The 72,089-nt window shown below is 37.3% G+C and overlaps 4 protein-coding genes across 7 annotated transcripts; 2 read left to right on the top strand and 2 right to left on the bottom strand.

The window, feature by feature from the left end:
* Positions 1-3,966: 3,966 nt before the first annotated feature.
* On the top strand, positions 3,967-8,282 carry LOC131144220 (SNF1-related protein kinase regulatory subunit gamma-1-like). Of its 4 annotated transcripts, XM_058092722.1 has the most exons (7): positions 3,968-4,262; positions 4,528-4,594; positions 5,275-5,453; positions 5,568-6,010; positions 6,325-6,591; positions 6,683-6,855; positions 7,911-8,282. In XM_058092722.1, exons 3-7 carry the CDS (start codon positions 5,285-5,287, stop codon positions 8,185-8,187), a joined length of 1,329 nt encoding a protein of 442 aa, XP_057948705.1. In that variant the 5' UTR covers positions 3,968-4,262; positions 4,528-4,594; positions 5,275-5,284; the 3' UTR covers positions 8,188-8,282. The 4 variants fall into 4 exon arrangements, with proteins under 4 accessions (XP_057948706.1, XP_057948705.1, XP_057948708.1 ...); XM_058092723.1 differs by lacking the exon at positions 4,528-4,594 and having other exon boundaries at positions 3,967-4,262; positions 5,583-6,010; XM_058092725.1 differs by lacking the exon at positions 4,528-4,594 and having other exon boundaries at positions 5,607-6,010.
* On the bottom strand, positions 5,361-10,538 carry LOC131144219 (pentatricopeptide repeat-containing protein At2g02750). The gene is made up of 2 exons (XM_058092720.1): positions 7,888-10,538; positions 5,361-6,982 (listed from the first exon to the last, which is right to left on the bottom strand). Exon 1 carries the CDS (start codon positions 10,179-10,181, stop codon positions 8,310-8,312), a length of 1,872 nt encoding a protein of 623 aa, XP_057948703.1. The 5' UTR covers positions 10,182-10,538; the 3' UTR covers positions 5,361-6,982; positions 7,888-8,309.
* Positions 10,539-44,753: 34,215 nt separating this feature from the next.
* On the top strand, positions 44,754-56,003 carry LOC131144905 (ubiquitin-conjugating enzyme E2 2). Its single transcript, XM_058093853.1, has 6 exons — positions 44,754-45,060; positions 46,009-46,142; positions 46,260-46,285; positions 47,138-47,227; positions 52,737-52,825; positions 55,599-56,003. Exons 2-6 carry the CDS (start codon positions 46,018-46,020, stop codon positions 55,725-55,727), a joined length of 459 nt encoding a protein of 152 aa, XP_057949836.1. The 5' UTR covers positions 44,754-45,060; positions 46,009-46,017; the 3' UTR covers positions 55,728-56,003.
* Positions 56,004-57,268: 1,265 nt separating this feature from the next.
* LOC131144904 (probable LRR receptor-like serine/threonine-protein kinase At1g14390) lies at positions 57,269-61,247 on the bottom strand. The gene is made up of 7 exons (XM_058093852.1): positions 59,003-61,247; positions 58,703-58,836; positions 58,387-58,624; positions 58,108-58,301; positions 57,952-58,004; positions 57,748-57,859; positions 57,269-57,620 (listed from the first exon to the last, which is right to left on the bottom strand). The coding sequence occupies exons 1-7, from the start codon at positions 60,252-60,254 to the stop codon at positions 57,387-57,389; spliced, it is 2,217 nt and encodes a 738-aa protein (XP_057949835.1). The 5' UTR covers positions 60,255-61,247; the 3' UTR covers positions 57,269-57,386.
* Positions 61,248-72,089: the final 10,842 nt, after the last annotated feature.

Raw genomic sequence — 72,089 nt, 5'->3', positions numbered from 1 at the left:
GAAAAATCTTTAGAGGAACTGGATCCATATCAGTCAAACTGTCACCCTGCTGAGACATAGATTTCTCTGCCTTCTTAATATCCTAAATCGTCTAATCTTCTACAAACACTACATCTCTACTTCTCACAATTTTCTTCTCAACTGGATCATAAAGCTTGTATCCAAACTCATCTTAACCGTAGCTAAGGAATATACACTATCGCATTTTCTCATCAAGTTTGGACCTTTCATTTTTTGGAATATGCACAAATGCTTTGCACCCAAAAACACGCAAGTGATTATAGGAAACATCCTTACCTGTCCAAACTTAATCTGGCACATCAAACTAAAGAGGAACACAGGATGTAAGATTCAACACATGAACAGCAGTGCTCAATGCCTCCCTCCAAAAGGATTTTGGCAACCGAGCTTATGAAAGCAAATATCTCACTCTCTCAACCAGTGTTCTCTTCGTCCTTTCTGCTATGCCATTCAATTGAGGAGTTTTCGAAGGAGTCTATTGTCTACAATACTCATCAAATGGACCAGAATACTCTCCACTGTTATCAGTACGGATGCACCTCAGTTTCTTCCCAATTTGTCTCTCAACTAGGGCTTGAAATTGCTTGAAATCAGCCAACACTTGGTCTTTTGACTTCAAGGTATATACCCACAACTTCCTTGACTGATCATCTATGAAGGTCACAGAGTATCTGGAGCCACCAAGTGTTCTCGTCTTCATAGGGTCACACACATTCGAATGTACCAAATCCAGTATCTCTGACTTTCTTGAATGAGGGGAATTCTTAAAGGAAACTCTACTTTGCTTCCCTGACAAAAAATGGGTACACCTTTTCAGAAGTATACTTTTTAGTCCACATAGTAGACTTTTCTTCCCCAATATAACTAATCCTTTCTCACTCATGTGGGCCGGTCTCTTGTGCCACAACGCTATTGCACCATTATCCTCCATCGCATTAACTATGTCGTTGGAGATCTTTGCTTGCAGAACGTACAATGCAGAGTGCTTCATGCCTCAAGCCACAACTATAGCACCCCTAGTAAGCTTCCACTGGCTATTACTGAAAGTGCTGTAGTACCCTTCGTCATCAAGTTTACCTACAGAAATCAAATTCAAACGAATGTCAGGAATATGCTTCATATCTCTAAGAACTAAATTGGTGTCATTATTTGTCTTCAGATACACATCCCCAATTCCAATGACTTTAACCAAGCCATCATTGCCCATATTTACTGTTCCAAAGTCACCAGATCTATAAGATGTAAAGTGATCCTTCCAAGATGTAGCATGAATGGAGGCACCACTGTCAATCACCCAGTTGGTCTTATGGTATGCAACATTCATCATCTCATCATCATAAACAATGAGGAATTCTGCAGGAGTCGTGGTAGCAACTCTATCATCACCATCTTTGTCATCTCCATTCTTCATACCCTTCCCTTTCTCATTCTTGTTTTCTTTCTTCAATTGCTTGCAATATTTCTTAATGTGCCCCTTTTTCCTGCAATGATGACACTTAACATTTGCAAACTTGTTGGACTTGCTTCTACTATTATCTCTATTCTTTAGACCTTTGCTCTTACTTATCCGCCTCTTTTTTGTAACCAAGATCTCTGACTGTGAAGAGGATCCCTGTGTTTTTCTTCTCATCTCTTTATTTAGCAAACAGCTCTTGGTCATATCTACTGAGATTACACCTTCTGGAGCGGAGTTGGATAATGAAGTTCTAAGCGTCTCCCACGAGTCCGGTAATGAACCAAGCAACCATAACCCTTATATCTCATCATCAAACTTAATACTCATTCCAACAAACTGATTAATAATTTCTTGGAATGTATTCAGGTGATGAGATGAAGGAGTCCCATCTTGGTACCTCAAAGCCATCATTTGCTTAATCAGAAACAACTTATTATTTCCAATCTTTCTAACATATAGTTGTTCAAGCTTACTCCATAAAGAACGTGCATTTGTCTCTCCACTAATATGGTTCAAAACATTATCATCTACCCACTGCCTGATATACCCACACACCTGTCGATGTAACAAAGTTCATTCCTCATCAAACTTTTTTTCTGATTTTTCAGCACTAAACACCGGTAGGTAATAATCTTTCACATAAAAAAGATCCTTCATTTTTCCTTTCCATATGTGATAATTTGAACCATTGAGATTATTCATTCTACTAGTATTTACTTCCATAACTCAAACTGCTAACCTGACAGTCTATTAACTTGGCTCTGATACTACTTTTTTGGGAAAGATAACAACAAACAACCACAACGAAATAATTTTTCTCCCTATATGCAAACAAATATAGTATATCTTTACTTTTATATGTGCTGAAAATAATAATAAAATTAATCAATCATACCAAGTCACAAGAACACAAGCAATTTTTACGTGGAAAACTTCCCCAGTGTGAGGAAGAAAAATCATGGGACCTAGTACAGTTGAAACTTTCACTATCAACCAAATAATTGGTACACCAAGTTTTCTCTAATCGCAATTAGAGGTTACAAATATATCTCATCAAGATATCAACAATTTTGACAAATACAAAGAGAATTGAAGAAAATATACTAAAATCGCGATTACTATTCACAGGAAAAAATTCCAACTCTCGAGCTCAAAATCCGATCTTCACCGTTCAGATTGTAGCTCCTTGAGTCGTGAACCTCTCCTCCAAATATCAGTATGATCGGACCACAGACAAAGCGGGATCAGAATTTGATTAAATATGGATAGTATAAGAAAAATCACGTTTTTCTCTCTTTCTTTTGAGAAATGACGGCTCATGCATTCTCCCCTATCTTTTTATAACTTTCTTTAGGTTATCACACTAAAGGGTTGGGTTTTGAACTTTTAATAAAGCTCACTTGGGCTTTCCTCCACGTGAAAGGAAATAACCCAACAAAAATTAATAGTTTCATTCCTATGTGTGTGTATGTGTGTATATATAATTTTCATTTTTAGGGATTATATCTATAAATTATTTTATGGTGTATGTGAACCAACAAGATCACTTAAAAGTAAAGCTTCTTTATTATCTCTAGCACGTTTCCATATAAAAAGGCTTACTAAATTTGAAGACTTGAAGAGTAGGCAAAATGTAGAATTATCACTCGGCAAATTTCAATGAAGAAAATGAGGATGGTGGAACTATCCAAGTCTCTTCTCTTGTGAGAGAAGAGTTCTTAATTATCTCTGACCCAATCTTTTCTTTTTATTGGCTAGTGCTATTATCTTATAACAAATCATGTTCAGGAAGAAAAAAAAAAAAAAAAAGCCTTGAATGCCTTAATCCTTTCAAATAAAAACTTATTAGAAATTACTATTTTTGTATAACAAAAAATCAAACAATCATTTAGTATCAATGTTAAAAATTAAGAAAACAATAATAAAAAATGAAAACTAATAATTAGAAACCAAATTTAACAAAAATAATAATAAAAATAAAAATCCTCTTCGTTAAAAAGAAATGCTCATTTTGACACTTGTTAAAAAATTCAACTCCTTTTTCAGTCTTTCCTTGTCTGTATAAAAAATAGAAAAGAATAAAATATTTTGACACTTCTCTTTTGGAAAAAAGTCCTATTTTCCATTTTCAACTATAGGAAACTTGAAAAATATTTTTAAATTGTTTTCTAAATATTTCTTATACAAAATTTTAAAAATTAGAAAACAAAGTGCAACTTTGTAATCATTCATAAATTTAAAAATAAAAAAAATGGAAATTATTTTTTTCAAATAAACAATTTTTTTTGTTTTCTAAATTTCTAATAAAAATTTAAAAAAAAAAACTGGAAAATGAGCTGTGTTTTAATTAAAAATAAAAAAAATAACATATATTTTTCACTATTAAACCGACTCTAAAATATATTCGAATCGCGGACTTGGTCTTGACGCCTTGAAAAGGAGGCTTGAAAGGGAAATGGATAACTGTGGAACGGCGAATGTTTTCCTGGGGCCCGGAATATTTTCAGCAGGCGGCACAAATATCATGTGGGCCGCCGAATAACTGCGGAACGGCGCCGTTTAGTTACTTCAAAGACCACTTCAAACACGAAAGCAGTACGGTGCGCTTACACGTGCTCCGTCAGAGAGGTGACACCTGGCCGACCTTACGGATGGCGCCTCCAAATCTCGTTGCTCTGTTTAACCACGACAACTGATTGCCGCAAGAAGATGAGCATATAGTTTCTGCAAATCAGAACCTCCCTTTCGTCCGCCGAATCTAATCCACGGCCATCGGAACCAAGAGGTACGTTTTGAAAGTGAATGATCTGTGCTTGCATTTCTTTAAATGCCATCTTTAGTTGCTATCAAACTATGAACATGGTTTCTTTTGCTCTGTGTTTATCCATTTTGTGTGCAAATTAGTGGACAAAAAATTGAAGTATTTTGTGAAGGAAATTTATTGGTGAGTTGCATGATTGTCATGATTCTCAGCAGTTCCCTGGTTCGGCAATCAGTGTTTCACATGGGTACCCCTTTGATTTGACTGCTTTTTGGGTGAGTTTGTGCAGATTTGGAGAGGGGGAGAAAGAGGGAGAGAGAGGATTTCCTAGGAACCCTAGATGCTTAAACCCACTGGTAGGAAATCGTTGCTAGAAGCCATGATTATTTGGATATCATGTTTGTTCAATGATTTGTTGAGAGAGAGAGAGAAAGAGGAGCCTAAATACCCAAACTGGGAAAAACAATTATTAAACCATGACTGTTTGTGCAATGGAGATTGTGTGTGTGTGTGTGTGTGTGTGTGTGTGTGTGTGTGTGAGTGAGAGAGAGAGAGAGAGAGAGGTGCCTAAATACCCAATCTGGGAAAAACAATTATTAAACCATGACTGTTTGTGCAATGGAGATTGTGCATTATTGTGTGTGTGTGTGTGTGTGTGAGAGAGAGAGAGAGAGAAATATCCATCTCTTGAAAAACTATTATTAAAAAGGAAAAAGCATGACAACCAGATTCACGAGCTCATGTGGCAAAGAAAAGAAAAGAAAAGGAGATGGGTTGTAGACCCAACTGCCCTGATTTCTCCCTCGGCCACAATGCCTATACCATTTGTGATGAATGGCGAGTTTCATAGAAACAATGAGTTTGGTTTTCACGTTCGGGTCCCTTCTAAGGGATAAGCCATTATTTGTATGCAAACTCAAAAATCCACTAGGATGAGACGGAGGGAATAGGGACTCCTTTCCTCTTAGTTTTATATGAGTTTATTGTTGGAAGGAGTTACAGTACCAATCTAGTAATTCTGCAAAAAATGTGGTAGAATTGTGGAGATGGCACAAGCACAGAAGGCCAATGAAAGTCCAAGAACTCCCAGCTGTGATGCTTATTTCGAGACCGTTCAATCCAGAAAGAAAGTGCCATTTTCAATACAAGAGAGTTTAACAGGTGCATTTGCAAGGATTCCAGTTTCATCCTTCCCAGAAGTTCCTGGTGGCAAAGGTGAGCAGTAATTTTATTACAGGTGTTTTTTTTTATTGATTATGTGCATTTAGTACAAGTCAATGAATATACTTGAATCACTAAAAAACAATGCCTTGAAACATTTATTTGAAGTGATCGAAATTTCAGCAGACTCATCTGTCGCTGATGCAGTCAAAGTCCTATCCGAATGCAACATCATGTCTGCTCCAGTGAAAAACCCAGATAAAGAAAATAGTTATGATTGGAGGGAAAGGTACCTGGGAATCATAGATTATGCTGGCATCATTCTTTGGGTGCTGGAGAGTGCAGAAGTTGCAGCTGTTGCTCTATCAGCTGGTTCTGCAACGGCTGCCGGAGTTGGTGCGGGTGCAGTTGGCGCTCTTGGAGCATTAGCATTGGGTGCAACGGGTCCTGCCGCAATAGCTGGACTCACTGTTGCTGCAGTTGGTGCTGCTGTGGCTGGTGGTGCGGCTGCAGAAAAGGGGGTGGGAAAAGATGCTACCACAGCTGCCAGTCATTTGGGTGATGATTTTTACAAAGTTATCCTTCAAGAAGAACCTTTTAAGTCCACCAAGGTAAGCTCAGCTCCACAAATAGGGATTCTTTTAAAGGTTGGATCACCTTCAGCACCCCATTTTTGTGTTTTGCTTTGCCCTGCTGATGCAGTGACTATGCCTGTTAAAGTACTGTACACATGGCCATTTTAGTGGTTAACGTAATTAACTTCTTTTAGTGATATGATGACTTACCCCCGCATGCTACCCTGGAGTACCGTGATCATGAACTGAGCAGGATACAAAAATGGGGAGCAGAAGTGCCATCGCCCGCTTTGTTTTGGTTGGTGCACATATACATATTGTGATGTATTTGTTGTTGAACTATGTTTCAGGTGAAGTCAATACTTAAATCCTTCCGTTGGGCTCCTTTTCTTCCGGCTTCAACTGATAGTTCTATGTTGAGTGTGTTGTTGCTGCTCTCAAAATACAGGCTGAGGAATGTTCCAGTGATTGAATCAGGAAAGCCTTTTATAACAAATTTCATTACTCAATCTGCTGTTATTCAGGGGCTTGAAGGATGCAAGGGTAGGGATTGGTTCGATTGCATTGCTGCATATCCAATCTCTGATATGGGACTCCCTTTCATGTCTTCTAATCAGGTGGGATTTCCACAACTACTGAAAATACATATTCTTCTAGCTATCTGTTCATTTTTGCAGTTCAAATGATATGTGTCTCTCCACTGTTCAGGTTATCAGCATCCAGAGTGATGAAATGATTCTGGAAGCTTTCAAGCGAATGAGAGATAACCAAATTGGAGGCCTTCCGGTTATAGAGGGGCCTAAGAAGAAGATTGTTGGGAACGTAAGCATAAGAGACATCAGACACCTGTTGCTGAAGCCTGATCTTTTCTCCAATTTCAGGTACAGTAAAACCCGAAAAGGCAATATTTTCAACCAGCACATGCTGTGGTTGCTGTACTTGTTGCCAGATTAAATTGTTAAATGCTCCAATTTCAATTTTCAATCTCAATTGTTTCAAAAGAAATCACTGCAAAATTTATTGCACTGCTTTCAGTAAAAAAAAATGATCAACCAATTCAAAGAGGGTTGTAATCATAGTTAATCCCTTTTCAGGATACACACCAGCAACTAGGGTAAAAACAAAGTATGAAATGCAGCAGTTATAGCCATAATCTTGTTCTCCATGTTACATTTGGTTTGCAGAGTACCTACTCCTAGAAATATGATGGAATATATTGAGAACGCATTGAAAATTATATAGGAATGTAATAATTAAGAAAGAAGACACCAGTGCAAAAATTTTCTGAAACAGGAAAGAATAAACACTCTGAAATTTGAGAAAAGATATTCTTTATTAGAAATTCATAAAAAAATTTGCATTGTCTGGAATAGAAAAGGAATAAATATTTTCATGGTAAAATTTGAGAACAACTATGCATTATGAATTCATAAAAGAATTTTGCAGTGTTATTTATTTTATGATAACAATACATTTTTAGGCAAAAGATACTAACCTCTTCTAAGATTTGGCAAAAAGGCAATAATCTCTCCTGCGGTTTCAAATATTCAAGGGACATTCCTTGAAGTTTCAAGAATTTTAGAGATCTCCCCTAAAGTTTGTTAAAAAGACACAAAACTCTTGTATTTTACAAAAAGACGAGTTTTTTTAAAGGATGTTTGTGTCTTTTTAGCAAATCTCAAGACAGATTTGTGAAATTTTTGAAACCTTAGGGAGGTCTATGGTATTTTTGAAACCTCAAGGAATGTCTGTCTTTTTACCAAATCTTAGGGAAGGTCAGTGTCTTTTGTCATACATTTATTTTGTGTAAACTATCAAATCCTTTTACTATTTTATTTATAAGAACAACACTCTGTCAACTAAACATAACCTTAGTTGCAGTTGCGTGCTCAATGCATGTCTTTCTGACTCACCTTTGTCCCTACTCTCCTTTCAGGCAGCTAACTGTTACAGATTTCATGAACACTGTGGCCTCCACCCAAGAAACTGGAAAAGTTGTTCCACCCATAACATGCAAGCTTGATTCAACTCTTGGCAGTGTGATCCACAGCCTTGCTTCCAATTCAGTCCATAGAATTTATGTCACAGGCGATGACAATGAAGTTGCTGGAGTGATTACTCTCAGAGATGTGATTTCTTGCTTCATTTTTGAACCACCTAACCATTTTGATAACTATTTTGGCTTTGCAGTGAAAGAAATGTTGAACCAGTGATGCTTGTCATTAAAATAGATATGTACCTCATGAGAGGCAGAGGTGTAATTAAATCTGGCTCCAGACCAGAGAACAATCAAGTAGTTATTCTATTAGTGCGTGTCTATATGTACTACTTTTTTTTATGTCACTCCAATACTCCAACCAAGGATTTTTTTCAATCCAATGTCATTCATCATCCGTCTAACCTTCTCAGCATCTCCCCACCTTCCTTGCCTAGCATATATGTTGGCCAAAATAACAAAAGGGGTTGGGTTCTCGGGCTCCAACACCAGTAGCTTCGTAGTCATTTCTTCTGCCAGCTCAGAATCTAAATGACATTGACAACCACTAAGCAAAGCAGCAAAGGCAGAAGATGAAGGCTCTGGAATTTCTTCTATAAGTTCTCGAGCTTCATGCAGCTGGCCAGATCGACTCAAAAGGTCAACCATGCAACCAAAATGCGCAAGAGTGGGACAGAAACGATAATCTCTGATCATCATCCTAAACATTTCACCTCCTTTCTCAGCATTACCTGACTGACTGCATACAGATAGAATACAACTAAAAGTTGCAGAATTGGGTACTATCCCCTCTTGCTGCATCTGGTAGAAAATTTCAAATGCAGATTCATACTCTCCGTTCCTTCCATATCCAGATATCATTGAATTCCAGACTGCTGGGTCATTTGATCTTACCTCGAATTGATTGAAAATCCTATGTGCCCACACTGAGTGTCCACGTTTCATGTACATGTCAATGAGAGATGTAGTCATAAATTCATCATTGCTGATATTGGTTCTAATAGCATGCCCATGAATCATTTTCCCAAACCTCATATTAGACATATCTGAGCAAGCTGGTAAAAGACTTGTGATGCACTTCAAACTTGGGACAATGCCAGTTGATTGCATCATCTTGAAGAATGCAAAAGCTTCAGCTCCCTTCCCTAGCTGTGAAAACCCACTTATCATTGAATTCCAAGTTGCCGAATCAGGTTTCAATCCTTCAGATTCTAACTGTTCAAAAAGACTTGCAGCATTCTCGCTCTGGCTATTCAACATCATTCCGGCAATCATGCAATTCCATGTTATTAAATTTCTGCATCCATTCAGTTCTTTGAATACTTGGTAAGCCCATTGCCAAGAACCACACTTCGAATACATGTCTACAAGTGCAGTTCCCACCATTGCATCAAAACCCATGTTAATTTTCACAATGATCCCATGAACCTGCTGGCCAAACCGAATATACAAAAGATTTGAACAAGCGGAAAGAACAGAAATCAAAGTCACCGACGTGGGTTCTTCACTGGAAGATCTTCTCATGTCCTTGAACACGTCCAACACCACACGAGGCACCCCATTATGCAAAAGCCCCGAAATTAAAGCGTTGTAACTCACCACATTCTTACGGGGAATCCGTTCAAACAACTTCATAGCAGAAATCAAAAACCCACAATTCGAATACATGGTTACAATCGATGTTGCGACATACACATCTTCCTCAACCCCTAGCTTGATTGCCCAGCAATGTATTTGCACACCATGTTCAACCATTTCACAGGCAGGCAATACGCCAGCAATAGATACAGAATTCGGTCTAAAGGTGCCAGTCCCCGCTTGTTGGAACGCCCACAAGGCGTACCTCCATCGACCATTTTGGGCAAACCCAGAAATAGACGCATTGATAGAGGCCAAGTTTCGGTCGGGCATTTCATCGAATATCTTCATAGCATCATCCAATAGCCGAAGCTTCATGTACATATCAGTCAGAGCTGTGGCGGTGTAAACATGCAAATGAAAACCAGTTTTTATGAGATGGGCATGCAGCATTTTGCCTTGAGAAGCTGCTTGAAGCTTCGCACATGCTTTGAGAAGAGAAGGAAATGTGAAATAGTGAGGTCGGAAGGAGGCAGAGTGGAGGTGGGAGTACAAGAAGAGAGCTTCTCTGTAAAGTCGATCGGCAACCAGCTTTGCTATATCGGATGCTCTCAAGCTCAAAATGGCCAGCATCAGAATCGGCAATCAGACGAAAATTTTGGGAACGAAGAAGAGCGAAGGAAGCAGAATTGGTGTTCATCCTCATGGAAGGGTTTAAGACCCTTTCTTGTTCATAGCTTAATGCTAGGAGTAGAATTGAATTGAGTTTAAATCAATGCACTTCGTGGCTTTGATTTGGGAGTCAAATTATTTGCTAAAAACAAAACAAAAACCAATGCTAGGGTTTGGAATGAATCAAGAAGTGAGCCATCTGTTTTCGTGTATAGAGAATCTATTGGGCTTAGAAGGCTCTGAATTTCCAGTTGTGTTTTTTTTTTTTTTTTTTTTATTTTTTAAAGATTAGTTTTAAAAAAGTACTAAAGCAATAATTATCAATCCAAAACCCAATGAAAAGGGATAAGTAATGAAAGAGGACGTAATGTATATCATTATAGAGCATCAAACCCAATGTATATACATGTAGTTGCAATCAAAGAATGAGATTGGACTAGAGCAGCGCTGTCTAGGAAGTCCTCTTATTGCATCCTCTTTTAAAAAAAAATCAAAGAATGAGATTAAATATTAAAATTAATCATTTGATTTTTCAATTGTCCTTCTCAATTGCTAGTTGTTATACACAAATAATAATTGTATAATATATTTTTATTACATTTTTTAAATTTAATTATTTCTTGAGTTTTTCATTTTTATTTGTTTTTATACTTATATGTTTTTGACATTTTTTCTCTGACTTATAAATGGGTTGTTGTAAGTTGGAAGATATGATCAGGTAATATTTCATTTTTCTAGTAATCGATTCTAAATATTTTTAGAATAATATGAAATGAAATAGGAAGAATTTACTTTTTTTGCTTAATCGATTAGGACATATGCTGGACATTACTAAAAAGATAATATCGATAGCTATTATGTCATATAAGTGAATATATATATATATATGGGTCAATAGCACATAATATTTTTCTATTTTTGGCATCAAATTTATTATTTAAAATCTGATAAGAATAATAATATCAAAAAAAATTTATATTGCCTAAATACCAAGTTGTTTTCATGCTACATTGATACCTAGCGCTTACCTGATTTATATGTGCTGCTAATCCTTTTTAAGTGCTAATATTTCTTAGTTTTTTGATACATAAAACAAGAAATTAAAAAATTTATCTTCACTATATTTAATACATGGATGATAGGAAAAGTCTATATCTCATCTTGTAACCCTTCTTACTTTTTTTAAAATCTCTACTAAGAATAGTTCAAAATTTAACTTAAAAAAGATGCTAGACATCAAATTTTAAAAAGTGTGTAAGATCTTTCATGAGAAGAATCGAAACGAAATTGAAATGTAATAATATCGATTCATTCATAAAAGAAAGTTTTTTATTGATTCAAACACTATAATTACAGGATTTTAAAAAAAAAATCAAAGATTTTACATAGTACTTTTTAAGGAAAAATCAATCCGATTTACTTGTACCCTTCCTCAATGGGGAAATGGGTTAAGAATATGTGGAGCACTGCCAAATGAATGATGGATGGGGCACCGCAATGTTTTGTGGTCCATGCCTATCTACATGAAGCAAATCATAATTGATTTAATTATTTTATACACTAGCAGATTCAAATTATTGTCTTCAACATCTGTCCCATTTCGTGTTTCTTTTGTTTTGTGCAGAAAGCATAAAATGAAATGTGGTGGGTAGTGGGTATACGTTGGAATTCTAATTTTTAAAATAAGATGTTACAATTTTTTTTTTCTATTTGTATTTTAAGATTTTAAAAGGAATTTATTTGTCATTGTGTTAGTTTTTTATTTAAAAATAAATAAAATGTCAGCATCACATGTTTAATAATTTTTTTATGAAAAATTATAAATAAATATTAGTGAAGAATCAAATATCATAAAATGAGTCCATTAATAATCTCTCTAACATTTTGTTTGCAAATAATTTTGCACCAACATATGCATTTTTTGCTTGCACTAAGCAATGGATTCGTTCTTGTATTTTCATTTTCCCTAAATTATAATGACCTCATTCATGCATCACAGAGTTCTATTAGATTCAGACTTTTCGGTAGTGTAAATATGAGAAGTGAAAGTAATGTATTTCATTGAAAATTTGAGACTTATAGCAATTGTACATATACATCGTCTGTTTTTTTTTTTTTCGTTTTTTGAAACGATGGTGTCTGGATTCTTTCGGACACACGTATATATATATTGATAGGCCCAAAATTGGTATGCCCAAAGTTGATAGGCATGCTCATAGTGTTGGGTTATCCCACATCGATTGTGGAAGGGGCTGGTGGTCAGTTATTAAGTGTGAGGGAAAACTTCACCCTATGAGTTAGTTTTTGGAGTTAAGAAGACCCTAAACCACCTAACACATAGATGCGAGCACTTGTAAGGCCAGCATTTAATAGCATTTGGTATCTTGCATAACTGCCTTTAGGTTATCCATAATCCTTGATGCGGTTACAAGAGTTGCTATTAATGTCCTGCATAACCATCCTTGAGTTACTCATAACCCTCTAAGATATAATGTACGTTCATAAATCTCAAACTGAAGGAAGGCCTGCCTTCACCACTATAAAAAGGGGATTCTAGGAGAAGGTAAGCATCTTATTCTCTTTCACTTTTCTATTATTATTACAACCTAAAGCCTCCCATTGTTCCTAATTTAGGCATCGAAGTGATCTTCGGAGTACACCCCGAGCCCTTCGATCCATTACTATTTGATTCTTTTCAGGTTGTCACGGTCGAAGGACAATGCACAAAAGTTGTTTGATTTTTGACAATAACATATATATTGTAGCGACCCGAAAAATTTAATTAATAAAAATAACAAAATAAAAGGAAAGGAAAGAGAGAAGAGAAGAAAAAGGAATTTTTAAAAGGAGTGTCAGCAAGGCCTCGTCAACGAACATTCTTCCTTGGCCTGTTGATGAGGGCACATGTCTCGTCAACGAGGATTTACCGAGAGGGTTTGAGATATTCTGAAACTCATCGATGAACTCGCAGTCTTGTTGACGAATGTTCTTTATGGGATCGTCGACGAATCCACTTGTCTCGTCAATGAGTCTCTGCCTATAAATAGCGATTTCTTTCATTTTTTAGTGAAGAAATCACTCCTCTCATTTTCTCTCTCTAAAAACGGCCCCTCTGCCTTCTCTATTCGAATCCGGCTTGGATTCAGCCCGGTTTGATGATCTGAAACCACCACGAGGTTCATAAGATTGTTCTCTGCAAAGCTGTAGAAGCAGATCGTTGATTTGGGATTTTAGAGCACCATCCCAAAATCAGGGTAAGTGACATATTTTGGAGTTTTCTTGTTAAATATAATTATATGGAGCCTAGGAGTATTAAATGAAAATTTTTCTGAGATTTGAGTGAGTTGGGAATTTTGGATTACAGGGTCTCGTTTTTCGTTCGATTTAGGCAAGAACTTGAGGAGTAGGTAAGGGGAAATACGTTGTAATAGTTTTTATTAATTTTAAACTGGTAAATTTGAGTATAAATTCTATAAATTTAGGTATAATTTCCTGAACAGTGCAGGCATTGGAAATTCTTTTTTTGATTATATATTATATTAGGAAAAAAAACCATGTGGCATGAAAATAACTTTGATAATTAAATGATTGTGAGTACTGCTTGATTTCATTTGTTGTTCAGTTGTGGTTACTGTTTGGATTGCGAATTTTGTTTGGTTGTGATGCTGTTTGGATAAATAAATACTGTGAATGGGAATGTAATGATGTGTTTACCTGTACTGGATGTGTACTGTTTTATGGTTCATGTAAATTACGATATAACGTTGGTAGTGGTATGAGGAGATCGTTATATCATACCTGATATAACCGTCATATAATGTTGGCAGTGGTATGAGGAGGTCGTTATATGAGCGTTTATATTAGGGGGTAAAACATTGAAAGTGGTATGAGGAGTTTGTTTTTCCTATTTACCATGAACAGAGTGGTATGTGTTGTAACCTGTGTGATTGATAGTCCTGTGTGGATGTGTATTTTATATGGATTAGAGTCCTGTGTGGGGACGTTGTATTCTGTGTGGATATGGACCCTGTGTGGGTGTGAATGAGGTATGCGTATATCCTGTGTGGATTGATTGTGATATGTGTGTACATGTGGAACTTTGCGAAGTGATTAGCATTGGTTGCATGTAACTTTAATTGCATAGGTATTTATGGTAAAGTAGAACTTTCCACCGAGGACTTGCTGAGGAAGGCAAGTGCTCTTGTAATTTTTTGTTGATACTAGAGTTGAGGGAAGCTACTTGTATGGGCAGGTAAGCTTCCTTAACCTCGAAGACTTTACCTAGATACATATCCTGAGGACTTACTGAGGAAGGTGAGTGCCCTGATTTTAGTATTAGAACATAAGAGAGCTACTTGTATGGTTGGGTAGACTTCCCTATTCTCGAGAATTATCAGTAAAAGTAATTATGTATGTGTGTATGTGATTGGGTAATAGAGAAGTCGATAATGATGTGATTTTAGATCTATTTTTCTCAACTGCTATTGATAGTGAAACACAAATGTATGTATACTTTGTAATTATATATTAAACACTTCATGTAACGCCACGGACCCTCCACGCAGGGCCCGGTGCATTAAGAGACCGACACGCGTCTCTAATACCATTCACACAATGGAAATAATAAATGTCTTCAACAGAAAATAGCAGAGTACTATACTTACATACATTGATCCATAAAAATTACAACCTAATCCTTAATATTATAAATCCAAAATTAATATATATATTGAACATAAACTAAATACATATCCGATCTACTATATTTAACTCACAAAACTACCCCGCCCTGGAGCTATCTTAGCTCGATCACCTGGGTAACCTGAAAAGATTTAACATATGACAGGGAGAGACACCTCTCATTAAGGAAGAAATAATTTATAATAGTGTGTGGCTGAAGTGTTTATAATACAATTTAAAATATCCATCTCAGGTGTACACACAATTCACAAGAAGCCAGATAACATGCCTATAATCGCACAAGATCAACGTCCTTATCATCCAATCACATACCCATAACCAATCAGTATTTTAATGTTAGTTTCCGAGAATAGGGAAATCCACCTACCCATACAAGTGGGTTCCCTCTGCTCTAGTGCTAACACCAGGGCACTCACCTTTTTCAGTAAACCCTCGAGTTGTGTATTCAGGTAAAGTCACCGAGAATAGGGAAGATCACCCGCCCATACAAGTGACTTCCCTCTACTCTGGTACCCACAATTAATTACCAGCGTACTTGCCTTTCTCAGCAAGCCCTCGGGTTGTAATCTACTTTACCCTAAATACTTAATTAATTAACATTCATACACAGCCAACACAATCTCTTCACAAAATTTCTTCACATAATCAATCTACATAGGATCAAATCACACAGCATCAATGTCCACACAGGACTAATCAAATCACGCAGCATCAATGTCCACACAAGACTAATCAAACATAGTATAAATGTCCACACAGGACTACTCAAACCACACAAATTACAAAACAAACACCTCGTTCATGATAAATAGGTAAACAACCTCCTCATACCACTGCTAATGTTTATCTCCTAGTATAAACGTCCATATAACGACCTCCTCATACCACTGCCAACGTTATATGACGGTTATACCATGTACGATATAACAACCTCCTCATACCACTGCCAACATTATGTCATAATTTACATGAACCACACCACAGATCAATCAATAACCTGACCAATCAATTATGTCCACACAAATACCACAGTATACTCAACCATCCAATATTTTCAACCAAACAATGTTCACAATCCAATCAATGTATTCAGCCATACAAGAATTTCAGTCAAATGACATTCACAATCTCAACAATTTCCTCATTTGACTAAGCTCAACAATCATTTAATGATCAAAATGGTTTCAACCACACGAATTTTCCTAATATAATTTATCTACCGAAAACATTATTTTCCATACCAGCAAAGTTTAGAAAATTATACCTGTATGTATATAAGAATTCATACTCGAAACTAGTCGTTTATAATTATGAAAAAGCTATTATAAAATATTTCCCCTTACCTAATTCCTGAAAAACCTCCTAAAATAACCAATCTTACACCCACAAGGTTCCCCGTTCAATGCCCTGAAAACCACATCTCCTAGAACTAAACTTCAATATTTCTTCGCATATAATATTTCCTACAACTAGGGTAAAGCCAAATTTTACATAAAAAGTCTTACCTTAAATCTGGAATGAATTCCTAACTAGTCTCACCAATCATCCACTCTAGCAAATTTGTAAAGAACTCTTCCAGGAGTGTCGTGGTGGCCTCAAATTGTCGAACTAGCAAAAATTCGACTCGAAATCGAAGAGAGAAGGTGGTAGTGCTGAATTTCTAGAGAGAGAAGGTGAACATGCAAGAATTCTATGCTAAAATGAAAGAAAAGTTCTCTTTTATACCCAAGGATTTGTCGACGAGACATGTCAATTCGTTGACGAGTCTTGTACACAGTTCGTCGACGAGACAGCCAACTCGTCGATGAATTTCAGTCTATAAAAACCCCTTGTGGTATTTCCTAGTCAACGAGACACATACCCTCGTCGACGAGCTCAGAAGAACATTCGTTGACGAGACCAATCCATTCGTCGATGAACGATTGCTGCCACCTTTTCGCCTTTTCGAATTTGTTCTTCCTTCCCTTTCCATCTTCTTTATTATCTTAAATTATTTAAAAATTACCAGGGTTGTTACACTTTAGCCACACACTGTTGTAACTTATTTCTTCCTTACTGAGAGGTGTCTCACCCCGACGATTTATTAATATTTTCAGGTCCTTCAGGTGATCGAGCTTAGCAAGTTCCAGGGCGGGGTTAGATTTTGGGGGTGGATAAAAGAACGGATATGTGTACAACTTTATGTTTAATATTTTGTCCTAGTTATGTAATATGGTGAATATGGTTGTACCTTTTTATGGGTTTGCATATGTAAATATATATAGTACTCTGGTATTTATTTGGAATTGTTTAGTTAGTTCTATTGCATGAATGGTATCAGAGACGTATGTATAGTCTCATAACACCACGGGCCCCACTTGGCGGGTCTAGGGCGTTACATCTTTGTACTACCAGGATGTACTGTATACAACGAACGATGCGCTTCCTCCAGAATCATCCTTCTGATCTTCTCGTCGTTTGGAACACACAGCCTGGTTCCAAACCTCAACACACCTCATTCAGAGATGTTAAAATCCGTTGCCAACCCCTGCTGCACCTTCTCCACAATCTCGGTTAACTCTGCATTACTAGCCTGTGTGACTTTAATACGCTTAAATAAAGTCGTCTAAATCACCAAACTAGTAATGAAAGCTTGATGATCACCGAACACCAACTCTATACCAAGGCTTTCCAAATCCCGTCTAATATGATGTTGAGCTACCACTGTTGATACTATCACATGCTCTGACTTCCGACTCAACGCATCAGCCACCACATTGGCTTTTCCCGGGTGATAGCTGATGGTGCAATCATAGTCCTTGATCAGCTCAAGCCACCTCCGCTGACTCATGTTCAACTCCTTCTGCGTGAAAAAGTACCTAAGAATTTTGTGATTAGTGAAAATCTCACATGGAACACCATACAGGTAGTGTCACCAGATCTTCAGTGCATAAACTACAACAACCAATTCCAAATCATGCGTAGGGTAATTCTTTTCGTATTCCTTGAGTTACCGAGAAGCATAAGCTATTACCTTATCCTGTTGCATAAGCACACTTCCCAACCCCTTCAGAGATGCATAGCTATAGATCACAAAATCGTCAGCCCCCAAAGGAATGACCAAAATCCGAGCAGTAACTAATCGCTGTTTCAGCTCCTGGAAACACTGTTCGCAATCCTCGGTCCAGTCAAATTTTACCCCCTTCCTGGTCAATTGTGTTAGAGGTCCAAAAAATTTAGAGAATCCCTCCACGAACCAACGATAATAACCCGCCAGTCCTAGGAAACTCCGAACCTCTTGCGCACTCTTCGGTCTCACCCAGTCGACCACAACTTTGATCTTGCTAGGATCAACTGAGATACCGCCTTTAGACACCACATGGCCTAAAAATGCAACCTGATTCAACCAGAACTCACACTTCTTCAACTTGGCATACAACTTCCTCTCCCGTAGAATCTATAGCACCAACCTCATATGGTATTCATGCTCTTCCGAACTCCTCAAGTATACTAGAATGTCATCAATAAATACCACTACAAACTGATCCAAGTACTCATAGAAAATCCCATTCATCAGATCCATGAACACTGCTAGATCATTCGTCAACCCAAAAGTCATGACTAAAAACTCATAGTGGTCGTATCTGATTCGAAAAGCAGTCTTCGCTACATCCTCAGATCGAACCCTCACCTGATGATACCCTGACCGTAGGTAGATCTTTGAAAAGACCTGTGTCCCCTGCAGCTGGTCAAAGAGATCATCGACATGAGGCAACTGGTAACTATTCTTCACAGTCACCTTGTTGATCTCATGGTAATCAATGCACATATGCATCGACCCGTCCTTCTTCTTCATAAACAAAACTGGAGCTCCCCAGGGCGAAATACTTAGTCGAATAAAGCCCTTGTCTAGTAATTCATGCAACTGCTCCTTCAACTTCTAAAGTTCTGCTAGATCCATCCGGTACGGAGCTTTGAAGATCGGTGCCTTGCTAGGCAGCAACTTTATCACAAACTCCACCTCACGGTCCGAAGGTAAACCGGGTAAGTCTTTGGGAAACACATCTGGGAACTCGTTAACCACTCGAATATCCTCAAGCTTCAATTCATCCCACGGTGGTTCTCTCATGCAAGCTAGGTACCCCTAACATCCGTCCAAGAGTAACTTCCTCACCTGTAATGCCGATAGAACCCGTGGCGTCGAATGCACACACGATCCTATAAACTCATACTCCTGCTTCCTATGAGGTATGAATACTACCACCTATCCATGACAATTGATCACAGCATAACTGGAGGATAACCAATCCATCCCCAATATGACATCGAACCCAGACATGTCGTATACCTCAAGATTCTCCACTAGGCAGTCTTCTAACATCCTCTTATAGAATGATACACTCCCATATGGTGCAACGACAGACAATTCTTCATTCATGAATCAGGTCTCAACCCCACATAGTTTTACAAAGTTAGCAAATATAAAGGAATGGGTCGCACTCGAATCAAATAAAATCACAACACTATTTAAAAGCAACATCATAGTACCTATCACCACATTCCCCGCTTGCTCAGCATCCACTGAAGTAAGCGAGTATACCCTTTCCAGAGTTGTGTTCGCCTGATAAGTTCCTTAGGACACCTGATTACTCCCCTGATTCTGATTCGAAGCATGCGTACCCCTCTTTGGTGCGTGACAATCTCGAGCCATGTGACCTGACTGGCCACAGTTGTAGTAGTTACCCCCAAATAGCTGGCATTCACCATCATGTCATTTGTGGCACCTAATACAACGATCACGCGACTGATTCACCTGAGAACCCTGACACTCGGTATTGTGACGATAACCTGAGCTCTTGTTCTTCTTCTTCCATGCTCCCTAGTGAGATCCAAACTAAGAACTATAAGGTACTAGCCTCTTTCTCGGTTCCTGATCCACCTCATACTCCTGGATGTCCATCTCAATCACAGTGGCCTTATCCACCAAAACCGAAAACTCATGGATCTGAAGCATACCCACTAATCTGCAGATATCCTTCCTTAAGCCCTTTTTGAACCTTCGAGTCTTCTCGTACTCGTTCGAAATCAAACACGGCGCAAAACAGGATAGCTCTATATACCAAGTAGCATAACCCTACACTGTCATATCTCCCCGTGTTAGAGGAGAGAACTCATCCGCCTTAGCATCGCGTGTGAAGGCCGAGAAGTATCTCTCAAAGAACATTTCCTTGAATCGGCTCTATGTCATCTCTGTAGGACCGGCTCTTTGCTTCTTTAGCAGACTCACTGCAGTCCACCATCGGCCCGCCTCTCCAAACGACTAGAAGGTAGCGTAGAGGAATCTCTGCTTATCTGTGTAGTGTAGAACCTCTAGAATCCTCTTAATCTTATCGACCCAATCCTCCGCTATCATCAGGTCGGGTCCTCCTAAAAACGTCGAAGGGTGCATACATTTGAACCTCTCGATGGTACACTGTAATAACCCAAAAAATTAGAAGGGTTCTCGTCGACGAACACATGGGATTCATCGACGAGGATATAAGAGGAGCTCGTCAACGAAGACAGGTTTCGTCGAAGAAAAAATACTGAAAGAGGTTTTTGGGGCAATCTGAAATTCGTCGACGAGGGAGGAAGTTCATCAACGAAATTCCTTAAGGACTCATTAACGAGATAACGTGTCTCGTTGACAAATCCAGACCTATAAACAGTGAAAACCCAAATTTTTCATACGAAACTTGCGCAGGAAACCCTCTATTTCTCTCTCTATGCCCCTCTCCACTTCTCTCTTCGATCCCAGCCCCATCTCTCACCAGATCGATGATCTGAAGCCACCACGATGCTCCTGGGGAAGCTCTCCGCAAGTCTGTCGAAGCAGATCGTTGGTAGAGGTGGTTTGAAATTCATCCCAAATTTAGAGTAAGCTGTTTTATTTAGAATATGTTTTCCCTGCAGTTATAGAAAATGTTGTATACAGGAAAATACTGATGTTTTGTTCTGAGGGATGTCGTTTTCAGGGTGTTGAGTTAAGAACTCTGCAAATGTAGGGCTAGAGTATTGTTAGGGCTTTTCAGAAACTATGTAAGGGAAATATGCTATGTTAGGAGATTTACTTACGTTATCAAAAATTTTATATATATATATATATATATAAATATATATATATATATATGCATATATACCAGTTATTATATAAAATACGAATTTTTAAAGTATGTGTGGCCTAAGTAGATATTATCTGATATGGAGTTTTACACAGTTTTTCAGTATATCAAGTTATACAGATATATTGAGATATTTACAGATTTTATACAGATAGAATGTGTATACATATACAATTTTTATTCAAATGATTACATAGACATATATATATATATATATATATATATATATAACAATATACAAATGTTTATTTAGATCAGTATATGCAGTGTATATAGAAAGCTATGTTTTCCAAAATTCCATAACACTCAGAGTATACAAATAGATTATACAGACAGAGTATACAGACAGATGATACAGTTTTAGCATCAAAATGCTACAGATATTACAGTATTTACAGTACAGAGTTATAGTGTTATGGTTATTTTGGAAACATGATGAAAACAGTAAAGAGTATATATGTATATATATAGTATCAGATCCCATTGAAAAGATTACAGACAGATACAAAATACAGAGCACGGTACCGTGCTAATACAGATAGAGTGCAGTCACATATCTCAAATAGTGTGGGGGTACCGTCAACTGTGCTCAGAAAGTATGCAGCTCCCTAGTTTTCTGGGTTGACAAGGTCAGTTTGACGAGGTAGCAGCCAGTCCCGCACCTAGGAAAGTATGCAGTTTGGTCAGACTGAGGTAGTGTAAAGTATAGTGAATTTTCTGGAGGGCCGACCAAGTGAAATCCCGCCTACGGGCTGCACAACCCTGTCATGAGGGGTCAAATCATGACATACAAAGTTCTAGGGATAAAGCACAGTTATGTATATATATACAGTTTTACAGTATTTGATAAATATAGTATGATATTAGCAGTATGAAAAGTATAAAACTCAGATGATACAGTTATGTTTTAAACTGCGAAAAATGTAAGATATGCTTTACAGATTTATCCTTTATTACAGTTCAGATGTTATTTAAAGTATATGTAACTTAGTCGCCACACACTAGTAATAGTATATTTTCACTTACTGAGCGTTGTCTCACCCTATTATTCTAACATTTTTTAGGTGAGCCAGTTAGGCGAGCAGATCAGGCTCGCGGATAGAGATTTCTTGGTTACCCTTGTTATAGGGTAAGATGGTGTAGAGTCTTGAGTTTTTGAGATAGATTTAACTATGAGAGATGTATTTTGTGACTATGTGATGGAAATACTGAGTTCTGGTATTGTATGGTATATGGGATTGTGTAATTTATGTTTCCGCTGTGTAGGTAGGATTATTGTTTACAAGATTACCCCAGTGCCTTCCGTGGCCTGAGTTTCAGAGCAGGGGGTATCAGAATAGTTCATATGTAAAAAAAAATGATTTAATTTTGAGGTCGTTACAGTTTAGTATTAGAGCCTAGGTTGCTAGGTTCTGCAGACTCTAGATTGTAGCGAGAAAACAATACCAGAATATAGGAAAAAAATTTGAGGTTTGTTCTGTGGTCTAGATATAAGATTTTTGTGGTGGTTTCTGTGTTTTTCCTAGGGTGACGATTTCAGGAAAGCCACAGTAAACTATCAACGAGTCGTGTGTTTGGGTTGCTATTTTAGGGCTAGGATTATGAGAGATGGTTAATAGAGGATTTGAAGTTTTAATTAAATGGAATAAGTTGAGTATGTATGGGAAATAGGATTTTGAAATGGTGTTCTATATATTTGCAAGATGGACCTAGGAGGCAGTAGTGCTCACACTTGTGGGGGCGATGGTGTTGGGCCTTTTGACGTAGGAGGTGCGGATTCAGATGTTGTTCTACGCAGTGTGGCTCGGCAAGTTATGACTAAAATAGCGCGGAGTTCTAGAGAGCAGGGAGATCCATCTCCAGCTTAGAGATGTACCATAGAGAAATTTATGAAGATGAACCCGCCAGCGTTCTCTAGAGTAGCTGACCCTGCGGTTGCAGAGAATTGGCTGTAGGAAGTGAGAAGATTCTAACAGTACTTCACTGCACTGACGAGCAAAGAGTCTTATATGCTACGTATAGGCTGGCGAGGGAGGCCGAGAGATGGTGGTTAGCCACCAGACTATTGGAGGAGCAGAGGACGATTCCAGTACCGATGACTTGGGCACGATTCAAGGATGTGTTCTTCGATAGATACTATCCTGCCTCAGTCAGAGAGCCTCGAGTATAGGAGTTTCTGAGTTTGTCTCAAGGATCATTAACTGTCCAGCAGTACGGTGCGAGATTTATCGAGCTATCGCGTTTTTGCCCCCATATTATCTCAGACAAAGTGAAGAAGGCAAGAATGTTCGAGAGGAACCTGAGGCGAGATATTTACCGACAGGTGGTAGTACTGAGGATCCATGATTTCTCAGAGTTGGTTGTCAGGGCTATTATAGCATAGGAAAGTTTGTTAAGGGAGACTGAGATGCAGAGTCAAAAGAAGAGGACTGCACCCTCGGGTTTTCAGGAGGGTCCCAACCGAGGCCCTTGGAGAGGTGGTAGATCTAGCGGGGGTCATAGGCAGATAGTAGAGCACGGTGGATTTCAAGGCGGACAGTTTCATGCCATTTGTCCTAGATGTGGACGGAGACACTCAAGTGAGTGCCAATTGGGGGAGAATGTCTGTTATTGTTGTGGGAGGGCCAACCATATGGCTCGATCATGTCAGATGCCGTCGAATTATGCACTGGCTCCTATACCGTTTCGAGGTGGATATCAGGCGTCCCGCAGGGGTCAGTAGAGGAATACTATGCTGACGAGGGTCTATGTGTTGATGTCGGGTGACGCTGAGACGACTGGAGACATAGTTACAGGTATCCTTACTACTTTATAATATAAAATTTTTGTTTTGTTTGATACAAGTACCACTTATTCCTTTATATCGGCGGGATATGAGAAAATAGCTAGAATAAAGACACAACCATTAGATATAGAACTATCTGTGGGTACACTGATGGGGTCTGTGGTGAGATGCAGGAGGGTACTTCGGAATTTCCAGTAAGTATTCAGGAGAGAGTATTATCAGCTGATTTAGTGGTCCTAGATATGTAGGGGTTTGATGTAATATTGGGTATGGACTGGCTAGATACTCATCATACCAGTATAAATTGCCATAAAAAAGAAGTTATTTTCAAACCTCCAGGTGAGTAGAAATATAAATTTGTGGGTTCACGCATACGTGCCTCACCACAGCTAGTGTCGGCTATTCAGGTGAGGATACTGCTACAAGGTGGTTGTCAGGGGTATGTCGCAACCATAAAAGAATTGCCAAAAGAAGAATTGAAACAAGCTAACATACCAGTAGTAAGGGAATTCCCAGACATCTTTTCAGAAGAATTACCTAGTTTTCCACTTGACCGTGAGATTGAGTTTACTATAGATCTGTTACCAGGGTTTGCACCGATATCTAAAGCACCATACCGTATGGCTCTAGTTGAGTTGAAAGAATTGAAAGATCAGTTACAGGAATTGCTAGACAAGGGATTTACCAGGCCCAGTGTGTCGCCCTGGGGAGCGCCAGTTTTGTTCGTGAAAAAGAAAGATGGAACCATGAGATTGTGCATCGATTATAAGGAGATAAACAAACTGACAGTCAAGAATAAATAGCCTCTCCTTAGGATCGATGATTTATTTAATCAACTTCAAGGGACCCAGGTTTACTCTAAAATTGACCTGCGGTCAGGTTACCATCAGGTGAAAGTTAGAGCAGAAGATATTTTGAAGACCGCGTTCCGAACCAGATATGGGCATTACAAGTTCTTAGTGATGCCATTTGGGTTGACTAATGCACTAGCAGTATTTATGGATCTAATGAATCTGGTGTTCCATCAATATTTGGACCAATTTGTGGTTATATTTATTGATGATATACTAGTCTACTCGAGAAGTTTTGATGAGCACGAACATCATTTGAGGCTGGTGTTACAGATGTTGAGAGAAAGGAAATTGTATGCAAAATTAAAGAAATGTGAGTTTTGGCTAAAGCAAGTTACCTTTTTCGGTCACGTGATCTCTGAGGCAGGTATATCAATTGATCCAAGTAAGATAGAAGTAGTGGTGAGTTGGGAAAGGTCGGGAAGTATTCAAGAAGTCAAGAGTTTTCTAGGATTGGCAGGCTATTACCGACGCTTCGTGGATGGCTTCTCCATATTATCGAGTCCATTAACACAACTTACGAAGAAAAACATGAAGTTTGATTAGATCGTTGATTATGAACAGAGTTTTCAGGAGTTAAAGCGGCGGTTAGTTTCAGCTCCGGTACTAGCTATTCCATCAGGGGAGGTGTTGGGCTTTTGTGGAGCCTGGTTATGTTTTGATTTGGATGACGACTCGACCTTTATTTAATTAGAGATTTCTATCCTAAGGCTTAGTCCATGGAGCGAAGGCTTGGGCCGGGGGCGGGGAAAATTTTTTTGGAGCCCATTCGGAACGGAACCCTAGGCGCAACATATAAAAGGGTGCTTTCGGGTGATTAGGGTTTCGGTGGTTGTATCCGCGAGAGAGAACGAGAGCGAGAGAATTGTATCGCCACACTCTCTGTGATTTCTTCCTGATAATATTGAAATCCCTGCAACTCCGTGGACGTAGGCAAAATTGCCGAACCACGTAAATATTGTCTTGTGCGTGTGATTGAATTTTTCTTTGGCGTTATTCTTTCTCTATTTGTTTCTCACAGGTTTCGGAATTTGATCGTATATTCCTAACAGGAGGATGGTTATGTAATATATAGTAATACCTCTTTGAAGGGTCTTGGATGCGTGTTGATGCAGCACAACAGGGTTATTGCTTATGCGTCTAGACAGCTTAAAGAGTATGAGAAGAACTATCCCGTGCATGATTTGGAGTTAGCTGTTGTGGTTTATGCTCCTAATATCTAGAGGCATTATTTATATAGTGGGAAGTGCGAGATCTTCACGGATCACAAGACCCTGAAATATTTCTTTACCCAAAAGAACTAAATATGAGGCAAAGAAGGTGGCTTGAACTCATTAAAGACTATGACTACACCATTAATTACCACCCAGGGAAAGCGAATGTGGTAGCAGATGCTCTGAGCAGGAAATCAGTAGGAACCATACTGACAGCTATGGAGATTCAGCACTCAATTCTGATGGATTTGGAGAGGCTCAGCATAGAATTGATAGAGGAGAGTCCTCAAGCAGTCATTGCCAGTCTAGTGGTTCATCCTACGCTATGCGAGAGGATTAAAGCTACTCAAGGTGATGATGTAGAGTTGGCAAAGGTAATGGCTAGGGTGCGAGATGGTCAGGGTGAGGAATTCAACACGGAGTCCTATGGTTCTGTACTAGGCTTTGTGTTCCCGCAGATACTGAGATCAGGGGAATTATATTGGAGGAGACTCACAGCCTATACATTGTACATCCAGGTAGCACTACAATGTATCGAGATCTGTAGGAGTACTTCTAGTGGAGTGGAATCAAGAGAGAGATAGCTGAATTTGTACAGTAGTGCTTGACGTGCCAGCAGGTTAAAGCTGAGCATCAGAGACCAGCAGGGCAGTTGCAACCATTGTTTATTCCAAAATGGAAATGGGATCACATTTCGATGGATTTCGTTGTGGGATTACCACTAGCGCGACAGGGGTTGAATGTGATTTGGGTGGTTGTTGATCGTTTGACGAAGACCGCTTATTTCATTCTGATTAAAGTCGGTTATCCCATGGACAAATTGGTGGAAATATATATTTAGGAGATAGTTCGCGTCCATGGTGTGCTGGTATCCATAGTCTCCGACCGAGATCCTCAGTTTACTTCACGATTTTGGACGAGTTTTCAAAAGGCTATGGGTACACAATTAGCATTCAGCACTGCTTTCCATCCCTAGACAAATGGACAGACCGAAGTTGGATTAAATTTATGTCATTAGTTGAATTTGCTTATAATAATAGCTATCACACTAGCATCGGCATGACACCTTACAAGGCATTGTATGGTAGAAGATGTCATTCTCCTCTCTTCTGGGATGAAGTAGGTGAAAGGCAAGTGTGGGTCTAGAGATTGTATAGCAGGCGTGTGATAAGGTCCGACTGATTAGAGAAAGAATTAATACTACTCAGAGTCAGCAGAAAAGTTCTGCAGACTCACATCGTCGGGAATTAGAATTTAAAGTGGGGGACCGAGTATTTTTTAAAGTAGCTCCCCTGAAAAGAATCATGAGATTTGGGAAGAAGGGCAAGTTGAGCCCTAGGTATATTGGTCATTTCGAGATACTAGAAAGAATAGGGTAAGTTGCTTATAGGCTAACTTTGCCACCAGCTCTGGCTATAATTCATGACGTGTTTCATGTAGCTATGTTAAGGAAATACGTCCCAGACCTGTCCCACATAATTAGCTATGCAGAGATAGAGCTTAAAGAATCTTTAGCTTATAAAGAAATGCCAATTCTATTCTTAGATAACAAGACTCAGAAACTGCGCACGAAAGAGATTCAATTAGTAAAAGTTTTATGGAAAAATCATGATATAGAGGAAGCTTCTTGGGAGCTCAAGGAGCAGATCAAACAAAGATACTCGCAGTTGTTCCAAGAGGATGGTGATAGCAGGTAAAGTATAAATAATTAGGTAAATTTTCTTTTGCAGGTACATGTATTGAGTTAGTTAGTGGGTAGTCTTTTAGTTTCATATGTATAATCTCCTAGAACTTAGATTGTAACCATGGTATTCCTCCGCCATAAGTGAGGGTAAGTAATAAAATAAGTAGACCCTTTACCTTTACGAGATGATAGAGTGTATAATGGTGTTCAATCCAGATAGAAAATTTCTAGGACAAAATTTTATAAGGAGGGGGGAATGTAATAACCCAAAAAATTAGAAGGGTTCTCATTGACGAACACAGGGGATTCGTCGACAAGGATATAAGAGGAGCTCGTCGACGTGGACAAGTTTCGTCGACGAGAAAATACCGAGAGAGGTTTTTGGGGCAATATGAAATTCATCGATGAGGGAGGAAGTTCATCAACGAAATTCCTTAAGGACTCGTCGACGAGATGACGTGTCTCATCGGCGAATCCGAGCCTGTAAACAGTGAAAACCTAGATTTTTCATACGAAACTTGCGCAGGAAACCCTCTATTTCTCTCTCTATGCCCCTCTCCCTTTCTCTCTTTGATCCAGACTCGTCTCTCACTGGATTGACGATCTGAAGCCACCATGATGCTCCTTGGGAAGTTCTCTGCAAGTCTACTTAAGCAGATCGTTGGTGGAGGTGATTTGAAATTCATCCCAAATTCAGAGTAAAGTGTTTTATTTAGAATATGCTTTCCTTACAGTTATAGAGAATATTGTATGTAGGAAAATACTGATGTTTTGTTCTCGTGGATGTCGTTTTCAGGGTGTTGAGTGAAGAACTCTGCGGGTGTAGGGCTAAAGTATTGTTGGGGCTTTTCAGAAACTAGGTAAGGGAAATATGTTATGCTAGGAGATTTACTTACGTTATCAATAATTTTATATATATATATATATATATATATATATATATATATATGCATGTATACCAGTTATTATACAGAATACGAATTTTTAAAGTATGTGTGGCCTGAGTAGATATTATCTGATATGGAGTTTTACACAATTTTTTAGTATATCAAGTTGTACAGATATAGTGAGATATTTACAGACAGAATGTGTATACATATACAGTGTATATAGAAAGTTATGTTTTTCTAAATGCCATAACACTCAGAGTATACAGATAAATTATACAAACAGAGTATACAGACAGATGATACAGTTTTAGCATCAAGATGCTACAGATATTACAGTATGTACAGTACAAAGTTATAGTGTTATGGTTATTTTGGAAACATGATGAAAACAGTAAAAGAGTATATATGTATATATATACTATCAGATCCCTGTGAAAAGATTACAGACAGATACAGATACAGATACAGATACAGAATACAGAGCATAGTACCGTTGCCAATACAGATAGAGTGCAACCACATATCTTAGATAGTGTGTGGGCATCGTCAATTGTGCTCGGAGAGTATGCAGCTCTCTAGTTTGCTGGGTTGAGGGGGCTAGTTTGACGAGGTAGCAGCTAGTCCCGCGTCTAGGAGAGTATGCAGTTTGGCCGGGCTAAGGTAGTGTAGAGTATAGTGACTTTCCTGGAGGGCCGACCAGGTTAAGTCCCGCCTACAGGCCGCACAACCCTGTCATGAGGGGTCAAATCATGACATACAGAGTTCCAGTGATAAAGCATAGTTATGTATATATATACAGTTTTACAGTATTTGATAAATATAGTATGATATTAGCAGTATGAAAAGTATAAAACTCAGATGATACAGTTATGTTTTAAATTGAGAAAAATGTAAGATATGCTTTACAGATTTATCCTTTATTACAGCTCAGATGTTATTTAAAGTATATGTAACTTAGTCGCCACACACTAGTAATAGCATATTTCCACTTACTGAGCGTCGTCTCACCCTATTATTATAACATTTTTCAGGTGAGCTAGTTAGGCGAGCAGATCAGGCTCGCGGATAGAGATTTCTTGATTACCCTTGTTACAGGGTAAGATGGTGTAGAGTCTTGTATTTTTTAGATAGATTTTATTGGGGAGAGATGTATTTTGTGACTATGTGATGGAAATACTGAGTTCTAGTATTGTATGGTATATGGGATTGTGTAATTTATGTTTCCGCTGCGTAGGTATGATTATTGTTTACAGGATTACCCCAGTGCCTTCCGTGACCCGAGTTTCAGAGCAGGGGGTATCAGAATAGTTCATATGTAAAAAAAAATGATTTAATTTTGAGGTCGTTACATACACCTCGCAACAATAGGAGAGCGTTCACGTCTCCTAACATTTCACTCGATCTCCCGCATAACCTGTCTCGTCAACCCTCGAGACAAAAGGAAACTCGTCACTCGCAGTCTCTTTGGAGCCACTTTCCAAGTTGTTATCCTTGGGCTCCATTATGAAAATATGATAGGAATCTATTAGCACTCCTACATCACATACAGTTAATGCAATCATTTACATCTAATCATGCTAACTATCCATCTCACGGGTCCAGGTCTGTTCTATTTATAAGAACCCAAATCGTGAGAAATTGGAATTCTACAGATTTCGCCGACGAAGCCAGAATTCATCAACAAAGGTAGAAGGCTTTTCGTCGACGAAATTCACAGGTTCGTCAACGAAGAGAAGTCGAGAGGCGGAAGTTGGAAATATCAGGGTTCGTCGACGAAGGCACCATTTCATCGACGAAATTCCCAATATTTCGTTGATGAAGACACCATTTCGTCAACGAAATTGGGCCGGGTCAAAGGTCTATAAAAGGAAAATTTCATTTCTTAATCACTAAGTTACTTCAATCTCATCTCTCTCTCTCTCTCTCTCTCTCTCTAAACTTTCCCTACTCTCTCTCTCTCTAGATTTCTTCGCTGATCGTTGATAGACTCGGGAAACGGAAGTTACCCGAGGATCGTGGAAGGATTCTCTACAACTTCTATGGATTGGAATCTCGTTTTGGAGGTTTTTGGGTTTTGGCAAAAAATCGAGGTAAGACTTGATTTCCATTTCTGATCGGTAGTTTTGTAGAGGATGGTCTTGTGAGTATTTTCTGTACTGTGATTTGTAGGTTTTGGAACTCGGTTCACTGTTTAGGAGCCTTGGAGTTCGAGTTTTGTTATATGGGGTTAAGGTAAGGGGAACTATGTTTATATTGGTTATTTTTGAAATTGGACTCGGTGGAACTGTGGTCCACGGTCCTGTGTGTGTTTTAGCTACTCAATTGGGGGGATCTAACGGGAAAACTATGGGTTTTTCATTATTACAGTTTTGGAAAAAAAGGGGGCGACGGGATGAATCCCGGGTTTTGTTGAAAACCGAGTATATATGTGATTTATACTGTGATATTGGAATGGTTGTGCCTTGACTTTGTTTAAACTGTATTTTTTTGGAAAACCATGATTTAGATTACCAAATGAGTGCGGTTTGTTTGGTTATATGAGCATGCATGTGTGTGTGATATGTTGAAATGCTAGTAGGAACGTGATTCTGAAATGATACCAGGTACGATGCCATGGGAGTTGGGGACTAGCCATGTGCCGGTGGCGCCGTGTTCGCGGGTTTGCTACGGGCCAACTCCGTATGTCGTGGGCCAGCTTCGGGCCGAAGAGTGTGATGACACTGAGGGTTATTGATCATGTGTGTGTATTGTGACGAGGCTGTGTATAAATAGCCGTCGTATATGTGCGTGAACGCATTATGTGAATTAGTACTGGATTCTATACAACTGCATGTATGTTGTGTCATGATAACACTCAAATGCCACACACCGATATAACCTGTGTTCTTCCTTACTGAGAGGTGTCTCACCCCTGCTGTACGTAGATTTTTACAGGTTCTTCGAGTAACCGAAACTAGCGTCCTGGTGCAGGGAGCGTAGTGGCCGATGTACTGCGTTAGCACTTGGGTAAGTGCTAGGACTGTAGTTTTGTTGGGTTGCCATTTTGGGTTGTATTTGGGCACCCATTGTACGTTTTGATAGAGCTATGTTTGGCTCATGTATAGACTCTGTTATGGTACTGCATATGTTGATATAGAAACACTTTTTCCGCTGCATACATGTTTATGATATAGGGACAAGTTAGGTTACTTTTTCACCCCTAGGTCCCATTTCGGGGTTCGGGGCGTGACAGCTTGGTACCAAAGCTAACCAGGTTACTAGATCTTATAGACTTGGTTAGGCTTAGTTATGAGTACATACCAGAGTATATGATGTGAATATGGGTAGAGTTGGTTGAGGGTTGTTCGGTTACCAGACCGAGATTTGTCGACGGTATTCCGTGTTTTTCTTGGGATGACGATTCCAGTAAAAGCAGGGCAGATCATTGATGACTTTCATGTCGGTGTGATAGGACAAACCTAGACCTGGTAGGAAGTAGTTAACACGATTAGTGTAGATCATTGTGTTAACTATATGTGTTGTAAGGATACTGATAGATTCCTATTGTGTTGCAGCAAGGAGCCTAAGGATAATAACCTGAGAAGTGGCTCCGAGGAGACTGTGAGTGATGAGTCTCCTTATGTGCCTCGGGGCTTAACGAGGCAGGTATTATGGGAGATCAGGCAGAGTGTGGGGAGATGCGAGCGCTCTCCTACTGCTACGGGCTGCACCATTGAAAGGTTCACACGCATGCATCCTCCGACGTTCTCTAGGGGACCTAACCCGACAACAGAAGAAGATTGGGTAGAGAAGACTGAGAGGATCTTAGAGGTCCTGCACTGCATGGATAGGCAGCGAGTCCTTTATGCCACCTTCCAGCTGTCTGGGGAGGCGGGTCGATGGTGGACTGCGGTGAGTCTGCTGGAGAAGCAGAGAGCCGATCCTGAGGAGATGATGTGGAGCCATTTCAAGGAGGTGTTCTTTGATAGATACTTCCCGGCTTCCGTATGTGATGCGAAGGCAGATGAGTTTTCTGCACTGATGCAGGGAGGTATGACGGTGCAGGGGTATGCAGCTCGATACATAGAGCTATCCCGTTTTGCACCATGTATGATCTCGAGCAAGTATGAGAAGACTCAGAGGTTTGAGAAGGGTTTGAGGAAGGATATTCGCAGACTGGTGGGTATGCTTCAGATCCGCAAGTTCTCGGTATTGGTGGATAAGGCCACGGTGATCGAGATTGGTATTCAAGAGGATGAGGTGGATCAGGAATCGAGGAAGAGGACAATACCTTCTGGTTCTCAGACAGGATCTCGTCAGGGATCGTGGAAGAAGATGAGCAAGGGCTCAGGTTACTGCCAGAATACCGAGCATCAGGATTCTCAGGGGAGCCAGACTCGTGGATGTTGTGCCAGATGCCACAAATGGCACGATGGTGAGTGCCAATCATTTGGAGGCAGTTGCTACAACTATGGCCAGACAGGCCACAAGTCTCATGATTGTCGAGCATCAAGGCGAGACATGCCTACAGTTAGTGGGGACCGAGGGAGCAACTAGATACCTTGGGGAACCACTCAAACGAATACAGCCCCAGCCAGAGTATACTCTCTTACTCCAGCAGACGCTAAGCATGTAGGTAACATGGTGACAGATACCTTATTATTGCTTTCGATTAAAGCTTCTGTATTGTTTGATTCGAGTGCAACCCATTCCTTTGTATCTGTGAGTTTTGTGGGACGGTGTGGGGTTGAGACCCGAGATATAAAGGAGGTGTTATCTATTACTACGCCATCTGGGAGCTTATCTTTCTATAGGAAGATGTTGGTAGACTGCCCAGTGAAAATTCAGGGGAAGCTGCTACCGACGAATCTTGTGGTATACGACATGTCAGGGTTCGATATCATTATGGGGATGGATTGGTTGTTCTCCAGTTATGCGGTAATCGATTGTCGTAGGAAGGTGGTAGTTTTTAGACCTCCTGGGGAGCAGGAGTACAAATTCGTGGGATCGTGTGTGCGTTCAGTGCCACAAATTCTGTCAGCACTACAGGCGAAAAGGCTACTCTTAGACGGATGTCAGGGGTACCTAGCTTGTATAAAGGAACCACCGTGGGATGAGTTGAGACTCGAGGACAATCGGGTAGTCAGCGAATTCTCAGATGTGTTTCCAGATGATTTACCCGGTTTACCTCCGGATCGTGAGGTGGAGTTTGCGATAGAGTTGCTGCCCAGTAAGGCATCGATCTCTAAAGCTCCGTACCGGATGGCTCCAGCAGAACTTCAGGAGTTGAAGGAGCAGTTGCAGGAATTATTGGACAGGGGATTCATTCGACCTAGTGTTTCACCTTGGGGAGCTCCAGTACTGTTTGTGAAGAAGAAGGATGGGTCGATGCAGATGTGCATGGATTACCATGAGATCAACAAGGTAACTATGAAGAATCGCTATCCTTTACCTCGTATAGATGATCTCTTTGACCAGTTGCAAGGGACGCAGGTCTTTTCGAAGGTCGACTTGCGGTTAGGATATCATCAGGTGAGAGTTAGAGCGGAAGATGTAGCGAAGACAGCTTTCCGAACCAGATATGGCCACTACGAGTTCTTAGTCATGCCTTTTGGATTGACAAATGCTCTGACGGTGTTCATGGATCTGATCAACAGGGTTTTCCATGAGTACTTGGATCGGTTCATGGTGGTATTTATTGACGACATTCTGGTATACTCAAGGAGTACGAAAGAGCACGTGGAACATTTGAGGTTAGTGTTACAAATTTTAAGGGAGAAGAAGTTGTATGCTAAATTGAAGAAATGTGAATTTTGGTTGAGTCAGATTGCGTTCTTAGGCCATGTGGTTACTGGGGATGGAATATCAGTTGATTCTAGTAAGATTGAAGCTGTGGTCGACTGGGTAAGGCCGAAGAATGTGTAGGAGGTTCAGAGTTTTCTAGGACTGGCAGGTTACTATCGTCGGTTCGTAGAAGGTTTCTCTAAATTGTCTGGACCTCTGACATGATTGACCATGAAGGGAGTACAGTTTGAGTGGACTAGTGATTGCGAGCAGTGCTTTCAGGAGTTGAAGCTCCGGTTGGTTACTGCTCCGGTGTTGACCATTCCTTCGGGGGATGGTGGGTTTGTGATTTATAGTGACGCGTCTCTGAAAGGCCTGGGATGTGTGTTTATGTAGCAGGGTAAGGTAGTGGCATATGCTTCTAGGAAACTGAAAGAATATGAGAAGAACTACCCTATGCATGATTTAGAGTTGGCTGCTGTTGTGTATGTACTGAAGATCTAGCGACACTATCTGTACGGGGTGCGGTGTGAGATCTTCACTGACCATAAGAGCCTTATGTATTTCTTTACGTAGAAGGAGTTGAACATGAGGCAGAGGCGGTGGCTAGAGTTGATTAAGGACTACGATTGCACAATCAGTTATCACCCGAGGAAGGCTAATGTGGTAGCTGATGCGTTGAGTCAGAAGTTAGAGCCTACAGTTGTATCTGCGGTTGTAACTCAGTGTCATATTAGATGAGATTTGGAAAGCTCAAGTATAGAGTTGGTGGTTGGTGATCATCAGGCTTATCTTGCTGGTTTGGTGGTCCAATCAACTTTGTTTGAGCGCATAAAAGCCGCGCAGGCTAGTGATGCAGAGTTGGCAGAGGTTAGGGAAAAGGTATAGCAGGGACTGGCTATGAAGTTTAACATTTCTGAGGGAGGTGTACTGAGGTTTGGGACCAGATTGTGTGTTCCGAACGATGATGATATCAAAAGGACGATTCTAGAGGAGGCGCATCGTTCTATGTTGACGGTACATCCTGGTAGTATGAAGATGTATCGGGACTTGCGTGAGACCTTTTGGTGGTCTGGTATAAAGAGGCAAATTGCTCAATTCGTGGAGTAGTGTCTGACGTCTCAGCAGGTGAAAGCTAAACATCAGAGGCCGGCAGGGCCGTTGCAGCCTTTGTATATTCCGGTGTGGAAATGGGAGCATATTTCCATGGATTTTGTAACCGGATTGCCGCCAGCGCTTCACGGGCAGAATGCTATTTGGGTGATCGTGAATAGATTGACGAAATCTGCTCATTTCATACCGATGAGAGTTAGCTATCCTTTGAGTAGGCTAGCAGAATTGTATGTGCATGAGATTGTGAGAATGCACGGAGTACCGGTGTCCATTGTGTCAGATCGAGATCCAAGGTTTACTTCTCGATTCTAGACAAGCTTGTAGGAGGCATTGGGAACGAAGTTTACTTTTAGTACAACATTCCACCCCCAAACTAATGGACAGTCGGAGAGGACGATACAGATATTAGAAGATATGTTGCGAGCTTATGTGTTAGACTTCGATGGTAGCTGGATACAGTTTATGCCACTTGTGGAGTTCGCTTATAACAACAGCTTTCAGTCTAGTATAAGGATGACACCGTTCGAGGCTTTGTATGGTTGGAGGTGTCGATCGCTTTTGAATTGGGATGAGGTTGGTGAACGTCAGGTGTTAGGATCTAAACTTGTGCAGAAGGAGTCTGAGAATGTGGGTTTGATCCGGGAGAGGATTAGATCAGCTCAGAGTCGGCAGAAGAGTTATGCAGATGTTCGTCGCCGTGAGTTAGAGTTTGAAGTGGGAGGTAAGGTATTTCTGCGAATTGCTCTGATGAAAGGGGTGATGAGATTCGACAGAAAGGGAAAGTTGAGCCCGAGGTATATTAGACCATTTAAGGTACTTGAACGAGTGAGTCTGGTAGCCTATAGAGTTGCATTACCTCCAGCACTTTCGAGGGTCCATGATGTGTTTCACGTCTCCATGTTGAGGAGGTACGTGTTGGATCCTTCACATGTTATTAGTTATGATGAGTTGGAAATTGGGGATACTTTAGCGTATGAGGAGATACCTGTTCAGGTTCTGGACCGTAAAGTTCAGAAGCTTCGTACCAGAGAGATACCATTAGTGAAGGTATTGTGGCGAAACCACGAGGTTGAGGAAGCTTCTTGGGAACTAGAAACGAAAATACGCCGGAAGTATCCACAATTGTTTTGAGCACTTGTACATAATCCTACTGTGGGTTGGGATAGGTGGTTAGTCATCGAGAGTGTGTGTGTATTGTGAACTCCTGAGACCGTTGTATATGTAACCACGATATTCCTCCGCCATAAGTGAGGGTATGTATGTGTATGTGTATGATGGGACTGCGCTGTGATGATCGTCAGGTCACTCTTGAGTTGTGTCTATGTGTTCGATTGTATGTATGATTTTATGAATGAGAGATGGCAAATTTCGAGGACGAAATTTTTGTAAGGATGGGAGATTGTAAGAACCCGAACCATGAGAAATTGGAATTTTGCAGATTTCGTCGACGAAGCCAAAATTCGTCGACGAAGGTAGAAGGCTTTTCATCAACAAAATTCAGAAGTTCGTCGATGAAGAGAAGCCGAGAGGCGGAAGTTGGAAATATCAGGGTTCGTCGACGAAGGCACCATTTCGTCAACGAAATTCCCGATATTTTGTCGACGAAGACACCATTTCGTCGATGAAATTGGGCCGAGTCAAAGGTCTATAAATGGAAATTTTCATTTCTTAATCACTAAGTTACTTCAATCTCATCTCTCTCTCTCTCTAAACTTTCCTTACTCTCTCTCTCTCTAGATTTCTTCGCCGATCTTTGATAGAATCGTGAAACGGAAGTTACCACGAGGATCGTGGAAGGATTCTCTACAACTTCTATGGATCGGAATCTCGTTTCGGAGGTTTTCGGGTTTTGGCGAAAAATGGAGATAAGGCTTGATTTCCATTTATGATCTGGTAGTTTTGTAGAGGATGGTCTTGTGAGTATTTTCTGTACTGTGATTTGTAGGTTTTGGAACTCGGTTCGCTGTTTAGGAGCCTTGGAGTTCGGGTTTTGTTATATGGGGTTAAGGTAAGGGGAACTATGTTTATATTGGTTGTTTTTGAAATTGGACTCGGTGGAACTGTGGTCCACGGTCCTGCGTGTGTTTTGGCTACTCATTTGGGGGGATCTAACGGGAAAAACTATAGGTTTTTCATTATTACAGTTTTGGAAGAAAAGGGGGCGACGGGATGAATCCCGAGTTTTGTTGAAAACCAAGTATATGTGTGATTTATACTGTGATATTAGGATGGTCGTGCCTTGACTTTGTTTAAACTGTATTTGTTTGGAAAACCATGATTTAGATTACCAAATGAGTGTGGTTTGTTTGGTTATATGAGCATGCATGTGTGTGTGATATGTTGAAATGCTAGTAGTAACGCGGTTCCGAATTGATTCCAGGTACGATGCCATGGGAGTCGGGGGACTAGCCATGTGCCGGTGGCACCGTGTTCGCGGGTTGGCTAAGGGCCAACACAGTATATCGCGGGCCGGCTTCGGGCTGAAGAGTGTGACGACACTGAGCGTTACTGATCATGTGTGTGTATTGTGACAAGGCTGCGTATAAATGGTTGCCGTATGTGTGCGTGAACGCACTGTGTGAATTAGTACTGGATTCCATTCAACTGCATGTATGTTGTGTCATGATAACATTCAAATGCCACACACCGATATAACTTGTATTCTTCCTTACTGAGAGGTGTCTCACCCCTGCTGTACGTACATTTTTATAGGTCCTTCGAGTAACCGGAACTAGCGTCCTAATGTAGGGAGCGTAATGGTCGGTGTACTGCGTTAGCGCTTGGGTAAGTGCTAGGACTGTAGTTTTGTTGGGTTGCCATTTTGGGTTGTATTTGGGCACCCATTGTACGTTTTGATAGAGCTGTGTTTGGCTCATGTATAGAATCTAGTATGGTACTGCATATGTTGATATAGAAATACTTTTTTTGCTGCGTACATGTTTGTGATTTGATGTGTTTAGGGTGCCAGGGAACCCCACGGGGTCGGACCCTCATTCTTTGTTCTGTATCTGTGGATGATTTGTATGATACAGGGACAGGTTAGGTTACTTTTTCACCCCTGGGTCCCATTTCGGGGTTCGGGGCGTGACACTATCACACCGACACGAAAATCATCAATGGTTTACCATGATTTTACTAAAATTGTCATTCTAGGAAAAACATATAACACAGCCAACGAGTCCCTATCTAGCAACAAAACAACTCTCGACCTACTCTACCCATTTCCTACCTCCTATACTCTGGTATTTACACATATCTATGCCTAACAAAGTCTACAGGACCTAACAACCTAGTTAGCTCTGATACCAAATTGTCACGCCTCGAACTCGATAATGGGACCTAGGGGTGAATTAGTAACCTAACCTGTCCCTGTATCATACAATACACCAATGATACAATAATGAATGAGGGTCCGATCCCATGGGGTTCCCGTACACCCTATACACATTCACATACATGACATATACACAGCGGTTCTTTCTATACATATATTGTACCATACCAGAGTCTATACAGAAGGAGTCTAAGCTCCATAATACAAAACATAAACCCGGGTGCCAGCCAAAACCCAAAACGACAACCCGATATAGTCCTAGTACTTACAGAAGTACTTCACGTAGTATACCAACCACTACGCTCCCAACACAAGGATGCTAGTTTCGGTTACTCGAAGGACCTGAAAATATGTACGTACAATAGGGGTGAGACACCTCTCAGTAAGGAAGAATCAGGTTATATCGGTGTGTGGCATATGAGTGTTATCATGATATAAAACATACACAGTTCAATACAGTTCCAGTATTTTCACAAAAATAATTCCAGTATACCAACGATACAAAGCAATACGATCTGGTGTCGTCACACCTTTTGGCCTAAGTCGGACTGTCTAGTGATATTTCACACCCTTCGGCAAAAGCCGAACTGTCTGGTGGTATTTCACACCCTTTGGCAAAAGCTGGTGCCCCTGGTAACCTGACATAGCCTAAGCCTCACAGCGTTGAACCAATGCAGATCTGGTGTTTTCACACCCTTCGATAAAAACCAGTCGATCTAGTGGTATTACGCATTCTTCGGCAAAAGCTGGACATCAAAGCCTGGAACAATTTGGAACCCCGTTCCTATCTCATTTCATCAAAACACAACTCATGCATGTTCATATAACAAGTCATTCCACACTCATTTGGTAATCTCAACAATCATGATTTTCAAAATACAATTCAAAACAAGTCAAAGCACGGTCATCTCCATAACACAATATATATCACAATATATCCACGGTTTTCTAACAAAACTAGAGATGCAACCCAATGGCCTATTTTTCCCAAAACTGTAATATGAAAATCCCATAATTTTACCCATTAGATTTCTCCAACTAAGTAGTCAAAACACACACAGAACCGTGAACCACAATTCTATCGAATCCGATTTCGAAAATAACTGATATAAATAGAATCCCCTTACATTTTCCCAAAAATCCAAACCCAAACTCTATGGCTCCTAAACAGCGAACCGAGTTGCCAAAACCTATAAATCACAGTACAAAACATACTTACAATTCCATTCCCTACAGAACTACCAAAACGGAAATGAAAAATGAGCCTTACCTCGATTTTGGGTCAAATCCTGAAAATTCTCGAAACGAAGATCCGTTCCACAAATTTTGAAAAGAATCCTTCCCTGATTCTCGTAGTAACATCAAATCGTTGATTCTAGCAACGTACGACAAAAAAATCTAGAGAAAGAGAGAGTGTAAAGACCCAAAAATTTAAAAGGATTAAAATAATTTAGAAAAAAATAAATAAATAAAACAACAGATAATTAAATAAAAGGAATGGCGGGGGAAAAGAAAAAAAAATTAAATTAAAATTAAAGAAATTAAATTAAATAAGATGAATTAAATAATTAAATAATTTGTTATTAAATTAAATATTTTTACATTGGATTTAAAAAAAAAAACTAATTGAAATAAGAGAAATATACATATATACACTTATATAGTAAGTTAATATAATATATAAATATATATATACATATATATATATATGTATATATATATATATATATATATATATATATATATATATATATATGTAAGATAAGTATAAGTAAAAGAAGAAAAAGAAGAAAGAAGAAAGAAGAAGAAGAAAGAAAAAGGAAGAAGAACAGAGAAGATGTCAGGCACCCCCCTGCAAACTTTCCTGCGTTCAGTACGCGAAGCCACTCCTTCGTCTCCGCTTCTCTCTTTCTCTCAATTACTCGGTGAGTTTGTGACGGATCGGGAAACAGAAGGTGCCATTGGAATCCTAGTTCCCCTGTCGACATTTCTATTGGAGCAGATTTGTCATGGGAACGACTTAGGCACTACTCCTAGGAAAATATAATTTTTCCCCAATTTCTCAATTTTTGGTTAAATTTGCTGTTAAATCGACGATCAGGCACCACCACGGGGTCCTAATCGTCGTTGTCATCATTTTGGAGTTGGTAATTTTTCAGTTGAAGTTTTCTAAGCCCTACTCCAAAGCGAGAGTGGGATTTGGGAAATTTGACAATTTGGCTAAATTTAAGGGTATATTTATTTATTTAGGAATTATAGCCCTAGGAAATATTTAAATAATATTTTATTCAGAAATAATTTATTGGAGTTAGGAATTTTTGATTTAGGGTCCGGGTGAGCGCCGCAGGTATTTTTCGGAGTCTCTGTTGGCGTAGTTCAAGAAACCAGGTAAGGGAAAAAATATATATTAAATTAGAATTTTTATGAATTTAATGGAAAAATAAATTGTGTTATATGTACGTGTATATGTTTCAGTATGGGTAAAATGCCAACTGTTTAAATTATATTTTTTTTCGAGTTTAGGGTTGTTTATTAGATATATATATATGCAAAAATGAACTGATGAAAGTGGGAAATTTTTTCAGGATAATTAAGTAAGAAATGAAACATTAAATGTTGGTTGGCTTATTTTACAGGCAGTGTATGAATTTTATTACTAAATTGTGTGGCATGAGATTCTGTGCAAATATATGTTAAATGTATGAGATGCAGACTAAGTAAGTAAAACAATGAAAATAAAATATGATATGGACAATATTGCCTGTGTATGTTAAATGCAACCATGTAAATGTAAGACAGCTGAAAGATAGCCATGTTAGCAGATCTAGCACACTTCTGTGTAGACTAACTGATGACAGCTAAAAGGAGCTATGTTAGCAGATCTAGCACATTTCTACGTAGACTAACTGATGATGGCTAAAGACTAGCTGTAGTACGAAGTAATGAAATGAAATGTTATGCAATGAAATGACAATGAAATGAAATGACAAAGGTAAATGATGTAAATGAGAAAGAGTCACTTAAAGTGAAATGAAATGCAAAGTTAAGTTATGAACAGGAATGAATGTGCATGAATGTATAATGACAGAAAAGAATGATGTATTATGATATTAGAAGTATGTATGTATGTAGAACATGTTACGATTGGGCAAGGCGTACCTTTCGCCTGAGTGCTTGCTGAGTAAGGCGAGTGCACTAGTAGCTTCAGATGTGGCAGTAGCTGTATAACGCACTAGGGCAGAGGGAACCTACTTGTATGGGCAGGTAGAATTCCCTATCCTTAGGGCCTTTGCTAGTAAACTATTGTTGAATGCGTGAGTACGAGATTAATTCATCACTTGAGGGCTTACTGAGTAAGGTGAGTGCCTTGGTACGCTTTAACTATGACCTCTGGGTTGTCTAGGTATCAGAGCAGATGGGTGCTACTTGTATGGGCAGGTAATCACCCCTATCCTCGGGTAATCTCGTGGGTTAAATATTTGCATGTGATTGATTAGGTTCAGGGAATGATTTCAAAAAATTATGTTAACGATTTTCAAATGTTAAATAATATGTCATGTATAATCTCATGATAGTCACACTCTGAGTTTAATATATTATTTCTTCCCTTACTGAGATGTGTCTCACCCGAATATGAATTCATTTTTTTTTCAGGATTTCTCAGGATCGAGCTTTGAGAGCTCGAGATTTTATAACATTTTTTGAAGATATAAGAAAAAGGGTATATTTTTATGTTAATTCTGATATGTATATTTTATATTTTATATTTTATGTTTTAACTCAGTTATGAAAGGATAGTTGTGAAATATACTGGTATTAGTGGATAATGTTTTGGAGACATGTATATATTTGAATACTGGTGGATGATTAATTTATTATGGTTGGTAGTTAGAATTAGTAAACTTTGGTATTATGTTATACGGAGATTATGATTATATTTCCGCTGCATATATTATGGATTATGGATTATCAGGGATTTTATCAGGTATAACGAGCCGGACCCGGGTTTAAGGGTTTGGGGCGTTACAGAGAGAGTTTCGAGTTCTTAGAGAGAGAGAGAGAGAGAAAGAGAGAAAACTTGATAACTTAGCTTAGAAGCAGTCCAATGGATATTTATAGCACCTTTGACTCGGCCAACTTCGTCGACGAGGCGTCGTCTTCGTTGACGAGTCAACAAAGTGAGTTCGTCGACGAGTCAACGAAGGGAGTTCGTCGACGAAGCGGTGGCCTCATTGACGAGCCTGAGATTTCCAGATTTCTCGAAACCTCTTGGCTTCTCCTCATTGATGAGCACCTGCATTTCGTCACCAAACAGCAGAAGGGCCTTCGTCTACGAACTCTGACTTCGTCAACGAAGCCTACCCAATTTACTGTTTTACCCTTTTCTTATTTATTTATTTCAGATCTCACAAGTCGGGTTCTTATAGAACGCCTACTCCTAGTCAATGAGATTTAGGCCCTGAAAACGGCCCTCTCGATAACTTCTCGTCGATGAGACGAATGTCCCTGTCGACGAACCCAAGAAGGATGTTCGTCAACGAGCGCCCTGCTTTCGTCAACGAGACTCTGTAAGTCCCCTTTTAAAAATTTCCTGTTTTTTTTTTCTTTTATTATTTAATTACTATAATTTTTCGAGTCTCTACATGAGCTCATGTCCATTGCTCTCTTAGAATTATGGAATTGAGTTGCAGTAACTCCACCATAAATCACCAGGGGGAATGCATTCAGTTTCATGACCGCATATCATAATTTGGACAATAGTTTTTGGACAACATGATTTGTAAATTCCACTTTTATAGATTAATAGTAAAATATTTTTTTTGATTAATAAAATTAATAGATGCAAAATATCTTTTTTTAATAAAATTAATAAATGAGCTATAGAATTGGTAAAAAAATTATAATTATATTTTATTTTTAATAATTAATTTAAAATAAATTTGGTTAAATTCGATTAACCGAATTACCCGAAAAGGTAATTCAGTTGGACGAGGTTTGATTAACATCCCTTATTCGGTCGGCTCAGTTAATAGAAATCATTAACCGAAAATTTCAATTAATTTGATTAATTAACCGAATTTGACCGAACTGACCGTTTGCTCACCCCTAGTTTTAGGTGCATTTGTTTTCTTGTTGAAGATGTTTGCATACTTTGAGTTCAACCTACATTCCTGACTGTTTAGTACTTTAAGCAAAGTATTTGCGTATGTGGTTTTTGTTTCTGTTGCTGCTGGTATGTTTGCTCTTCTATCTCATGGAATTCGTCGAATACCCATAAATCATAGTAATTGTTTGTGGAGATCCCTTAAAGGATATTTGGGAAGGTTGAGGATTGAGAATCTTATATTCAAATTTTGTAGGGGATGGCGATGACTGTCTCGCGTTATTTGACCTAAAAAGAATAAAAAAGTAAAAGAAGGTAACATTGTCTATTCATTGTACTTGATACATATATTAATTATAAAATTTAATTTAATGGTCAATAAATAAATAGACAATAAATGATAATAATAGTAGTTAATTTTAACATAGGCTAATTTATTTATTTATTTTTTAAAATTTACAAAAGATCCTATTTTAATAACTCTCTAGTATAACTTATTCAAATTGTCCACAAAAATTAAAGTAAATCAACCTAAATTCATAAAAATTTTACTTTCACTAATCACAAGTTAAAAAAAATGACATAGTAACTCTATACCGTTTTAGATAATTTTTTTTTCTTTGTCAAAATATAAACTCCTTTAATCACGCCTAAAAAGGGATTAACACCAACTAATTGTCCTTAACATCTCTGTCTCTTTTTCTTTCCCTCTCTAATTTTTTCCAAGGTAAGAAAAAATGAAGACACCAAAAAGATGTGAGGTTTTCTTAGGGAAAAATGAAAAATAAAAATAAAATAAAAATAAAGGACGATGATTAGGATTTAGGTACCTCACAGACATGGTGTGTGCGCGTAGTATACTAACGACAAAATACAAATACACGTACGCAGTATACAGTATTACCGTATAGTGTATTCTGTATACGTATAATAATTATAACTTAATGGATGTATAGAGATGAGAGGCGCATGGGCGAGGAGGCAACAGAAGCTGTACCAGCAAGTGGGAGAAAAGAGAAAACTAGGAAAAGAAATGGGAATCGCTGACCTCAATCGCCCCTTCGGCTCCCTATAAATCTCCTTCTCTCTCTCTCTCTCTCTCTGGGATCAGTAGATCGATCTGTATCGATTTTCCGCCATGGAAAACTTTCTCTGATAGCATCTCTCTCTCTCTCTCTCTCTCATTTCCCTTGGACCGGCGATTGGTGTTCTTCTGAATTCTTCCGGGAGAATCACAGCTACTCGTCGCGTTTGCTTGCGGGTGAGAGCTCTTGTGCCTTTGTAATGTTTGATTTGATTTGATTTGATTTGCGGTTGGTACGGTGGATTTTGGCGCAAAGGCCAAAGAGTGGATGGTAATATGTTGGTTCGGGTGAACAAACCCTAGTTTTAATTGATTATTTGTTTGGAGCTTCAGTGGAAACCAGATCGTGGATCTAGCCTCTAGGGCTTTTGTTTGTCTGGTTGCTTTTAGCTTGGAGGATGTGCGTTTGTGCTGCACGCGACTCCTCCGATTTTGTTCTTTTAGAATTATATGTCTTTTCTTGTGCCCGTGGTCTTAGCGCAATATAAGCTGAAACAAGAATTTGTGGCAGTTGAATACAACCAACAATTTCAAAATTGCTATCTGACTGCCCAATTCTTGAGCCGCTACACTGAGTTCCTAGTCTAGTGGGAGGTGTCAAACTGTCAGGAGATAAACCTTGTACAATTGCTGAACCATATTTATTGCTTTCATAAGCAAAATTGTCATGTATTTTGGCTCATGAAGAACTTACAAAATGCTAATTAAACAATACTCTAAATTGATTGAGTTTCTGGTTGTAGCTTCTGTTTAATTTATCTGCTGTTTTGGGTTGAGAAACGCTAAACTATTCTAGTTGGTCAGATAATCATACTGGAGTATTGTAGTTGACGCAACTCTATTTGAGTCTGACCCTAGCTGAGTGGTTGGGACTTGGATTAAAACATATTGACCTATGAAATTCCTCGCACATATCTTGAAGAGCCTCTAATTGATTGGATCTTCAGCCTGGTTTGGTAGTTTTGCTAGACAATGATATTTTAGGGTTTAAAGAGCTCATGATCCTAGTAAAGTATTGTTCTGCTTATATAGTCTCTTAATATGTGTTTTTGTGAGTGTGCATGTGTGTTTATGTGTGTTAATTACTAACTAGTATTCTGTGGATGGCCTCTGAATGAATAACAGGAGGTGAGGATGTCGACCCCTGCTAGGAAGAGATTGATGAGGGATTTCAAAAGGTTGCAGCAAGATCCACCTGCTGGCATCAGTGGCGCCCCTCAAGACAATAATATCATGCTTTGGAATGCTGTTATATTTGGGTATGTTTGGAGATATATGAAATTTTGATTGCCTTATTTTCTAAACCGATATTATTTTTAGAAACCTGGAAGTTTTGGATTAGTTGTATTAAGACTTGCTCTGTTGATTGATTGCAGTCCTGATGATACCCCCTGGGATGGAGGTATGGAGGCATCTTGACCCAACTTAATTTGACAATGATCGATGATGTTAATCATTTTGCTATTGGGTCATTTTTATTGTATTGTATGTATTTTGGGAATAATGAACTATTGGAACAAATATCACTGCTTTCTCTGCTGATGTGTGTGTTGTGCAATCCATTTTCTTTGTCTGTGTTTATACAACCCTTTTTTGTTTTCAAAACTGCAATTTTTTCCCTGCTGCTGATACAATTGAGAGTTTTCTACCTGATTGAGTTCAAGTTTGATTTATTTTTGACAAGATCTATTTTCCCTTTGGATGGCAAAATTTTATGGTACATTGTTCAATCTCATAATAGACTTTTCTGCTGCATTTGGTCATCTTCATTAATTATTGTGAGTGGTGTTGTTCAGGAAATCTTCCCACTTGTACTGATATTTGAAATTCTTTATCTTGATTATTTAGCCCTCCCTATGTCAGTATAATAGATACTTTCATTTGCTCGAAATGAAAGCGCTAGAGTCCAAAATATTGCTTCTGAGAATGGGCGCATTATTATATATCCAATGCTGTGAATAATTGCATTTTGCCACTTGAACACTGATTTAACTGTCATTTTCTGTTCTTGAGCTTTAATTCTTATAACGTCATTAGTAAGGCAAATTTGAAGTAAATGGCATGAGAGCATCATTAGTAAGGACTAAAACATGACCAAATGGTATTTAACTTTGCTGCATCTTATGTTCAGTTCAGTATATTCTTCATGTACATCAGGATAGTTGTTATTAATGTTGTTCTTAGTTTGCATGTGAGTGTTTTGTTTCCTTCCTTTTTTAACTTATGCCTGTAGTAATATATTTGAGTCCTTCAGGTACGTTTAAATTGACTCTTCAGTTTACAGAGGATTACCCAAATAAGCCACCAACAGTGCGCTTTGTTTCACGAATGTTCCATCCTAATAGTAAGTTGGAATCTAGAACTACATGCCTTCTTTTTTTCTTTCACACTTTCAACTTCCAAAGTCTGAATCTATTTACAAATGATATTTATTCAGATCTTAAGTTCTCAGTAGTGATAAATACTTGATAAAAGATAATTGATGGCATCTTCTTACCATGCATCTAATGCATAACTTACTCGAACTTTGCTTGTGTATGGCTGAACACCTTTGCAAAACATTGGTTCTCTCAGATAAATTTACTCAAATTTGTTGCTATTCTTATGCCCAGTTTCATATAGTTGTTTCCATTTTTGTGATAAATTTTCCTGCCTTGACTTGGGAGGTTTTTTGCTTTCAATAAGCGGTAATACTTGTTTCCATTGTGGCTTCGTGAACTTTTTAATTGGCATATACAATTCCCATGCCTAGACTTGTTTTCTTTCTTAATGCTACTGGCTTCTCCTTCTTGTTTCTTTGTTCATGCAACGACAACATTAATATAATCTGCTATGACTACTCAACAACAATAAGAACAACAAGTCTCCAAGTCCCACTAGGTGGGTCGCCTACATGAATTCTTTTTCTCCAATTCACACGATCAAGAGCATTTTCCTCAACTAGGTTAAAGGTCATTAAATTCTTCATCACTACCTCATTACAAGTTATTTTAGGCTTACCCTCTACCCCTTTTTATGCTTGAAATAATAATTAACTCACTCCTCCTCCCAAGTGCTCTACTAGGCCTATATTTCAAATGCCCAAACCATCTAAATCGCCCCTCTCTTAACTTGTCTTCAACCAGTGCTATGCCCAAATTATTGCGTATATGCTCATTCCTTAGTTTATCTTTTCATGTTATACCATTCAACCGCTTTAACATTTGTATTTTGGAAACTTTTACTTTTTGTACATGTTGTTTCAGAGTTACCCAATATTTTTGAACCAAGCATAGCCGACCTTATAAACGTCTTATAAAACTTTCCTTTTAATTTTAAGGATATTCTACGATCACACAACATGCGTGATGCATTCCTCTATTTCATCCAACCTGCTTTAATTTTATGTATTACATTTTCTTCAATTTTCCCTTCTACTTGAAAATCCAAGATATTGAAATTTGTTAGTGCTAATAATTTCTTAATTATCATGTTTAATCTTCTGTCTACTACTCCTTATGTTACTGAAATTACATTTCATATATTTTATCATATTTCTACTTATCCTAAAATTGTTGGACTCTAATGCGGTTCTCCAAAGTTCTAACTTAGTTTCCACTCTGCTTCTACTTTCACCAATCAACACAATATCATTTGCAAACAACACATACCAAGGGATCTCATTTTGGACATTCCTAGTAAGTTCATCAATCACTAAAGTAAAAATATAAGAACTCAAATTGGAGCCTTGATGTATACCTATTGTGATTGGAAAATCTCTAGATTCCCCTCCTACAGTTCTAATGTTAGTCACTACTCTATCATACATATCCTTAATGACCTTAGTATATCTATTGAAAATTCCTTTTTTTAATGACCCACCAAAGAACTTCTCTAGGTACTACCATATGCTTTTTCTAGGACAATAAAAATCATTGGCAAGTCCCTTTCTTTCCTTAACTTTTCTATTAATTATCTTAAAAGTAGCTTCTATTGTTGATCTTAGGCATAGAACCAAATTGATTTTCCGAAATCTTCATTTTCTAGTCTTATTCTTTGTTCAATTACCATTTCCCATGATTTCATAATATGACTCATGATCTTAATTCCACGATAGTTATTACAATTTTGAATATCGCCTTTGTTTTTGTATAAATGTATTAATGTGTTTTTTCTCCATTCTTCTAGTATTTTCTTAGTTTTTACAATAATGTTGAGAATATCAATTAAACAAAATATTTCCTTTATCCTCTAAACATTTCCAAACTTCTATAGGTATGTTATTGGGTCCTATAGATTTCCTACTTTCCATCTTTTTTAACATCATCTTAACTTCAAGGACTCTAATTTTGCAAATAAGTTTTCTATTTTTAGTGTTCTCCTCATTTGTTACTTCCAAATTCAATATTTTATTTTGGTTTTCATTAAATAACTTATCAAAGTATCTTTCACACCTCTCTTTTATGTCTTCATTTCTAGTTTAGACATTATCATTGTCGTCCTTTATATATTTTACATCACCTAGCATTTTCTCTCTCAAGCTCTAGCAAGTTTATAAATGTCTCTTTCTCCTTATTTTGTATCTAGTCTAGTACATAAAATATCATAAATTTTATGTTTAGCTTTACTAATTTTGCTTTTCTTGCCTCTTTATAGTTTTCGAAATATTCTATATTTCTATAACTTTGCCATATTTTTTTCCAGTTTATTTTTGTCTTAACGGTTTTTTGGACTTCTTTATCTCATTGCCAACTTTCTAACTGACTATCTTCCTTTGGAATCACCTAAAATATCTCTTGCTATCTTTATGATAGATTTAGTCATTTTATTCCAGACAATATTTGCATCTATCCTACTCCCTACTGTCCAGTCATAATCTTTGATAATTTTATCTTTGAATTTTATTATGACAACTACTATTGCCATTATTATATCTTTAGAAATGGGTTCAAGTTGCACATCTATCCTTCTCATACTAGAATGCAAGTGAGAGCCGTCTGCACTGGTCACCTGTCATCATCATTGTTGTTGTTGTGAACCCTAAGAGGCTAGCTTAGTGGTCAGGTGAGCTGAGCTAACTGTTTTAGGAAGCATAGGTGTCAAGTCTCAAGTTCAACCCACTATGGCCAGCTGAGTTCTTCACACTCCTGCCCCGCTCCCTGGGAGGGTGCGTACATTTTTTTATTTATTATTCTTTTGGATAAATGAAGAAAATTTTTGGAAGCAAAGAAAGATGCATGTGGGAGGACATGCTGTCCTCCATGCAAGAAAGAAACTGGGAAAAAAAAATGAAAAAGAAGGGAAAAAAAAAAAAAAACACCATTAATGAAGCAAAGCAAGAGTGAAAACTGAAAAAGAAAAGAAAAGCAAAACACAGTTAGTCAATAAAAAGCCCAACCCAAACCAACCCAGTAAGGAATTATAAACTAACCCCTCATAAAGCACCAAGGCAATGTAATAAATACCACCTCACTTCAAACTAAAGTAGTAGGAGTAAACAACACCTTAAAAGATGCAATCATTATAGCCCAACCTTCATGCACCGAGTAATTGCAGAGCTCTTCTCCAGAGGGCCCTCCTCTTCTTTGTCTTCCCTGAACCCGTAAAATAAAGGATACAGAAGCTATTCAAAGAAGATGAGTGAGCCCAACTCTCCCCAAGAGCCCCAAATAGATTATTTAGCGAACTCCATGAAAATGACCAATGCAAAAATAAAAAATGAATAATGCAAAAATAAATGAGAACAAGTCTAACTACTCTTGTAATACAACACACATTGAGAGGAAGTGTTTTACTGGTCCTTCTCCTCGGAAGCAAATCATTAGCATTGATTTTATTAAAGATTTTACTTCAAATAAAAGCCTTTATATCTTAGGGATGTGTATTGCTCGTTGGGGGCATGAGCCTAGTGGGAAGAAAAAGACATGCAACAGAAGTTCTAGAGCCAGCCAATGCGCAACTCTTTTTATCACTCTGCAAAGAGCAATTATATGGACTAGACACATTTCATCAAAAGGATTAATCACTTATTTCCCCCTTATTCAAGTTCGTCATGAAATTAAAGTTCCACAACATCATTCCCTTAAATAAAAAGAAGTTTGAGATTGGAGCATTATGAAGGGATATTTGTGAAGCAAATTTCCAAGGGTTCATAGAGGGGATATCTGTGAAGCAAATATCCAAGGGTTCATATTCACAATATTCCATTTTTGTTGAAACCCATAGTTACTAGAAATCACTTTTTGCCAAAGGGAGTCTGCATCTAGAGTACACTGCTGTAACAATTTTCTACCAAGATTTTTTTTTTTTGACACCAAATTACCGAAACCTAAACCTTCCTCTTTTTTAGACTACCTGTCAATTCCAATTCACAAGCTGTTAAACCCTGTCCCCCACCCTGGACCATAAAAGGTCCCTCATTGCCCTCTTAAACTTATTAAATTACCAGCCACCCACATTCTAATTTTAAATGGGAAATAATAGTGCAAGGGATAGAAGATAGACAACTGAGAATTGAGAGTAATCCAATCCCTTGACAAGAAAAAGCTCCCCTCCACCCATCCATTCTCCCAAATACTGTCATGCAACAAGTCCTCAAATACGATGCCTTAAAAATTAACCTCCTAAAGGAACACCTGAGTAATAGGCCAATTCAAGACGCAATGCCTGGCGACCCTAGCATACCGTGAAAGAACACTACATTATGCCCTCTACTGTTCTTGGACAAATTAATTCTCAAAACATAAGCGCACGACACTTTCTGCAAAATAGTTGAAACATTGAGGAAACTACCTTTGTCATTGACAAATCTAGGAGGGAGATAGATTAATCCTTTGAAACCCCACACACACCCGTCCCTCCCAAAAGAAAAAGGAAAAAAGAAAAAAAAAATCCTTTGGTCCTCCATTCTACTCAAAGCATCAAACACAAGGGTGGAAATATATATATATATATATTTTAAAAAAGCAGATGATCCCGTTTAACACCTTTAGAGACTTTAAACCAAAGCTTGGTCCTACACAATAAATAGAAAAAAGCACACATCCTCTGACCCACTCCCTTCATCTTATCCCAATACTCTTACTCTCTGAAACTTTATTTAGAAAACCTCAACAAAGACAATCATACACCTTCTCAAAATATAGTTTTAAAAAAAATATATCTCTCTTTCTTTTTTTATTAGCATCCCCATCCAGGACAATCACCTCCTTAGCCGCCAATGTATCATCTGAAAATTTGATGGCAAACAAGAAAAGCTCTCAAGTTTGAGAGGCTGTGTCCAGCACTCTGGGAAGATTGCTAGAGGGGACTGTAACCAAAATTCATTAACATCTGTCACCAAACTATTTGGCCAAAAATCCATAACCCCAAAATTCCAATCGTTCTTGGGCATAGAGTAATAGAAGTAGAATTAATACTTTTACCCACTACACCATTTCAAAAAAATTTGATTGATGGTTGTGGTCCCAAATAATAATAATAATATTAACATCTATAATTATAATTATTATTATTAACTTTTGTGATTATGTTTTTTTGTTTCTCCTCCCCACTCCCCAGCTCTCAGTTCTAATTATTTTCTTTGAAATTTGCCCTATTTGGAAATAGGTTGATTCTGTTCTCTTGGCCACTTATGGTAAGCTGGCCTCGTGTAATATGTTGGTGACGTGTTTTACTTTCCAGAATAGGAAGGCATGTTTTGAAAAGGGGAGTTATGGAATCAGATGAAACTGGATTCATGATTTTCTTAAAAACATGGGAAGTAAAATAGGGAACACCACAAACCAGATTTTTCCCAAATGCACCTAAATGTTTGATATTATTCCAGTTTTTTTTTCACTCTAATTTCCTTTCTTTTCATGACGTTTTGTCAGTTTATGCGGATGGAAGCATTTGTTTGGACATTCTACAAAACCAGTGGAGTCCAATTTATGATGTGGCTGCTATACTTACCTCTATCCAGGTACCAGATTTTTCAGTTACTGTTTGGTAGTTGCATCAAACTTGAGCTGTGGCGTTGCATAAAGGAAGGAATGTTAATCGTACTATACCTATCAATTCTGTGAATCAAAATGTTTAGAAGATGCAAATTGAGAGTTTGTGTATCTCACTTAATAGTTTGTGTCTTCTCTGGACCATGAATATATCTTTAGGTTATGTTTGGTTTTGGTGGAGTAGTTATTCCTTGGAATAATATGGAATATAATGAAAATTTGGGGAGTAAAGGGCAATTGCTATTCCTTATATATTCCTTATTATTTCATACAACATGCAATAAGAAAGGAATAAAAGTTCCTATGGTGTTGTTGGGAATAGTTATTCCCTGCATATTCCTTGTTAGGGATTCATAAAAGGTTTCACATTATTATTGGCTTCACGGTAAGAACATTTTTCTATATATAACTAATATACTATAAGTAACCTATTCCTAGGAATATGCATTCCATGAACAAAATGTAACCCTAGTCTTTACCTTATAATTACTAATGAGCTGGCAATTGATTATTGCCTAATCAACATGTGGCAATGTGAGGGCCCAAGGTTAGAAGTTAGAAGTCTGACAAGCTTTTGATTATGTACTAAATTATTAATGCAAGATCTAAGTATTGAAAAATTGATTGCATTTTCTCTGGACAGGGCAAACACATGCAGTTTGGAGAATAAGCTCATCTGTCTCTTCCCCAGGCCCCCCCCCCCCCCTTCCCAACCTTTGTGTGTGTGTATTTTTTGTTTTGGATTTTGTGAGAAAGGAGTGCTAGTCGTAGCTTCCAAGGATATTGTAAATACGGTTTTGTATTGCCTGGTACACACTGTTCAGTCATAAACCAACACAATATTATCATCCTTCATACCTTGGTTCCTCAATCCTCAACAATATTGATAGATTTGGGGTCATAACAGCCAAAAACCGGTCAATACACGTGCCTATTTTTTTTCTTATTTAAAGTTTTATTTGTGTTTGCTTTATTTATTTATTTATTTATTTTGAGTTGAAATGTTTCTGTTATCAGTGCAGATATGTCTCATTCTTTCTTAAAAACAGAGATGTTATTTGAGCTTTCTGGCCTGCAGAAAAATTCATTTGGAAATTTTGGATTTTGGGGAAATCTTGTAATTTTATTGTTATATATATATATAGCTATTTTCATAGCATTTTATAGTAATATTTTATTAGGTAATAAATCAATAGATTTTAGGATTCTCTAGTTATTGAGAAAAAACTTATCTTAGTAGTATTTAGGTTTCTTTATTTTCTTGATTCCTAAGCATACCAAGCTTATAAATATATGGTTGTAAATATTTTTCTTTATTGTTGAATGATATGAATTGAAATTGGGTATTGGGGTTTATCTCTTTCATGTGAGGATGTGAGGACCTGCACCAAAGAGTACATTCACCAATTCACTGAGACAGTTGCAATGATGTTTATAATCTTGCTTCTAATATTCATAATTTTATTAAAAAATGCAGATTGTCTTAATATAAAGAACACCGAAATGCATACATATTTAATGGATGGCCAATATAAGGATTTAAAAGACTCCCTGTGTAAGTAGTTAAGTCACAGCTTAGCTTTTAATTATTAGTGCATCAGTTTAGCTTATAAATCACATATACTGTTACATTATTTACTCATCAGTTTACGTTACTAAGTTAAAGCATTTAAATTACCAATATGATGTGACATTAAAAAAAAAAAAAAAACAACACCACAAATCTGGGCATGATTCAGATGGTTTACAAATGTGGATGTGTGACTTTTGGCTTAAGAAGCGTCCTCTAATTCTGTATTATGGGTTTGAAATTTGAAATATTTTTCTTTTTGTATTTGTGATGAGCCAATGAAAAGCTGACATCTTGTTTTACAGAATAATCTATTTTACCCATCAAAACTATGTTTTCTACCCCCATTGGAAAGGTGGCTGAATTAGAGAGTGACTTTAGGCCTCCATGATATTGGGTTGCTAGAAATGAGGAACTAGCAGATCACACACACACAACAGGTAGCTTTTGCACTTTTAAGTCCCTTCCAGCAGCCCAAGTTCACCTTAACTTGTTGAGCACATTCCTGTCTCATGCCAACATGCTATGTTCTTTTTGTTTCTTACATTTTGAAATGTATTCGCAGCATAGCCATATACATGGTATGTGCTTTATGATGTTAGTGGGAGCTAGAAACACACAATGTACTTTTTAACCAGGCACATAAATTTGCATGATAATTCTTTTTCTGGAAATTATTTTCCTTTGCAATCCAGATTGTGTAGATTGTCTTCCCTTCCAATCCTAGTTGTCTAGAGCTCATTGGAAATGGTGTCTCTTTTTGACATGGATGAGACCAGTTCTTATGGGTCGACGTAGTTGATGAGTACTCTGCAAAGCACTTTCTGTCATTATGCATTGGTTGCACAATGGGGCTGGTTAGCCCTACAATACCCACACACTATCTTCAATGTTCGGCCTTGTTTTTATGATAATTTTGTGTAGTCTTGTAAATAATAAAGATTCCCCATGACATGCAGTTAAACTGGACGTTATATTGTCTCTCATTTTTCTCATGATTTCTGTATTCTTGCCTCTATTTGAGATTCAATATTCTTTGCCCCGTGGTTTGGTTGTCTTCCACGGCTTTATATTAACATTCCACTGGTGGTGTTTAATTTCCTGTTTTTGTTATAATGATGGTGATCCATGAACATAGTTTTTAATCCGTCCCTTTTGTTCCCTCATTGCAGTCGTTGCTCTGCGACCCAAACCCTAATTCTCCTGCAAATTCCGAGGCTGCACGTATGTTCAGCGAGAACAAGCGCGAGTACAACAGGAGAGTGAGGGAAATTGTTGAGCAGAGTTGGACAGCTGACTAACTACCCCTGGTAGGGCACTGTGAAAATAGTATAATGGCTTGTTTGAATGACATCAAGACTCAATAATGAATTGTCTCAAGAACTATTGAGTACCCCCACCCCCCACCCCCCCTACCTACAAATGTTTGCTTGCCACCTTAGGTAGGACGGATGTGATAATCCCCTGCGTCTGCGTTTGCTGTGTGCAATCGTCTTTAAACTGATGTAAATGGAACAAATTTCTTGTATTGCTAGGGTTGGAGCTGAGGGCAAAATCAAGTATTATTTATTACTAAATGATTCTGCAACTTCTTCCTAGAAAATATGATTCCTGGCTGCGGCAAGCCTGGCATGGGTCCTCGTTAATGCGTGTACTAATACGTCTCCTAGCTCCAAATGTCCCAACTTGCAACTCAATATATATATATTATTATTATAGGCACTGTCGGGTCAAGGATAGTTGCGTTTTTTATCATTGTTAATATGAATTTGGTCATTTGCTCGTTAACTTTATGAATGTGGTCAAATTTTGAGAATCTCACTGTGCAAAAAATATACATCAATAATCAATTTTCTGATGAGCATTGAGCTGTGGCATAATGATGAATGATTGATTGCCTCGAAATTTCAATGTAATCTGTAGAATAATGCGGCAGGCAAAGCTGGGTTCCTGTTTATGGTGACTTTTTAACACGTTATTTTCATAGGTGATGAACCAAAGAAAAAAGGTTGTTCAGATTCTAAATCTTTTGTTGTGCTACTACAACAATATCTTGTTGCGGCTAGAGAATTGTGGACTTCCAAAAATAACAATGGAGATCACTCAATAAACGTTCAAAATAAATAAAGCTCTCCATATATATCATCTACTTAGATGTGATTTCTTTAATGCCATACCCTCAAAATGCCTTAAAAATGTTAAAAAAAGAATTGAGGACAAATACACCATTTCATTGAGAAAAATAGAAGTTAATACATGAAATATAAATACTGAATGGTATTGGGACGCCAGTTACGCTTCACTTTGTCAAAATGTGATTATTGAAAAAATATAGTATCACTTTTCAAAGGGAAATTTTTGAAGGAATCAAGTATGATTTTGTGTGGTGGATGCATGAATATTTCCAGAAATTTGATATTCATCACCTGTTTTCCGTGGGTTAACTTGGAATTTACCTCAAAAGAGGAATTCTTGCAAAACATGAGAATCTCATTCCCACGTGAATTTTTAACTTTTTGAAACAATTTCTCCCTACCTTATTTATTTATTTATTTTTCTCATGATTTAATATTCTTTGTTCATTAAACACTGTTATCGCATCTATAATAAATAAGTTGCTATGATAACAAAATAAAAATAAATAAATAAATGAACAATAATAATATAGCGTCCCCCATTCTTCCAGTTGATTCAATTTGATGGCCTAAAATTTTGGAACATGAACTCATTTTGGTACATACTTTCAATACATTTTTGTTCTAAAAAATATGATTATTCCTCATGAATATTTTATGGTTTGTTGGAAATTGCAGAACAGATTAATACGTGGAGATCAGATAAGTAAATACAAACTTGTATGCAATTTTATTCAGAAACTCGCTGAACTATATTACAAAGAAAAGACAAACTACAAGGACTTAAAAGCAAAATAAGAACAATTTAATTAAAGCACCATGACACTACAGCCTTGTGCTTAGACTTCCACTGCTGGTCCATCCCTCCTGCACTTGGAATGAGTACTGCAAATTCCATAGAACATCCTCCAGTGATGGGCGCTTGCTCGGATCTTCAGAGAGACAATTAATGGTGATTTCAGCAGTGGTTCTCAATGATTGGTATGCGAAAGTGCCCTGAATAGATGAATCTGCAGCTGCCCTTAGAACTGCTGGTGCTTCCATTAAACCATTCTCTAGCTGTAAGGTAAACAGCCAAGTTCAAACCAGTTAAAAGTTTCAGAAGTGTCGTATGGCTGCATTGGCAGAGGATTTTTTGTTTTGACGTAAGAGTTTTCGTGAAAATCAGAATGAAATGAGCCAATACCTGGTGTTTCAGGTCTTTCAATTCGGCCTCCGAGGTTATCCGTCTGCCCGTAATGACTTCCACGAGAATCATACCCAGCTGATAGACATCCTTCTTTTCTGAATTTTCAGCACTGCAAGTTGAACTTTTTATGATGATTTGGGATTTGGGATAGACGGTTGAAAGGAACATAAAAAGAGAATTTGCAGGAAGAAAAAGGAATACCCGTTGAGACGATTGGCGATGGCTTTCCCATTCAAAGGGCTTTCTGAGCCTACCTGCAGAATTCAAGATCAGCATTAAGAACAGCTTCAGACAACAGACTGAATTGATCAATGATGTTATGCCCGAAATATGATTCACGACTTTTTGAGTCCTGACCTTAGATGGCAAGGGCACGTTGTAGTTACTGATCTTCGCAGTGAGATTCTCATCCAACAGAACGTTCTCTATCTTCAAATCGTTCCCGAAGATGCCGGGCGCAACCCCGGTGTGCAAGAAATGGATTCCCCTCACGACACCAATGGTGATTGCCATTCTTTGGGGCCATTTCAGCACCTCCCTCTTTCTCTCATCTGCGAGATTAGAAATGTGTCATGATCCTACTACACTACAGAGTTCTAAGGCTTTGCTGAAATTAGTCAGAGAAGTTGGCTTTACCTACAAGATGATCCCTCAGTGACCCATTTGAAATGTGTTGGAGGACTATAAAGACGGTGCTAGCAGGATAGTCCTCATATGTGACAATGCAGTGTCCAAGAACACTAACCAAATTCTGATGCCTCAGCTTTGAAATTACTGCCACATACTGCAGCAAGCTTTGAGGCGAATGCCTCTGCTTTAACTGGAGACATCTCACCGAAACCATTGCTCCATTTCTCAGCCAACCCTTATAAATCTGTACATTGGAAGAGAATTCTGTTAGGTTTGGTACTGGGGAATTCCATCTTACAGACAGTTGAACCCATGGCCATACCTGTCCCTGAGGTCCTTCCCCCATAAAATTTGATGGATCAAAGTTGTTCGTTACGTCTTCCATTTCCTCCAAGCTGAAAACATGATACGGTGTGAACCCGAGTGACGCCGACCTCATTGTTCGAGGCACATGCCCTTAGGAATGCAGAGCTCAAGTGTCAATCACATAACCAGCAAAATTCAAAACAACAGCGAAAGTTAAGCAATATCTCAGGAAATGATCAAATTGGAAGAAAAGTTCATCGACTATTACTATCCATCATACTGTAAGAAAGTAAGAATGGCAGAAAATAGGCCTTACCTGCATTGAAGATCGCTCTCGGCGAGCTGTGAACGAAAGCCTTATCGGCGCTGGGACCTTCCGACTCTTTGCTTTCAGCTTTCTTTGCTTTTGCTCTTCTGAAAATGGCAAAAATCAGCAACCCCATAACCAGAATGGCTCCCAAAATGCCTCCACAGATGCCAAGTATTGAACGGAGTTTGATGCTCGACTTTTGCTCCTCTGCCTCTACAATAGGCTTGACAGCCAATGCTCCTCTGTTGCAGAATGAATATGGATGCTGATAATTTGAGTTTCCACTGGTTAAGCAGTTCCATGAAAAGTCTACTGTCCGATTTGCGGACTTCAATTCAATGCAGGAAGGCAATTTTCCTATTAATAGATTGTGAGAAATGTCTAAAAATTCAAGTTCATCAGTGCAAGATGTGTTCTTCGGGAGTACTCCAGTGAGTTGGTTCTCAGCCAAGTTGAGGTACTGAATTGAGGACATAGAAAACAGGGGAGAGGGAATAGGACCGGCGAAATGGTTCGAAGAAATGTCCAATCGCCGGAGCCGATCAAAGCTAGCTAGTCCTTTCGGAACATTTGATCTCAGAGAATTGTTTCTCAATATAACACTCACTAGATTGCTCCCCAGAGTGGGGAATTTACCTCCAAGTTGATTGTAACTCAAATCCAATTCTTCGAGAACTGCTAAGCTCCCAAGATCTGGAACACTCCCATTGAACAAATTATCAGCAAAATTCAGACTTGTGAGGTTCTTCAAGGAGGCGATCGACGCCGGCATTTCGCCGTAAATGTAATTCGAACTGATGTTCAGAACTTCAAGTGACCGGAGCCGATTGATTTTTCCGGGCAATTGACCCCATATTCCCAACGACACAAGTGAGAGAACTCTCAAGTTTGCGAGCCTCGTTACAGTGGTGAAGAGAGAATTAATGGAGAATTTCTCAGACAGAGTTTCCCGAGAAACTGCGAAATTCCCAGAAGCTGGTTTTGGAGTGTGAGCAGGGGAGGTTTTGTTCCCGACGACGGTTAATTCAGTTACACGATTTTCTGAGCAGACAATCACGAGAGAAGGCGAGGGAGGGAGATAACACAAGTTGGTCCAGTTCGTCCATCCCTTAAGAACTTCTGGGTGTTCAAGAAGCTGTCGGAGTCGGAAAATGGTTCGGGTTTCTGATCGGCTCAATTGCCCGACGGAGGCCGGAATGAGAAAATTGAAAATGAGAAATTGAATCAAGAAAAAGAGAAGAGCCCGAGAATTTCCCATTTCCCAGATGAATTCTAAATTCTTCCAGTAAATTAGCAAAACAGAGCGATTGAACTCAATACATTTGAGGATACATCTGACGAGCTCTGCTCTGCTGCAATTACGTCATCGCATGGATGACCATATATTTTAAACTTTCGCCTGAAAAGATGAAATTTTAGTACGGCACAATTCGTATTTTGCTCAGAGACAGCTAAGAGGCTCTGAGCTGCAGACACATAAAAGGCAATGGTTGCGAAGTACGAAGCATGGAAAGTGGGAGCCTTTGCTCTGTTTTCATAACTTCATGAGCACCTAGAAAATGTTTTCTCGGGAACTGAGAGATGCTGAGAAAATCGAAAGAATTAAGGGAAAATGGAGAGAATCATAGAACCCATTTCTGGTAAGACAAACAGAGATCTGACCAGGGTGAACTTCGAAGAGAAAAATGGCAATGAAGCTACCAATCAAGTTCAGCCATGGTGGCTGTCCGTCCAACGCACTAAGAAAAGCTGGAGCTCCTGATCCCACGCTACGCGGCCAATCATATTAAATTGCAACCGGCTTCCATTGACCGCAGATCCGATATACTGACCCCAAAGTCAACCCATCGGTGAACCCGAGATCCGCGCGTCGGGAGCTCCTAGGTGTTGACCATATTAATACAGTAGACCCGCGAGTACCTCTAAATCGCACGTGCCTAGGGCACGTGCAGCTCGTGATGGGACCCTCTGTTATTTATTTTCTTTAACCGGTCATGTGCTCACGAGACAACCGTCCCATATTCAATATTTGATTTACTGTGACCATAATGCCCCTACGCACGTCAATATCAGCATAATAATGTAATTGTAACGGTCCACAAAATATAATGCGGGCAATGGGATTTGAAATTACAAATATACCCATTGGAATGACCTTTGTCGGCCGGGACTGTCCCTTCAAGTTTGCCAGTTTGGGGAAAGCCAGAAGGGTACCCTTTGTCAATTTGCACTTTAACAACGGGTTTGTACCACCCAATCCCTTTCTTTCCTCCTTTCTTAATTATCTTGTTCCACTTGTAATTTAATAGCTAGAAGACTTGTTTGGATGCAAAGGACAAGGAGTCCTCCAACCTCCAAATAAACCAAAACCAAGCCCTATTATTGTTATTTTCAGTTTTAGATGAATTTTTTTAAAAAATTTATGTTTAAATTATGTGATTAAAAACAAGTAACCTCTCTTAAGGTTTGATAAAAAGACAATGACCTGCATAAGGTTTCAAAATTTCATATACCTCTTTTGAGGTTTTAAAATTTTCAGATACCTCCCTTAAAATTTGTCAAAGACATAAACATCTCCTTATATTTTGTAAAAAAATAAAAAATAATTAAAAAATATTTGCATTTTTTTTTTTTTTGACAAACCTCAAGGAAGTATGTAGTATTTTTAAAATTTTAGAAAATATTTTTGACATTTTTGAAACCTTAAGAAAGTTTTTTGTTTTTCTTTTTACCAAATTTCAAGGAGGTAAGTATCTTTTACCCTAAATTATATAATAGAAAATAACTCATTTTTGTTTCATATATTTATTATTCTTTTTAAGATTCGAGTATTAATATTTGATATAAAAGTTCCAACTTTTGGTTATTGAATTTTTGTTTCCAGAATAAATAATTTTAATGTCATTTATTGTGTTTTTTTTTTTTGAGAAATTTATTGAGATTAAAGTATGCAAGAGAGTGCTTTATCTCTCTTTCTATTTTTTATTTTCGTGAAACTTTTAAGGTTAACACTTAATAACTTGGAAATAATATCCCTTGTTCAAAGTTTAAACCATAACATTGTGGGGCGTATGTAAGATCTTTGGTTAATTGTGAGTCATCATAACTGCTAATTACAAGTACATGCGATGTGTATATTTTGTGATTTTCAGTTATCGTATGATTAGTTATATAAGAATATTTTCAATAAGAGAATATGGACAGTCATTGATAGTCATTGAATAATTATATTTGCATGATCTATATTTACTAAATTGCCCATAAGTGAAAATTTTACTATAGGTAAAAATCTTTGGAAATAGAATATTTTAGGATACTAACACTATGCTTAAGAGTTTGGATTTCAAATCTTATATTTAGATTTGTGTCGATTTAATAAAAATAGTGCAAAATTATATTGAATCTCATCCAAATTCATACAAATATAAATTAAAAATCAGAAACCACACTTCCAAACACCATCTATGAGTGTACTAAAATTCATAATCTGCCTTTTAACTAATAGTAGAGATAACATGTCTTAATTTTTTAATTTGAATTTAGACCTTAGTGGAAACATTTTCAGTGATACAGTATTTAGGAACATGGATTTCGAACCTTAAGTTTAGATTTGAGTAGATTTGAACAAATTTTAAGACAATTTTATATTATATCTTATTCAAATCTAATACAACTTCAAATTCAAGATCTCTTTAAACATAGAGTAGGTACACTTTTAAAAATAATTATATTTACACACATTCACCACTAGGTCCATGACACAAATCCTCCTACTTTAATGAGTATAGGACCAATTTATCACAAGTCTAACATTTAAAACACAGACACACGAGCACGTAGAGAAAGAGGTCTCTTGTATAAATTTCCATATGAGCCCATATAATAAATACCATAATAACTTTGTAGATACACATGTTTGGTACATTCAATCTTATTAGTTAAATTTCTATTTAAGGGCTTGAGTCCAGTTCAAATAGACTTGAATAATATACTAGCCTAAACTTATTCATAAGAATATCATTCGAGTTTGAGTTGAGATGTTGAGTTAAATATGCTTAAGCTTATTGGTCATAAAGTCAAGTCGAGCTTAACTTGAACTTTAATAGACTTATTCAACTGAACTATTGAGCTTTGGTTAATTTTAAATTAAGGATAAGATTAATTGATAAATTCATGAAACAAACATATATAAACATAAGCATAGAGTAGCATAGTGATGCTACCATGTTGACGTCCTTTTTTTATATTGATTGTATATAAAAACTCTTGATACTGAATGGAGTTACAATTCTTGTCTCTTAATTTTTGGTACTTGAAGTATATACATAGTTATGAATAGGTCTGTGTTGAGAATTTTACTTGTGAAGTTTGTCCAACATTAGAAAGAATGAGTATTTGATGGGTGCTTATATACATGGTATAGCCCAAGACCCAAAAGGGTTAAGCTTTTGGATCAAGTTGGTGCTCATTCATACGTATCGAGCACACCTATGGACTCCTTCAGTGCTAATAATTTGGGCAAATGAAAATTTAAGCATTAGAAAAAGAGTAAAAAAATGAAGGTCAAATGATAGTCATATTAAAAGAAATGTATTAAATTGTCATTAATTTTGAAATATAACATTAAGTTATATTTTCAATTTTTTTAAAAAAAATTAATTGTGTCGGATACCTTTTGGACACTCGATTAGTCAACTGAAATAATGGGTTTGTCCATCTTTACCATTCTACACTTAAATATTAAGGTACTATCTTAAATAAAAAATCGTACCCATAAGACTCAAACTCTGAAATTTTAATTAAAAAATCCTAAGACCACTTTAATTATATTTAAATATTAAAGAAAGTTAATGTTATTTTTTAAAGATTAGAGGAGGTTGGTGTCTTTTAATTTTAACATAATATGAGATAAATACATTGGAATATTTTGTCTAAAAAAATTGTGAGTTTTTTTTTCTTGAATTGATCCATCTACTAATTATGTTAAATATCTCTATTCTTTTCCCATCATTTAAAAAGCTCGAAAATTAACTTACAAAGAGAAATTTGAGATTGAATACACTATTCAAAAACACGCGAGCATGTGCATGTTGTGGTTAAAAAATAAGGTTAAATCGAAATTTGAAATATGCTCAAATTGACAAAGAAAAAGAAGATTTTTAGAACGTTATTAATATAATGAATTTCATTCTTTAAATACAAATTCGACCCTATGTGAAAGAAAAAGTGAGTAAAAAAGATATGTTAACGAAAATCAAGGTTAGATCAAAATTTAAAATCGAGGCCAAATGGTGAAGAAAAAAAAATTAAGAACTTCACCTACAAGATGAATTTTCTTCTTTAAATACTAATTTGACTCCCCTTTTTGAAACAAATTGCTTATGAAAACATTGTTACATGAAAAATGTCGTGATTCACAATTTTAATAATATGTGATTGATCATTTGTGAAAATCATGAATAGACATAATAAATCTTAAAAGCTAGCCTACGTCTTAAAAGCTAGCCTATGAATGAGGACGCTTCGTTGAACTTACTCAGATAGTAAGGTTTGAGTCGGGTCTGCCACACAATCAAGGGTTCAAAATCGTTGTGTCTGAAATCAAACTCAAATATTTAAATGGAAAAGGATAAAAAAATAGGCCCATTATTTCGTAAATTTGGTGCCGCACTGGGTGGCCACAGTTTCTGCGTAATATATATATATATATATATATATATATGTGAAATATGCCTTTGGAAATTTTAAAGCCTACATGGGCGCCGGGAGTGAAGAAGAATGCCTCGGGAACAATGCTTTTGCATTTAAGCATTAAAAGCTGTGAATAAATAAATAAACGAGTTGCTAATTCTGTTGAGTTCATAATTACAGCCATTTATTAAGGTTATTTAAGACACATTTAGATGGTCAAAATTTAAAGATCTATTTAATTGGAAAAATATTTTTGTTTTTTATTTTATTCTTCAAAAAATATTTAAAAAATCAATTTTTTATTATTACAACATTTGTGTAAAATAAATTAAAAACAATAAAAATTTTGACTTTATTTTTTGTGTGAAAATAGTTGTATTTTTATTTTAAAATTTTTAAATAAATACAAAAATATCATCCTATTTTCTATTTTTTAAAAATTATATTCTAAAATATGTATTTTTTTTAAAAAAAAATTAATTCTTACTTTGCATACAAACATATTAAATTTGAGTATGTTGAAAATGAATTAATTGAGGATAGAGTAGTATGAACAATTATATAGATAATTTACAAATTATACAGACTAATTTTATTTTGTTCAATTCCATTCTTGCATACCAAGCGGTTTGTAAAATATTAAACTTTAATTTATGTGAATTATACGTTAAATATCATCCGAATGCACACAAGTAGAAATTCAAATTTCAAAATTCCTAGTCTTGGGTACTTCCTTATATAATTTTTAAAAAAATTAAAAAAATAAAGTTATCTTTCTTATAATTATTGTGAAAATCTAGAAATTAAAAATAAAAACAAACTCATTGCCTTTTACTTTTTGAATGCAAATATTTATTCTGGTGTTAAAAGCATAAGCTATAAATGAGGGGTTCCCCTCTGCCGAATAAGGCATGTGGGAGGTTGGATCAACGTTTGACAGTCGTGTAGAATTTAATTCTTCTACTTGAAAATAAGAAAGGGGGAGCTGCGTGGAAGAATGCATTTCCTCGCTGTGTGTTCATCAGAACTGGAGTCACTTTCTCAATTAGACGCGGCAAAAGCCCTGGCATCAATTGAATAAAGGCTGGTTTAATTAATTGTTCTTGTAAATGGGATGGTCCAAAATTATTTAAAATTTAGGTTAGAGCATGAATTGCTTTGGCTCTAGTTAATGAAGCATTGAATGTTTTCTTGTCAAAGAGAGAGAGACCTAGAGAAAAACAAGAGGAGGAGACACACACTCTACTCAACTCTTCTCATACTTTTCTCTTTCTCTCACTCAACTCTTCTCACTTGCGCACTTCACACAACACAAATATTCTTATTTATAGATACATAGGATAGATATAGAAGGAACGAAGTTATTGCATTCTAATGGGATGATGAGCACGTGGTATTTAATAGATTATTTTAGTACGTGATAATTTTGTTTTTGATAGAATGAATTTGATGTGCAACTACAGCTCATTCTCTTTAATGCGTTTCCATTTTCTCCATTTCCATATTTTCTCCGTTTCTATTTCAGCTTAACATTAGTTTGGTCTAGAATGGGATAGTGGGAAGGGAAAAGGCGTAGGATGAAGACAAATATAGAAGTAGCGTTTTTTTTTTTCCACTTGTTAGAGTAAGGTTGAGAATGGATTCGAGTTCATGATAGTTCGCTTTTACCCATTATTATAGAGACAAATTTGATGGTTTTTAAATAGATTTGAAACGGTAACTGGGATAAATTTTATGATCCGAGTCAAGTTTAATTAAAATAGCAAGTAGAAAATGTATTTTCCCATTCTATATCCTCCTTGATCTAAACACTGCTATGCTTAACTAAAACTTGCCCCAAATCTATCACGAAAATGCCGCGAATATAAATAAATAAAAAAATATGTATATATAAATAAATAAATAATACTTTCATTCAATTATTCAGAGCTTCTAAATGTATTATCTTTATTTATTTTCTATTATTCTACTAAGAAAGTGAATCTAACTAACATAAAAGTTAAGGTCGACCCAATACTCACACTCTCTCTTTGACGTATAAGTAACCAATACTCACCCTCTTGGGGCTATAACAAATGAATTCAAAGTCATGTTAAATGGTGACTAAAGAGGTCTTACAACATAATCTTATTGTATATGTGTTATTTCATTATATGGGGTCAACAATTAACTAATGTTGTGGTATGCTATTGTGAGACTTGATATTTATATATTGTTATATAAGAATATTTAGACAGTTTTGCGAGGGGACTAGCTATAGTTATCAATCAATATTGAAATCCTAAGAGAATTGATTCACTATATAATAGAAAAATTTTCCTTAACTTTTATATCTGAGGAACTGGTAAATCAAACAAAATTACTATGTTTTCTCTATTTTTTACAGTTCTTCATTTTTATTATGTGCGCATAATCTTACATTATTTCTTACTCTATTCTTTCATTTCATGTTATTTATATCATTTGCAATAGATCGATCCAAACCAATTCAAATTCACGATAAGCCCAAACTAGTTGAAGCAACTCTCGTTTACACACCAAAGATGCATAAAGTTTTTTCAAGAATGCTACTCTAGGAGGATCCCCCTACGAATCGTACAATAAAATTTCTCATTACGCTCATTTAGAAATAATTAAGAAGAATGTGGGTACTGAACTTTAATAAATTCAAAGATAGACATTTTCTTTGTTTTTTATTTTTTTATGACGCGTGAACTTCGGCCATCGACGAGCCCTTCGGACCCCCCTCAGTGTGGCACCAAACCCATGCATTAGCGTCCTCCTCTCTCAGGTCTCACTGATCAGGGTAAAGTCCGGATGCAGACACGGTTTCCGTGCATTAGTTGGACGTTTGGTCAATCATAAACCCAGGATACACATTGCACATCTATTGAGAATTGAACCCCTGATGCTCCTTACATGCTGATGTCTTTCCACCGTACCATGCCCATAGGTGTTAACATTTTCTTTGTTTATTAGAGACCACTGAGTTGATCTAATTAATAAAATAGGAAGTAACTTATCTCAAATCTCATTTCTCATTTAACTCATCTCAATGTAACAATCATAGCATTTATGTGATAATTTACAAAGGTGATGTGTTGTCATCCTAACCTAAATGACAAAGCAAAATTTACTATGAATTAATATCATGGAATTGATAATAAATAATTATTTCCAAATTTCCCTTAAAAATGCATATTCCTTTTATATTCCCTATTGGATTGAATAACACGAGTTTTAGTCTAAGAAATTATTTTTAAAAATTATTGTATTTCTACACAATTTTTTTTTATATTTCATTTTATTCTATTCAATTCTTAATAAGGGTAAAATCTAGCAACACCCTATGAGTATTTTTAATATGACACTTTAACCCTCAATTTTTTAAATACTACTAAAAAATATTTCTTGAGATTTAATTTTATGAACAAAAGAACTTTCTGTTAGTCAATAGTTAAGTTTACATTAAAAAAATGAAAAATTTATCCTTAACAAAATGACAAATTTACCCTTTTCATTTAATTGAGGAAAAATATATTTATAAAAACGACATTAATTTAATAAATTTGTACAATATTTCTTGAAAATTAAGATATATATAAGTGAATCGAACATCTAATTCTTAGGTTAACTAGTCTCACTAATTCAACTTATTTGAGTCAACTAGTCGATATAAGCATAACAATATAATCTAGTTATTATTTTTTTTAAAAAAATAAATATATAAAATATATAAATGATGCTAATATTTAGAAAAAAATACTAAGATAATTATAACATTTTTTGTATACAATTTTCTCCAAAGTAAATGATTATCATATCTTTAAAAAATAAAATATAGTTTAAAAATAAGTTTGAGTCTGATAGTTGAAATATGGATCGCTTTTCAAGTCTGGCTGAAAACCATATTTAATAACATAACAACTTGGGTTAAATTAGTGAAATTAGTAACTTATATTATTGAACTATATATATAATTTTATGATCTGTTTTGTCATTAGTTTTGAAAATGTTATCTAACAAACATTTCATCACATTATAATTACTATAAATTTTCATGATTAATTAGTCATTTTTATTCTTTTATATGTTTCTAGAATTTTTACAATAACAGTAGAATAATTTTCCATCTTTATATCAACAAATTGACTCTGTAGACATCCCAATTTTAATTAGGCCACCCTGACTTAACCCAACATAATAAAGCTGACTTTAAATCCCGAAAATTGAAAGGTCCTTTTGAAAAAAATTCCAATCGAGTCCCGGTCGTCAGTAAGTGAGTCCCGATTTATCTCAAAAGGGAGCCTTTTTTCAAAACGAAGTTTTTTAGTCTCGAGCTTCCAAATTGAGTCCTTTCATTTCAGATTCAGGCACTAGTTATTTTCAATTAGATCACTTAATTTCAAAATTAACTTCTTCTAGTTTCTAACAATTTTAGTCCAGGAATTGTAAATCAAATCCTGTATTTTCAAAAATTGAGTCCTACTACCGGTTACTTTTAGTTGGATCCATTAATTTCAAAAATTGATTTTATTTTTCAAAATGAGTCCCGATATTCTGAGTCAAGTCGTGATTAAGAAAGAGTTTTTAAGTCCTTTTAATTTTAATTTTTGAGTTCCTTTATTCTTTTCAGTTGGAAATTGAGTTTTTCAATTTTTAATTTGGGTCTTTGAAATTTTTTTTTTTTTTTAAAAGGAGTCTTTCAAAATTTTGAATTGAATTATTAGATTTTAGCCCTTTAATTTTAAGAATAGGTATTTTAATTTTAAGATTGGGTATTTTTTTCAAGTCTTAAGGCCAGGTTTTATTACCAGGTTTAGTTTTGACATTGGGATTTTAGTCCAAATTAAAAAGCACATGAGGTCATGTATTTTACTAAAGGAAAGGGTCACGTGCCCAAAATTCTGAGTACAAAGAAATGTCGCAAGTTACATTTAACCGTAAAAAAGAATACAAAAAGTGCACATTCAGAAAGTTACAATTGGAAGATACAGGGAAAATGCAAAATACAGGGAAATGAAATACATACAGGGAAATAAAAATACAAAGATAGAGAGAGGTAAAAAGCAGATACAAGGAAATGTTGCAGGGAAATGAAACACGGGGATACATCCAATATGTGAAGTGCACACAAAAATTACAAAAAATAATAAGTAGAGGGAAGATGAAAACCAAAGCAGATCCAATCCCAGATTGCCAGCTGGAATAGCCGGAAGCATTCCCCAAGTCACCTGCGCACAAAGAGAGCAACAAAGACAGTTTGTTAACTAAAACTCAAAAAATAAAATAAAATAAAATGTGAAATGAAATCACATATGCGTAGGGAGAGGGAGAGAATTAAAACTGCTAAAAGGAAATATTCCTTGCCAATAGCGTAGGAATAAAAAGAGAATTCTATTGGAGGGGAGCCTTGTGGGAAGCCAATTTGACCCCAAAGCTCTAAGGGGCTTCAGGGAGAGCACACTGCAGAGATTGAGAGAAAGGGCAATTAGAATGAGAGAGAGAGAGAGAGAGAGAGAGAGAGAGAGCACTGTAGAAATTGAGGGAAGGGGAACAATTTTGAGAGCTAAAGAGAAAGCTCTGCAAAGAAAAAGAGAGAAGTGAGAAGAAAAAGAAGCATTAGAGAGACTATTGAGAAAGCTCTGCAGATTTGAAAGAGGAGAGAGCTCTACAGAAATAAAGAGAGGAAGAAGCTCTGCAAAATTGAGAGCTAGGGAATGACAGAAAGAAAGTGCAGATAAACTACAACTAAGAGGCATATTATTCAGACATACATAATTATATGGAAATTTAAACTCATGCCACACAAAAATGGATAATCTACTGAATGTAAAATCTGTTCCCAAAATCATATTTTCTGATAAAACACGTTTAAAACATATCCTTATTCATAACAGTTTTTTCCAAACATAATTATATAATATACGTATTTTCCTAAAATTTAATGTTATAAAATAATAAATAATTTCATGAAAATTTTTGACTTAATTTATCTCCTTACCTGACTTACTGAGAAGCTCACAAAACCCTTGATTCCTATACCTATAGTGTTCCCAGTACAACACCTTGAAATTAATATTTTCCCCAACAAAACTTCAGTATTTCCTTTCCTAACATATTCTCTTTAGTCAAAAAACACCAAATACTCAATAATACTGAAATTAACTAACTTACCCAAATTTTGGGATGGTTCTTAAGTTAGCATAACCAACGATCCACTCCTGCAGAAATGAAGAGAAACTTCCTAGGAGTAGCGTGGCGGCTTCGGATTGTCAATCCGGTAAAGAACCGGGCCTAGATCGAAGAGATAAGGAGTTAAGGACGTAATGTAGAGAGAGAGAGAAAAGGGTTGCATGCAGGATTCTCGCTGAAAACCCGAGTTTGAGCTATTTATACTCCTGGCTTCGTCGACGAGACCAAAAAGGGAGTTCGTCAACGAACTCATAACCTTCTTCGACAAATTTCAGGCCCTGAAATAGCCCTCTCAGTAATTCCTCGTTGAGGAGACAAGTGTCGCCGTCAACGATCCCAATAAGCCGCTTCGTCGACGAACGGCTGTGACCCCTTTAAAATTTCCTTTTTATTATTTAATTTTGATAATTCTTTAAGTCTCTACAATGTCAGAGATCCGTGCATACCTGCTTCCTTCTGTCCGATCCATGTTTCCTTATGCGGCCAAGATCAAGCCACATCATCAATCCCCAACCGCACACACCCATCCACCCGCTGACTGACACGTGGTGCCCTATCCTCTTTTTGCCCAAATGCATCACGTGGAGCCATCTCAGTCACCTGATCATCATTTCCCATGGACGGTCACGGTTCTTCCACGCCCCTGATCCAAGCCTACCCTTATCACCCCTCTTGCAGCACGACACACACGTGGCTTGGCCCTTTGACCCATTGACTCCTTAACCAATTGACCCCCTCACCAGTTTTTCCTTAAACCGCCTAACTTCCTAAACCGGTTCCGAACCGATTTCTCTTTCTCTTTGTTTATTTTATTTGTAATATATCATTTAAATATTTGTAAATTCAGAAAATTTATAGAAATTTTTTTAAAAAAATAGAAAAAACTTTTGATTCAATTCTCATCATTTTCCCTTAATTACATTTTGTACCGTATTATTTAATTGTCTTAAAGTTTGGGGAAAAATAAAGAAAAATTATTTAAAAAAATTAAAAAAAATTAAAGAAAAATTGAAAAAATATCTTTGAGGCCAAAACTTTGTTTTTTTCAAACTTTTCATCCCAAATTAGTCCAAAATCCTCCCGAGATTCTTAAATACTATTTCATACTTAGGAAAACCCTACAAAATTTCAAAAAATTCCGGGAGTCTATTTTTGTATGATATATTCTCGATTTTTGTTCCCTATGATTTTAAAGAAAGGGTATGAG

Source organism: Malania oleifera, chromosome 12 (genome assembly GCF_029873635.1).
Source record: "Malania oleifera isolate guangnan ecotype guangnan chromosome 12, ASM2987363v1, whole genome shotgun sequence".
Lineage (NCBI taxonomy): Eukaryota > Viridiplantae > Streptophyta > Magnoliopsida > Santalales > Ximeniaceae > Malania > Malania oleifera.
This window is presented reverse-complemented; position numbering and strand designations above follow the sequence as displayed.

Coding starts and splice junctions, on each gene's coding strand:
- LOC131144220 (XM_058092722.1), top strand. CDS start 5,285: ATGGCACAAGCACAGAAGGCCAATGAAAGTCCAAGAACTCCCAGCTGT. Junction 6,592..6,682: donor CTTTCATGTCTTCTAATCAG/GTGGGATTTCCA, acceptor TCCACTGTTCAG/GTTATCAGCATCCAGAGTGA. Junction 6,856..7,910: donor GATCTTTTCTCCAATTTCAG/GTACAGTAAAAC, acceptor CTCTCCTTTCAG/GCAGCTAACTGTTACAGATT.
- LOC131144219 (XM_058092720.1), bottom strand. CDS start 10,181: ATGCTGGCCATTTTGAGCTTGAGAGCATCCGATATAGCAAAGCTGGTT.
- LOC131144905 (XM_058093853.1), top strand. CDS start 46,018: ATGTCGACCCCTGCTAGGAAGAGATTGATGAGGGATTTCAAAAGGTTG. Junction 46,143..46,259: donor TGGAATGCTGTTATATTTGG/GTATGTTTGGAG, acceptor GATTGATTGCAG/TCCTGATGATACCCCCTGGG. Junction 52,826..55,598: donor CTATACTTACCTCTATCCAG/GTACCAGATTTT, acceptor CCCTCATTGCAG/TCGTTGCTCTGCGACCCAAA.
- LOC131144904 (XM_058093852.1), bottom strand. CDS start 60,254: ATGGGAAATTCTCGGGCTCTTCTCTTTTTCTTGATTCAATTTCTCATT. Junction 58,625..58,702: donor GGGAAGGACCTCAGGGACAG/GTATGGCCATGG, acceptor TCCAATGTACAG/ATTTATAAGGGTTGGCTGAG. Junction 58,005..58,107: donor ACGTGCCCTTGCCATCTAAG/GTCAGGACTCAA, acceptor TGAATTCTGCAG/GTAGGCTCAGAAAGCCCTTT.